Source organism: Bidens hawaiensis, unplaced genomic scaffold (assembly GCF_021521415.1).
Source record: "Bidens hawaiensis isolate Kalapana, Puna unplaced genomic scaffold, B.hawaiensis_p1.1 tig00000566_1, whole genome shotgun sequence".
Taxonomy (NCBI): domain Eukaryota; kingdom Viridiplantae; phylum Streptophyta; class Magnoliopsida; order Asterales; family Asteraceae; genus Bidens; species Bidens hawaiensis.
The window spans coordinates 619,055-691,143 of NW_027491035.1; positions in this window are offsets into that span (position 1 = coordinate 619,055).

The following is a 72,089-nucleotide window of genomic DNA, read 5'->3' on the forward strand; positions in this document are numbered from 1 at the left end:
CATCAATTCGGGGTAAAGGATAACGGTTCTTGACCGTCACCTTGTTCAACTCCCGGTAGTCGATACACATTCGGAAAGTCCCGTCCTTCTTTCTGACAAATAAGACAGGGGCTCCCCATGGCGATGAGCTAGGTCGGATAAAACCCTTATCCAACAAATCTTGCAACTGAGTGGACAGTTCCTGAAGCTCCGCCGGTGCGAGCCGATACGGGGCTCGTGCTATGGGTGCTGCACCGGGTGTCAACTCGATTTGGAATTCGACTTGACGAATAGGAGGGAGTCCCGGCAAATCCTCCGGGAAAACTTCCGGAAAATCTCGCACAACAGGTATATCTTCAATTCACTTCTCCTCCGCGGGTTTCTCAACAATCTGTGCCAAAATTGCCGGATGACCCTTTCGTAGATACTTCTGCGCCTTCATGAGGGTAATGACGCTGGTGGTCATGCCGCTTCTCTCACCCCGGATCGAAATGATCTCGCCGGAAGGGGTAGTAATGTGTACTATCTTGTCGTGACATATAATCTCCGCTCGGTTCTCGGATAACCAGTCCATGCCAACCACGACATCGAAACTACTAAGTGTAAAAGGAATAAGGTCAATATCAAAGACATGACCTGACAGTTTTAACTTACATCCCGCAAGTACATGAGTCGTTACTATAGTCTTACCGTCAGCTAATTCAACAGGAAACTTAGCATCTAACGGAGTTGGAGTTAAGTCTAAGAGTTGACTAAAGGCTTTCAACACAAAACTCCTATCAGCTCCAGTGTCAAACAATACAGAAGCAAAAAAATCGTTCACAGGGAACTTACCAGTCACCACGTACGGATCATTGCAGGCTTGACCCGACCCAATTACAAAAGCTCTTCCCTTGCCATTGCTTCCACCACTACTGCCACTTCCATTACCTCTGTTGTTGTCGTTCTGTTTCAGCTTGGGACAATCTTTCATGAAATGACCTTCCTGCCCACATTCGAAACATCCCTTCGTCGTCATAGGTGGTTTAGGAGCACCCTTTGCCGCAAGGTCTCCTCTACATTCCTTCGCCTGGTGACCCATCTTTCCGCATCTCTGACACTTGACACGGTCACACGGGCCAACATGATGATAGTTGCACCTATTGCACTTCAGATATTTCCCAGCATATCCGCTCGAACCCTGCCCGCTACCGTTGTTATTGTTGTTGTGACTTTGATTGTTAAAGCTCCGAGTGAATTCGGGCTTACGGTAGTGTTGTTGCGGTGGGAGGTTCGAGGACGAGGATCTGGTGTTGTCAAACTTCCTCTTTCCGCTGCTCGGGTTGCTGTTGCTGTGGTTGTCATTACTCGGGTTGTCACGGGCTTTAGTGGTTGAACCCCTAGGTGGTAGCGCGCACCTTGGGTCACTGCTTGATCCGTCAGTTTGTGAGCTAAACGGATTGCTTGTTGAATCGTGGCTGGTCTGGAAGACGTCACCATGCCCTGAATTTGCGATGCTAACCCATCAATATACATTTCAATCCTCTTACTCGGCGGATCTACCATCCGCGGACACATCACCGCTAACTCGTGAGAACGAGTAGTGTAGGCTTCGATTTCTGTGCCCACCATCTTCAGCGACCAAAATTCTGACTCTAATTTTGGAATCTCTTCTCTCGGACAGTACTCTTCTCGCATCATGTTCTTGAACTCCTCCCAGTTCATAGCGTTAGCCAGTTCCAATCCAAGGATCTGCACGTTCGAATTCCACCAAGTGAGGGCAGAATCCTCAAGTGTTCCAGCAGCGAATTTGACCCTACTGGCAGGGGGACAATTACACATCTCAAAAGCCGACTAGGCCTTCTCAGCCCAACGCAGGAAGCCTATAGCTCCCTCAGTGCCCTTAAACGTACTGGGCTTGCAGTCAAGGTAATTCTTGAAGGTACACGTTCCAATTGGACCTCCAGCTTGGTTCTAAACATGTGCGGCTAGAGCGGCCGCTGCGTGGTCATTCAGCAGAGTTTGGAGCTCTGCTGCAGTCAAGTTGATATTACCGCTACCGTGTCTAGATGTCATCGTCTGAGGACACCTCTGAGTGTGCCTCCTCCTCAGCCGGTTTTTCCTCCGGCTCTGCCTCAGGTTCTGCCTCAGGCTCTGCCTCGGGTTCGGCTGCGTTCTGAGCAATTTGCATTTTTAAGACATCACAACGCTCTAAAGCTATCTCGGTTCGGGTCCTTGCTACTTGTAGTTGCTCTTGCAAGTCTATCATCTCGGCTTGCATCTTCCTCATAATCTTCATCTGTTGATCACTAGCCTCTTGCATTTCCTTCATTGCCGCTGCCATGCGGGCAATTTCCTTCTTAGTCTCGGTTCCGTCTTTTAACAGTCCGGAAACGTTCGCTCTCGTATAGCGCATGTAACCCACATCACACTCCAAACATGAAACAACAGCTGCGAGAACTCGCTCTACAGGTTCGGTTATGGGTGGTAGGGTGTTGGGATAAGCAGGATGGTTCGAGTGAGGTAATGGGGGAACTTGTTCGCGATAGACCATACGTCTGATCATGTTAGGGTACCAATCCCAGCTAACTTCGTTTTCGTACATGCCTCCGGATAAGCGATACCTCTTCGGTGCAGGAGCTTCGAGTCCCGGAACTGCACGAGGTGGCGATGCGGTGGGTAACTGCGGTTCCTTCCCGTGAGCATGAGTCATCGGATCAGATGATGATGATGATGATGGCGGCGTCGACATTCCTACAGGTAAGCCGTGTATGCGCGCGCGTATGAGTGAAAGAGGTAAAAAGATAAGATAACAAAGACTACACAAATCTATGCAGTGCGTATCATTATAACTAATGGGTCATCGCGGTTATAGTCTAGTATGCATGCAGCTTCTAGTTCGCTATAACCAATGGCTCTGATACCAATCAGTCACACCCTCAAAATCCACTAACGGAGTTTTACCGTCAGAGGGTGTGAACTAATAGGATCGGAATCATTAGTTATAATCAAACCATAAAAACGTTTAAATGAAAATAAGTGCGGAAGCGTAAAACCATAGAAACCGATGTTGCGTCACGCAGGACGACTTAAAAACCTAATGATAACAGTTTAAAATAAGTTTGCATAATTAAAAGTGTTTCAAGCAATGCATGATCCTAAACCGCGCGCCCGCCTCGGCTACCTGAGAATAACATACTAAAAGTGTCAACACAAGGTTGGTGAGTTCACAGTTTATATAAAATAAAGCGTTTAGCGTTTGCGCTTAGCGTTTTGCGTTACAGCGTTTTGCGTACAGCGTTTTGCGTTTCAGCGTTTTGCGTTACAACGTTTTGCGTTACCAGATAGTGTTATGTCAATTATATATCTATAGGTAGCTAGCCTATAAAACAAGTATCACTAAGTGTTCGACACCGAAGCTGACTGTTTATCATTTGCCTTGCCACCAGGTCATCCAGACCATGGTATGTGTTTAGCCAAGATTACACCCACTCGACCTCCAGTCGAGTTTAGCGTTGGGTGGGGTTTGTCAAACCCAGTAGTACTACTCAACAGTGACTCGCTATTATCCAAATATTAACCGGTTCGATGTTATGAAGGACTTTTGTTATTGCGTTTGCCACTTAGTCTTTACAAGTGATATATAATCTATATTAACAAAATCTTAAATGCGTTTCGGAGTATGTTATCTCCCCCATGTGAAAAGGGTTTAAAAAGTTTAAAAGGGGAAAGTGAAACTCACTGTTTGCGAAGAAATTCCCAAATTAAATCACCAAGATGCGCGTCACAGAAAAACTCTCTCTAGCGTTCTAAAACAACAAAGAGATTTTTCTAAGTGTCGGAATATTATCGAGTCTCTAGACCCGGCACATAATACCTATGCACATAACATGTTTCGTGTTTCGTTTGTGAATCGTGTGTGACTTTAACAAGTGTATTTATGATACATTACATGTGTAAGCAATCATATACGTGTCATGTATTCATAAAGTACATCACTAGCAATTACTCCCCGTAAGGGCAATTTGGTTAACTCATAACAATTAACTACCAACTATTCCCCACGAGGGCAATTTGGTCAAATCATTACAATCAATTAGCTATTATTCCCCGCAAGGGCATTTTGGTCAAAACACGACAATTAATTTGCAATCATTCCCCTCAAGGGCAATTTGGTCAAAACACAATAATAAATTAGCAAGTATCATGTTTCATGCATTTTCACAAAACTCAGCAGCTAGTTTCACCGAGACAGAAATTCTACTTGAAAGATTGTACTATTCCACCGATCATAGCATCTCAATTAATTTACCAAAAATCATCACAGAAGCATATATGTCTTAGGTTTCCAGAACATATTTTATTATATTTTTATTCCACATAGTTTTCTCACAATCATCAAATCATTACAGCAAACTCATAACAGTCAAATTCATGCGCAACAGAATGTTATTTACAATTCCTGTTAAACGAAAAATCCAATAAATGCAAGACCACTTGGGTTAGGTTCCTAACTCAATAACTCAACTTCCAGAAGTGGAACCAACCCAATTGGTCTCGTAGTTCATGAGATATAATATTTACAAAACATCCTAACAGCAGGTCTAACAGCTCAGCTTTGCACAACGTTTTCGTAAAATCATAAAAGTTAACTTCTACTTGTCCAAAAATTACAAGTTTATATTCTTTAGAAACTAGACTCAACCTAGTTTACAGTAGTATCAATAATCTCAACCAATTTTCACATTTACACTTCGTTACAGTCACTTAAACATCAATAACACATTCTGTCCAGAAACTGTTTGCATCCAAACTCAACATATTAACAATCTATGAACTATCATGCGTTCATATAACACTCTAGACTCCATAAACACCATCCATGCACATCAATTACACATTACATACATGATTAGGGTTTTTGTTTGAACTCAAATCAAAGACACAAGTAATTAGTATGTAACAATATCAATTCTAGTTATCATATCATTAACAAATCAACAACAATCATATTAACACAACACCATAAGAAAATCGGCAGCTAGGGTTTGTAGTTAACCCAACAAACATCAAAATCAAGTATAAAGGATGCATAGGATAATCGATTATACCTTCCTAGCACCTAATTCTTCAATCAAAAGCTTGAATTGATGGTTGTATGTGTGTGTATAGGTGACGGCAGCCAAAGGTTCACAAGGAAGGAGAGGCCGATCGGAATTCTTGTGGGGAAAGAAAATAAGTTAGGGTTAATTGTTAATGATGTATTTATAATAATCTATGTTACACTTTGGCCCCTCCACTTCTAAGTATTACTTTTCCTAGCTTAAACTAACTTGTTTACATCTTGAGTTAACGTTTATAACCATGTTATCACATAACACATAAGTCTAACACATAATTATCACATAATTACTGTTTTGACGTTTTTCGTTTATTCACCAATCGTTTGCGTTAACTCGTTTGCGTTTCGGTGCAAATCCCGAAAGACTACACATGTAGTAAGTGTTAAGCGTCATTTAAACCCTAGTTTAAATGTAATGAAGTGTGCGTTATAGATTCAATGATCTTAAGTTTGAATTGACGGAGTTGAGTTAACGTAGTTAACCTGAAATTGACGATTGTCACAGACTTCCACATCTCAGAGGGAGTCAACGAGTGCAGCTGGCAGTTCAGGGGGTGATGATGTGGTGGTTGTGGATGCTAAGGAGGTGTTAGATGATGATGATGATGTGTTACCATTGGAAGAGATTAAGAAGATATGGGTTGAGATCGTGATTGACGATGAAGTTGAAGAAGGAGAGATTGTGGAGGACAACGTTGAACATGAAATTCCAGAAGTTGAAAAGTCATATTTGGGTTAAGATACGGAATGTGATGAGACAGAATGGGAGGAGCAGCCAAGATGGAAAGAAGGCTACGCTCAGTGGTTCGTAAAGACTAAGAAACCGGTGGTCCCTACTATGTTCAAGAAAAGTCACAACATCAGGGGTTATGCTGAATCGAAAATAGGGATTATATGCTGGTTATATGATGAGCAGTTGAGGCTTTTTGTGATTAAAAGGTATAATGGGGTTCAGTATTTCAAGAGGTTGTTGAGATTGTTGAATACGTTGCCTGAGTGTGAAGTGAAGGACTTAGCCAGGTTGGGGTTGATAAACAGGAGTGATGATAACATGGCTAGGATCATTGGGAAGATAGTCTGGAAGGAAAGCATAAAGGAGAAAAAGTTCGAGCTGTTGAACAGAGAGGAAAGCTCGTTGAAGACAAAGACAGAGGAATGAGAGCAGATGGCAAGCCTTGGATGATAATGAAGTATAAGCCGATCCGGTGTCTAAAAGAAGTGCCGATGAAACAAATGCTTAAGGATGTGCTCAAAGATCTGAAATGGTGGTACGTTGATTGTGAAACAGCTGAAGCAGTAATGGAAGATGAAGATGAACAAGAGCTGATGAGAGTATATGATCCTATGCATTTAGTGAATTTGTCTCAAGCTGATCTGCAGGTGCTGAACGAGAAAAAGATATTTTACATTCCTGCTTGGAAAGAAGAAGCAAAGAAATATCAAAGAGTAGTTTCAGTTTGTGTACGAGAAGGCGTTCATGCTTGAGGATGGAAGATACAAGATTTTTGGGATTACGAGACACGTGTTTGAAGATAGAGATATGAAGCTACTGCCAAGGGGGAGTCTGTTGGTACATGATGTCAGTAGTTCAGTATCTAGTGTCTGTAATCGAGTTAGTATGTTTTGTATTTAGAATTAAGCGAAGTTGTCTCACAAGTTCGCCTGATATGGGCGAACTTGTTGAACAAGCGAAGTTAGTGACAACTTCGCCTAAACATGTTAGGCGAAGTTGTCGAATGTTATATAGGTTGAGGTTATGGCTTGTTTGTGAGAGTGGTTCAGTTTTGTGTAATCGGTGATTGATATATCACGTGTTATCAGTTGCAATACAACGTGTTCTTTGTTTATTGTAACGTGTGTTTGATTGTGTTTAACGTGTTTCGTCTTCTACGCTCGTATCGTCTTACGTAGGGATTCCGCACCTACGTAGAACGAGATATTCCGTGTAGATCCGGCTGGGAACCTACACTAATCACTTTTCTTTGTAATGTGAAGGAATAGTCCACTTCACATAATGATGTATGGTAAATGGATAGTGGATGTTCTAGGCACATAACTTGTGACAAAAGGTCCATTTGTTAACTATGAAGAGAAGTTTGAGGGACCAGTGGCATTTGGCAGTGATGAGAATGGAGGTAAAATTGTTGGAAAGGGTATCTTGACCAATGGCAAAGTAACTTTTGACAATGTTTTCTATGTCGAAGGACTTCAATATAATCTTTTGAGCATATCCTAGATGTGTGATAAGGGTTATAAAGTTGGTTTTGATGACTCACACTTTTCATTTTGAAACCTGAATATGTAATTCCACCAGAGATGATCATGATGCTGGCCCCAAGAAATGGCAATTTGTATGAGCTTAATATGAAAGATGCAGTTTAAAGGGGAGGTACATGCTTTGTATCTAGAGCCACTGAGAATGAAGCAATGTTGTGGCATAGAAAGTCGTGTCATGTCAATCTCAAAAATATGAACAAATTAGTCAAAGGTCGGCATGTCATTGGCCTACCTACTTGAGAGTTCAGACTGGATGAAAATTGTGTTTCATGTCAAAAAGGAAAGCAGCACAAGTCTTCTCATAAGACTAAACTCATCAACTCAATTGATCAAGTGCTTGAATTACTTCACATGGATCTCTTTGGTCCTGTGAGTGTGCCAAGCATTGGAAAGAAAAGATACTGTCTTGTGATCATTGATGATTTCTCAAGATATACTTGGGTTTTTTTCATAAGTACAAAGGATGAGGCTGCTGAGTTAATTATGAATTGTGTCGACAGGATTGAAAATAAATTGGATAAAAGGGTTAAAGTGATGAGAAGTGACAATGCAACTGAGTTCAAAAATGGATTTATTGGAGAATTTTGCAACAACAAAGGAATACTTAAGCAATTTTTAGCTCCAAGAACACCTGAACAGAATGGTGTTGCTGAGAGAAGAAACAGAACACTAATTGAAGCAGCTAGAATCATGCTAGCTGATGCTAATCTACCTGTCACATTTCGGGCAGAAGCCATTAACACAGCATGCTATGTTCAGAATAGGGTACTGATAAACAAAGTCACAACAAGACTCCATATGAAATCTTCTATAAAAGAAAACCCTATATCAAGTTTTTTAAAGCTTTTGGATGCAAATGTTCTCTGTTGAACACCAAGGATTACTTGAACAAGTTTCAAGAAAAATCCTTAGACTGTTTCTTTGTGGGCTATTTTACACACTCAAAGGCCTACAGAGTATATGTGAAAGATTATTTAGTGGTAATTGAGTCCTCAGATGTAGTCTTCAACGAAAATCAATTTAACACAGTTGATGGAGCAGCATGGCTCTTTGACTTGGAAAAATTGATCAAGTCTTTCAAAATCTATACTGAAGATTTTGATGAATCATTTTACAAAACCAGTGTGTTTGATGATTCAAAACAGAAGACATTGGATTTGGAAAAGAGGTTACAAATAAAGAAGGAACATACATTCATAAAGGACTCCTCAAGGACAAATGTTGATCAAATTCAAGATGATAATCAAGAGAACAATGAAAGTCTAGTACAAGATCAAGCAGATCATAATCAAGACAATCAAGAAGTGCAAAATGATCGAGTTCAAAATGAAGAGGATCCAAGCAACCAAAATGGAGAAGAAGAGTCTGGAACCACAGCAAGGTTTCATGATTCGTTTGAAAGAATGAATCTAGAAAACATTGGTGCATCGACTTCAGGACAGGACAATGAAGAAGCACCTAAAATTGATAGTGAAACAACTGATTTTGTCATTGAAAAACCAGAACTCAATGAATCAAATCTTGACACAAATGTGTCTACTGATGTGATAGTTCAAACCCCCTATGTTGAAAAGAATCATCCTTCTGAACACATCATTGGAAATATATATGAAAGAGTTACAAGAAGTCATTTTGAATCTGCAAACATATGTTTGTACTCCTGCTGTCTATCCCAAATAGAAACCAAGAACGTTGTTCAAGCCTTAAGAGACAACAGTTGGGTACAGGCAATGCAAGAGGAGTTGGCTCAATTCAGAGATCTACAAGTTTGGAAACTGGTAGATAGGCCAAGAAATAGATATGCAATTGTAACAAAATGGGTGTTTAGAAACAAAAGAGATGAAAGGGGTATTGTGATTCAGAACAAAGCTAGACTTGTGGCTTTGGGATGCCTACAAAAAGAAGGGATTGACTTTGAGGATGTATTTGCACTAGTTGCAAGACTTGAAGCAATAAGAATCTTCTTGGCTTATGCTACCTCAAAGAATATCAGGGTATACCAACTTGATGTCAAATTTTCATTCCTAAATGGAAAGATGGAAGAGGAGGTGTATGTTTCTCAACCACCAGGTTTTGAGGATCCTATTTATCCTAACAATGTGTATAAACAAAACAAAGCCTTGTATGGACTTCATCAGGCTCCAAGAGCTTGGTATGATGAACTATCAAATCACCTACTTGAATATGGTTTCCAAAGGGGAGCTATTGACAAGACCCTCTTATACAAAAAGAAAGGAAGATATTTGCTCTTATTACAAGTCTATGTGGATGACATTATATTTGGGTCAACCAATGGTTTCTCAACCACCAGGTTTTGAGGATCCTGTTTATCCTAACAGGGTGTATAAACTAAACAAAGCCTTGTATGGACTTCATCAGGCTCCAAGAGCTTGGTATGATGAACTATCAAATCACCTACTTGAAAATGGTTTCCAAAGGGGAGCTATTGACAAGACCCTCTTTTACAAAAGAAAGGAATAGATTTGCTCTTATTACAAGTCTATGTGGATTACATTATATTTGGCTCAACCAATGAGTAGATGTGTATGGAGTTTGAAGAGGTGATGAAATCCAAGTATAGCATGAGTTCAATGGGAGAAATGAACTTCTTCCTTGGCTTACAAGTTCAGCAAAAGGATGATGGGAATTCATTTACCTGTCTAAGTATGTACAGGACATACTTGAAAAGTTTAAGTGCAATGATTTGAAGACAGCTTCAACTCCTATGGATTCAAAAGAAAAGATGGCAGCTGATGAAAAGGGGGAGCCAGTAGATGAGCATGAATACAGAGCAAAAATTGGTTCACTGATGTATCTAACTGCTTCAAGGCCTGATATCATGTTTGCAGTTTGTGTTTGTTCAAGATTTTAGTCAAGCCCGAAGGTCTCTCACATGAATGCAGTCAAGAGGATCTTTAGATATTTGAAGGGGAGACCTGACTTGGGAATTTTGTATCCAAAGAACCAGTCTTTTGATCTGATTGCCTACACAAATAGTGACTATGATGGCTGCAATATAAACAGGAAGTCAACTTCAGGAGGATGTCAATTTTTGGGTGATAGATTGGTGTCATGGCAATGCAAGAAGCAGACCACATTGTCAATCTCAACTACAGAGGCTGAATACATTGATGCATCTGCATGCTGTGTACAAGTCCTCTGGATCCAAAATCAAATGCTGGACTATGGTTTGAACTTTCTATACATCCCTATTTACATTGATAATACTGTTGCATCTTTTATTGTTAAGAATCCTGTGCAACATTCCAAAACAAAGCACATTGAAATCAGACATCACTTTATAAGAGATTGTAGTGAAAAAGGTTTAGTTGAGGGAAAAAGGGTTGATACAAGTGAGAATTTGGCTGACCTATTCACAAAACCACTTGATAGAACCAGGTTCAACATTCTTCTGAAAGCCCTGGGAATGATCAACTCTGATGAAGTTTGATTTATCATGTGTGCTTGACTGTGCAAACTGACTATCTTTTCAAAGTTTTGTTGAATGTTTTATGTGTATATGTTTGAATATGATGCTTCTCATGTTAACTGATATGTGCTTCATTGACTATCTGTGCAAATCTGGTATGTTTTATAAGTATGCTTGTCTATCAGTTGATGTGTGTATGTGATGTCATAATGAGTGCTTTTGATTTGAATCAATTGAATGTTTATGCTTATTTGACATCCTTGGTTAATTGCTTGATTATGTATGTTATCTGATCATATGATGTTATTAAGATAGGCTGGACTATGCATATTAGTAATGTTTGCTTGTTTTGATGATGTTATTTATGATTAAGTTTTGAATATGTTACAACTGTTTGTGTCAAAATGTGTCTTTATGTCAAAACTAAATGTTCAAATGAATTTTGCATAATCACAAGAATTTTGATCAAAACATGAGCAAGTTGTTAATGGTGCAAAGATATGATAAGATTATTCAGTTCAAGCTTTAAAGAAGCTTAAAAAGATTTTCAATGGAAAGTCTAAAAATAATTACTTTTGCTGAAATTATGTCATTTGCCCAAGTCTGAGGAACATATACTTGTATATGTTTGGTCCTATCATCTACTTGTAGATTTGAAAGGATAGCCATTAGTCTAAAGACTGAAAGCATTTGGGGCAATTGTAATTTAATCTTTCACTTAAAATTATGCCATTGACTCTAAGCCAAAAGAACATATGCTTATGTGTGTGTTTGGTCCTGCTGACTACTTATAGACAGTCAGGATAGCCATTAACCTGGAAGCTAAGAGTACTTGGGGTGATTGAATCTGTTGATGGGAAATGATATTACATTGACTACTTAGCCAATCATATGGATTTAATAGGCTGAAAGGGCACTTAGTGCAGTCATTAACATGTATTGTTGCTTTCCCATGATGTGTAAAATGTAAGGTGATATAAACATAAAGAAACTTCTAAAATTTATGTGGAGTTACATTGTTGTCTATGCATGTTCCAAGATAAATCTTTCCAAATGATAGGAAGAAAAGTGATTATCCAGTCATACACGAGCCTATTGGTTATTTGGTCCCCAAAATGAAGTATCTTACAAAGAATGACAATGAACAAATGTGAACAAAATTACTTTAAATATTTAATCAACCAAAAGTTGATAAATGTTCACAAGCTTTTGAGAAAAACTCAAACATGAGGGTTAATAATAGAACTACAGGGGTGGAGGTAATAATATAAGTCCTTTAACATCCCGAATGAAATGCTTGTTAATTTAAACTATAAGTCCAACGTTCAACCTCAAATATGTTTGCAAATTTGAAAAGTAACATCAAATAAATAAGTTCTGTCATTAAAACTTTTTAAACCAAATCCAGGGGGGTCAGAGTCAAATCGGGGTGATCTAGAGAAAGCCAAATAAGCCTTGAGAATAGATATGGAGCATTAGAAAACAATATGTGTTATCCATTAAATATTATGCATCTTAAATGAACATTAATCATATCACCAAGGAAATGACATTCATGCTAAGTCTAGACCTGTTGTTAACCTGTCTATGTTGTCATAATAATTCTGAGAAAGAAGTATTGAAAAAGCTACTTAGTCAATATGATCCCACTCTTGAGATCTTTTCAGCAAAAGAAAGAAACTGCTTTTAAAGGAAACATAACTGAAATTTGATCTCAAAATGCGCCATTTGCTTTTAAACAATGATCTTTAATGAAAAATACAGTTGATAATTGGTTTGAGTCAAAAAGTGTTGCATTTACCTCAAAATGTTGAGTATGTATTTTCGGGTATTGTTTGATGTTTTCTAAACTTCCCGAGCACAAAACAGTTGAATATGTATTTTCAGGTAAGGTTTTATGATTGATAAACTTTCCGAGCATACTTAGACATTTTGGTCTAAGTTTATGATTTCGAGCATGCTTTGATGCTTTGATGTTTCGGGTAGAGTATATCACTACTTGAAATTATAACTCTTCCAAGCAGGCTTGATATCTGAATGTGTGTGAATATGTGTTTCCAGCAAGCTTTAACAAGTTCAAGTTTTTCGAGCACACTTAACTGTTCAGTTAGATATTTGACTTGTTTTGAGCAAGCTTTGTAACTTATATGCTTAGTATGATAATTCTAGCATGCTTTTACTTAGTTTGTACTTCCGAGCAGACCTCAACAAATTGTTTAGGGATACAACTGTTTACTAGCAAGTTATTTGATATGTTACTAGTTACTAGCAAGCTTTTACTTAGTTAAGACTTTCGAGCATGCTTTATGTTTTGTTTGAACGTAAAACTGTTTCTAGCAAGCTTTGTGTTTTTAAGTGTATGCTTGAATTAATTTTCGAATAAACCTCATATTCTAGCACACTTGATTATTGTGAATATGTTTCTTTGAAATTGAAAGTGTTTTCGGGCAAACTTTGTTTTTCGGGCACACTTTATGTTTCGAGAACACATTGAAATTTTCAAGTGTCCTCTCAACATACTTGATAATTTCTTTCTTTTGTTTTGTCGAGCACACTTTGTGTCTAGACCTTAACTCTAGCACACTTTGCTTATTGAACAAGTGTCTCGAGCACACTATGTGTAACAGTTTACTCTAATTGATTATATGCTAACTGTTTACATATTTGGGTAAGGTTTGTGATAAGTTTTGATATTCGAGTAAGGCATGTTATCAGAAATAAGTTATTCTTTTGGGGGGGTCTTAATTGATTCCTAGCAAGGTTGCCTACCAGTTATCTTATACTTGGTTATTAGTCTTGTGATTTATTTCTTGAGCAACCTTGTATTTCGAGTAAGCTTCCTTCATTTATACTTACCTCATTTCTAATACATCAACTTGAGCAAGCTTCAAGGTAGAAGTATATACTGAGCATACTTTGCAAAAACTGACTTTTCCGAGCAAGGTTTGCTAAGCTTTAAAGTTGGATATTTTTAGGTGTCGATATTTTTAATGGATAAGATTACTGTATGACAACTATTAACTCACTAAACGAAAAAAAGCATTTAAAACCCACTTTGAAAAGGTATATAGGAGGGAGTGAGAGACGTTTTTCCACATTGTTTTCCCTCTCTCTCTCTCCTTCCACTGATTGCTCTAAAGAAAACCTAACCGACTATAACATTCACCATAATCCAAACCCTAACTTATCAGCCCTCTAACTCCAACTCGGTAAGCATTAATTATGTGTTTTCCGACCACGATTAGATGATAATGGGCTTCGATTATGTATTTTTGCTAACTCTCTATTTTTTGTGTTATAAACTTGTCGAAGAACAGGTTCTTAATGACACTTCTTTCTTTCTTCTTCAATTTTATAAATTGAGATTGCTTAAAGTAGTGATCTTTAGGACTAATTTCTACTTTGAATGTGTTTGATTATTTTTTCAGATATGGCGGGTGAAGATCAACCGACATACCCCTTTGAGCATAAGCAAAATATGTGCACTCTGTTACAAGTCACACCCGACAATGAAGAAGTGGCTACTATTATAAGATGGTTAAAACAATCAAATTTCCGGTTTGCCGGAAAATCCAGTGAATTACTGGAATCACTCGTTAGACTTTTGGATGTCGGCGAAACTGTTTGATGATGTTGGTGGAAGAAGAATCGAAACCACAGTTGCAAATCAGGAGATAAGGGTGAATGAGGCTGTGATTCAAAGATGCTTGCAATTGAATGATGATAACCCTAATCCAATCCATCTCACAACTGCACAGCTACTCAAAGTGTTTGTCAAAACCATGGGTTATCAAGGGAACATACGCGATGGGCCATTTCAGAAAGGGATGTTCCCAAATGTTTACAAATTTTTGATCCACCACATCATACATGGATTTGCTCCAAGAAAGGTGTCATAGACCCTTATGATTAGGGATCTAGCCAATGAAACTATTGTTGTGCTATTTGATCAACCATTCAATTTCTCAAGAATGATCTTTGAAGGAATGGTTCAAAATATGAAGAAGATAATCAAGAAAAAGTTTTTGGCTTATCCAAGGTTCTTGCAGATTATTTTTAATCAAGAATTGGAAGGACTACCTACTATTGGAACAACACATGTCCTGCAGAACCCTGATACATACAAAAGAATTGAAACACAGGCTAGCACAAGCAGATTTAACCCTGATGAAGTGTATGAAGACTTGCCATGGTTGTTTGTTGAGAATATTGTAATTCCTCATTTACATGAGTTATTATCAGAAAATGAGGAGGATGTTGGTGAGAATGAGGAGGAAGAGAATGATGGAGAAGATGGTGATAATGATGTTGATGGGAGTGATGGAGGAGATGATGACTCTAATGATGAAGGGGATGATAATGATGATGATGCGGGTAATGCAGAAGGAGGTAATGCAAATTGTGAACACATTGTACAACCTCAGGGGGAGCCTATGATTACACAAACACCACCTTCCTCTCCACTACAACAAGACCAAACCACCCAATCCACACCCACTCAAACACCCATCCTAACCCTAAGCCAAACGGAACCATTACACCAATCTCCCTCCACCTCAAACCTTAAACCAATCTCCACCTCAACCCACAACCCAATCACCACCTCAAATGACAACCCAAACCCCACCTGAAACCACAACACAACCAACATTTACCATCACCCATACCATAACACTCTTAATCCAAACATCAATCCCTTACCCTCAACAAGTGAAAACATCTTTGAAGATGCCAACCCAATCATTAATCAAACCACCCAACAAGACCAATATGAACCTGAACCATATCACATCTCACCACCCACTACCCCTCCCCACATTTCAAACCTCTACATAAGAAATTTTGACTTGATTATTGAAGCAGTAAAACTGAGAAATGAGAATGAGGAGTTGAAAAAGGAGAATGTGGAACTCAAGGCACAGTTGGCCCAAGCACAATCACGAATTCAAACCCTAGAGCTGGAGGTTGAGAAGACCTCAGCTTCCCCAAAACAGTGGGAGAATATTTTTGAGCCAACTGATGCTGCTGCTGGTAATAATGATAAGGAAATGGAGGATGAAGGGGTTAAGTCAACTAATGATGATGGTTTTACATGTATACTCAATGCATGTGATGAATGTGAAGAGGACAGTGGTTTTAGAATGATTTTGGAGGATGAGTATGAGGCTGATGAGTCTGAGGGAGATGAGCAGAACTATGATATCAATAATGAAGTGTTAAATGCTGTGAACAGAGATGATGCTGAGGTTAGAGGTGAAAAGGAGAAAGAGGATTAAATTTAAAGGATAAACTTGGATGAAAATGTGGCTACCACTGATGTGGCCACTGATATACCAACTAATGTGTTGACTGAGGTCTTAACTGCAACTGAAGCACCAAATGATGTGATGAATGATGATGATGCTGCTACTAAGGAGCTAATACTCATAGAACCAGATGCTGAACAAACTAGCTCCAAGAGGGCAGAGCATGATGAAGAATTGGATTAGTGGGATAAAGACTGATGAATTTCCCTCTGAAACTGAAAGTGATTTGAAAAGAAGACTTGATAAAGGGAAATCCATTATTGATGAACCTGAAAAGGAAAAAGAGCCTGAAAAGGAAGTTTCTGAAGAAGAAGAAGATGTAAATGATGAAAGTGATGCTGCTGCTAGGAGACTCCATCATGTAGTAAGAGAAACAAGGGAAAGGGAATACATTGCCCAGACCCTGTCTAAAGAAGAACTAGCAGAGCAGGAATCACTAATTGAGCAAGCCAACATAACAAAAGTCCTTAATGAAGAGGAGGCTGATGATCAAGTTGTCATTGAAACTTTGATTAATTTAAAGAGAGCAGAGGAGGTAGATAATTCTCTGGCTATAGTATTAAACATGTTTGCACAAACCTAAAGTGTAACACCCCGTAACAGCAGCGGAAACGTAAACGGGATGCAACAGACACCTCTGATATCAACCACATTGTTTATAAAGAAAACTGAATGCATTAATATACTTCAAATTACATTATCTTGTATTCCATTACCGTCTAGGTGATACACACATCATACAATACGATACATAATTCTATTTATTATAATGTATCCTAACATTCCGCACGCAAATCTTACACACATCAAGCACTTAGCACGTAAGCAATCACTTCATCTTAGTTGTACCTGAAAAAGCATGTGAGAAAACGGGTCAACTACGAATAGTTGGTGAGTTTCACAATTTGAGTAAACCATGATAAATCCATATCAAAATATAATATTATCTGGGGACACTGTTAACCCAGTACTGTACTCATTCCGGGGGCAATGTTAACCCAGAAACATGATGTAATTATGCTGAGCCCACAAGCGAAACCTCTGTCTGGGGACATTGTTAACCCAGTACAGTACTCATTCCGGGGACAATGTTAACCCAAAAACACTTCTAGGGACATCTGGGGACACTGTTAACCCAGTACTGTACCCATTCCGTACGATTCCCGTATAATCAAATATTTATAAATACACGCAAATCCATGCGTTCAGTATGTACTTAAACATTTTATTAGTAACATGCTTTCCGCCTAGGGAAGATATTTGAAAAATATTCAGAAAAAGGGGCTCGTGAAACTCAGCTTAGCACATGCAAGCAGGTAACAACAATCATTATCAGTTAACACGTCCAGTCTGTAATATGATCCCTACGATCGTTACTATACACTCATTATTAATATAACTTTAACCGCGTTAACCGGTACATCTGGGGACACTGTTAACCCAGTACTGTACCCGTTCCGGGGGCAATGTTAACCCAGAACACTTCTCCGGACTCAGATTGTGATTTCGTTTAGAGTTCAGTGGTCAAAATCATTATTAATCGTTTTTCTCGTTTTGCGTGCCTAGCACGGTTATCCGTTTTTACGTTTCAAAAATGAGTTTGGTCACACACGACCCGAAAATAGTTGTTGACTGATAATTTAGTTAGAGTTGTGAAATTTGAGCTCGGTTTAGACGCCCCGATTGGCCGCGGGACCCGTTTCCGTCTTTAGCGTACCGGAAACTGTTAAATCGGACAAAAATTACTCAAATCATCCGAATTATTTTCGGATGATTTATTTTTACTTTTTTAACTCATTTATATGAAAATAGTTCATTTTTAGGGTTTTTATACACCAGTCAGCTCGCTTGAGCGAACTTCACCGGTTTACGCGTTTTAACTTTAAAAGTTTGATAATTAGCACAAATAATTATCCGTTTAATCTCGGATCTTGAAATTTTGCACCAATCACTTTTTGACAGTGGGGAATTTTGTAAAAATATTTCTAAAATTAATTTTTGTCACACCCCGACTAGGTAGTTGCGGAAGCGTAATACGGGAATGTAACAGATAACACTGGTATCAACAACATTGTTTATAAAGAAAATTCAACAACTAATTTACATCATATTACATGGGTAGGTACTACGTTTACAAACTAGGTGAAAAACACATAACCGGTTTACGAGCTTCTTAAACAGTATTATATCAGCGTCTATTCACAGCTATTCAACTTGTCTTTCTAACACCAAGCATGTAAGCAAATCATTCCACTTTTGCTTTACCTGAAAAGCATGTTAAAACGGGTCAACTACGTCTAGTTGGTGAGTTTCAAGTTTCACGAGTTTCAATGAAATCAGTACACGAGTTCGTAAAATTTACAGTGTGTATGTATATATGTCTGTGTATGATGCATTATACTAAGCCACAAGTGAAACCGAAACGAGCTATACTGCATGGCCTCTCCTGCCCATGCACTCCTGTTGGCATTTAACAGCCAATTTGCCCCATGTATGTACTATGTCTAACACCACATAGCAGTATGTAAATATATAATGACAATGTGCAACTGGTTTTTACATATGTTCCGGCTTACCCCACCGGCTCTGTCACAGTTGGGTTTGTCAAACCGATAGTACTATCCATACGCCACCGGCACGAAGTTAATCACTTGTGTTTGTGGGGACTTGTCAAGTGTTAGTACTTAGATAATCCACATCATCACACGTTTTCAAGTATAACAGTTTATGTAAACATGCTTTTCACCCCAAAAGTTCGTAAAACAGTTTAGAAAGTGGGGGTCGTGAAACTCACCTTATCGTAGTTCGCACAGAAATCACATATCAAATAGTCAGATGTCTCGTTTATAGCCTGATTCCTATAAACGGTATCGTATCGTTAATACTAGTACAGTGTTCAAGCTAAGTCGGGCTGTATAGATAATCTGGGTATAGCTGTTAGGTCCAGAACATGACCATAGTCTTAGATTGTGACGTTGTATACTATGAAATGTTTAAAACTGGATTTGGCTCAGTTTCACCGTTTTCCGAGCCTAGCTCAGTTGATCGTTTATACGTTTCGGGATTAGGTAAGATCACATAAAACTTAAGTAAATATATTGATTGATAAAATAAGTTGATTTATGAAAGAATTTTAAAGTTTCGGTATCTGGTTTGATTGCAGGGCTCGTTTCCGTTTTCACACGGGTTTGATTATACAAAACGCGCACAATCCACCCGAATTGTCCGGAATTTTCGTAAAAAGTTTGTTTTTATTAATATCATTCAAAAATATGATATTTGACCACTTTCGATATTTTGACATACCAGTCAGTCCGTTAAACACAAAACTGCCGGTTTCGTTAAAACAATTATAATTTAAATCTTTGATAAATCATAACTAAATATGTAATTATATATAAATTATGTAAATTTTTGTAAAATACATTAAGACATGGAGAATTTTATAAAAATATTTCCAGAAATTTTATGATTAATTATTTATTTATAAAAATTCATTTAATAGGTTATAATCGTGTAATAAATGGCCCGTTTATATCAAACGACTTCCGAAAAATCTGATAATTTTTACCAATGGCCTTAATGTGATTACATAGCCCCTGCAAAATTTCCAGAACCTAACTCTTTTGACAAAATGCCTTTTTGTGCATTTTTCGGCTGTTAAAACTCGGTTAAACCATGATTGCACAAACCATACTTAGGCATTTCCAATGATTCCCAAACTTTACCAGTGATCTTTCCATCCCATATCAAACTCCAAAATCAAGTTTCATAATTTTTCAATATGTTTAGCTATTTTTCCCAAATAAACGCTCATAAACGGGAATAAATTCACCAAATATTCTCCGTTTATCGAAAAATTACCAAATTTGAACAGGGACTCATTTATATGATCCCTAATGTCCCTGAAAATTTTCTCAAGCTAACAACAAGCACGTCACAACCTAATACTAAACAGCCCCTAAACGAGTATTACGGGTTTACCTTGTCGGTTTTCGATGAATTTTGCTAGCTTAAACGACTTTCTGGGTCTCGGGTTGCAAACTCAGTATATCTACATATCATATAACATCAAACCAAGCATAAATCATCCATGTAACAGCCTTGATAATTAGGGTTTCGGTTTTGGGTTCAAACCGAACTTTCTAACCGTAAAAACGTTGTATTCATGTTCTAATCCGCGTTTTTGACCAAAAAAGTATATGTTCCAGGTTTGTAAACATGTTTAACATCAACACATAATTTTACTTGATTTTTAGGGTTTTTGGATGGTTAAACATGTTTAAAACTAATCAAGGATTAATTTTTCATGTTTAAACTATGTTAATCAAGAATGAAATCAATGAAAATCACTAATTACCTTAGGTTTTTGGTGTAACTCTTGAGAGTTTCTGGAGTTCTATCTTGCAGCTGCTTGGACTTCAAATATTTGAGAGTTAAAATGAATAACATAGCTTAGAAAGTAAGTTATATAAAACAATGTGTGGTATGGTGGGGCTAGCGATCGGAATGAAGAAAAACCCCTTAATGGGCTGTTTTGGCCCATTAACCTGATTATACCAGCCCAAACATGAAAAGCCCACTTCAAGTTTAGTTCGGGTTCGGTTTTTCGCAAGAAAATTAATTCGGGTGTGAGAGATAGCGCAAAAACGCGTGTTTTTCAGCTTATTTTTGTAAAATAAGAAAAACGTACTGACTCGTTGTAAAATTCCAAAATATTTTCACGGATTGCTTAGAACATATCATATAAGTGTTTTATAAATCTTTTTCGGCTTAACGGATGCTACAATGCTTGTTTTGACATTAACGATTGCTTTTAAGCTTATAGCGTATCGATAAACGAAACCTTTTTCGTTTAAAGAGTTTTAAACGTACCGAGGCCTAAATATCAATATGTTAGCCTCTATAACATATATATAACTCGTATATGACCCCTCAGTATGTATACGGGTCATAATTAGTATCGGTCGGTTACTCGTTTAAGCACTACAAATTAACCGATTTATCGTTTACTTGTTACGTAATGAATATAGTGTACCTCGTTTTGTCATGAATGTCACATTCTCCCCCCGTTAAGAAATTTCGTCCCCGAAATTTAATGTGTCATCGGTTTTCTAGGGAACAGGTGTGGGTATTTCTTTCGGAATTCGTCCTTTCGTTCCCAAGTATATTCGGGTCCTTGTTTTGAATTCCACCGAACTTTTACCAATGAAATTTTGTTGTGTCGTAACTGTTTGGTTTTCCCGTCTACAATTTCTACCGGTTCCACTACGAAGTTGAGTTTTTCGTTGATCTGAACATCTTCCAGTGGTACTATTGTCGTTTCATCAGTCAAACACTTTTTCAGATTCGATACATGAAACACGTCGTGAATAGTGCTCAGTTCTAATGGTAGTTTTAATCGGTAAGCTACGGGACCAATTTTTGCGATAATCTCAAAAGGTCCGATGTATCTCGGGGCTAGTTTCCCAGTCTTTCCAAATCTTATAACACCCTTCCATGGTGATACTTTTAAGAATACCTTATCACCTATTTCAAAAGATAACGGTTTTCTGCGAATATCGGCATAACTCTTTTGTCGGTCACGGGCAGCTTTCAATTTTTGTTTAACCTGGTGGATCTTATCGGTGGTTTCCTGAATTAAATCGGATCTTGAAATTTGAGTATCACCCACTTCTGTCCAGCATAGTGGTGATCTACATTTTCGCCCGTATAGAGCTTCATAAGGTGCTGCTTGTATACTACTGTGATAACTGTTATTGTAAGAGAATTCAATGAGCGGGAGGTGTTGATCCCAATTCCCTTTGAAGTCCAGTACACAAGCACGGAGTAAATCTTCTAAGGTTTGGATGGTTCGTTCAGATTGACCATCGGTTTGGGGGTGGTAAGCCGTACTTAAGTCGATTCGGGTTCCTAAGGCTTCTTGTACTGCATGCCAGAAATGTGAAGTAAAGTGACTGTCTCGATCGGAAATAATCGAAAGAGGTACTCCGTGTCGAGATACTATTTCATCGATGTAAATTTGAGCGAGTTTTTCGGTGGTGTAGTTGTTACGGATGGGAATAAAGTGTGCGGATTTGGTTAACCGGTCTACAATTACCCAAATTGCGTTGTGTCCTCTAGAGGTTTTAGGAAGGTGTGTCACAAAGTCCATGGTAATTTGTTCCCATTTCCATTGTGGGATTTCGGGTTGTTGTAACATTCCCGAAGGTTTTTGGTATTCCGTCTTTACCCTTGCACATGTTGCACATTTACTTACATACACGGCTATATCCATTTTCATACCAGGCCACCAGTAAAATTCTTTAACATCCTTATACATCTTATCAGTACCTGGATGAATAGAATATTTGGATTTGTGTGCTTCATCAAGAATCAACTTTCGGAGTTTATAAAGTGTTGGAATCCAGACCCGGTTTTTGTAATAATATACTTCATCGGTTCTCTTCTCAAAATTCTTTTCATTTCCATGTAGTTTTTCTTTTTCTAGCTGATCTGCCTTCAAGGCCTCATCTTGTGCAATGCGAACTTGTTCGGTTAGGCTACTTTGAACAATCATTCCGAGTGCTCGTACCCTTAATGGTCTGATTCTGTCTTTTCGGCTTAAAGCATCAGCTACTACGTTGGCTTTACCCGGATGGTATTTAATCTCACAATCATAATCATTTAACAGTTCTACCCATCTCCTTTGTCTCATGTTTAGCTCTTTCTGATCGAATATGTGTTGTAGGCTTTTGTGATCAGTATAGATGGTACATTTAGTGCCATACAAGTAATGTCTCCAAATCTTCAATGCAAAGATAACTGCTTCCAATTCCAAATCATGGGTCGTATAATTCTTTTCATGTACCTTTAATTGTCGGGAAGCATATGCTATTACTTTCTTTCTTTGCATCAGTACGCATCCTAAACCTTTACGAGATGCGTCACAATATACCACCAATTCATCAGTTCCATCTGGAAGGCTTAATATTGGAGCCTCACATAACTTCTGTTTTAACATTTGGAAGGCCATTTCTTGTTCTTCTCCCCATTCATATGCTCGATCTTTTTGAGTTAGGAGGGTTAGAGGTTGTGCAATACTTGAAAAGTTTTCAATGAATCTTCTATAATACCCGGCTAGTCCTAAGAATTGACGAATTTCTCTTGGTGACTTAGGCACTTGCCAATTCTTAATGGCCTCAATTTTACTTGGGTCTACTTGGATCCCTTGATGGTTCACAATGTGTCCCAAAAACTGTACTTCTTGTAGCCAAAACTCACATTTGGACAACTTTGCGTATAACTTCTCTTGCCTCAATAATTTTAAGATTTCCCGTAAATGTTGTTCATGTTCCTCCTTACTTCTCGAATATATCAAAATATCATCGATAAACACTATCACAAACTTGTCAAGGTAAGGTTTGCAAACTCGGTTCATGAGGTCCATAAACACTGCAGGTGCATTTGTCAACCCAAACGGCATAACCAAAAATTCATAGTGACCATACCGAGTTCGGAAGGCTGTTTTTGGTACGTCTTCTTCCTGAATTCTCACTTGATGATAACCAGATCTAAGATCAATTTTTGAAAAATACTTCGCACCTTGGAGCTGATCAAACAAGTCATCAATTCGAGGTAAGGGGTATCTATTCTTTACAGTCACTTTATTCAATTCCCGGTAATCAATACACATTCGAAAACTCCCATCCTTCTTCTTTACAAACAACACTGGTGCTCCCCACGGTGAGTAACTAGGGCGAATAAAACCCCTGTCCAGTAACTCTTGTAACTGGTTGGACAGTTCTTGCATTTCAGAAGGTGCAAGTCGATAAGGTGCCTTAGCAATGGGTGCTGCTCCCGGTATCAAGTCAATACGGAATTCAACTTGTCGGGTTGGTGGTAAACCAGGCAACTCATCGGGGAATACGTCTGAATACTCGTGTACCACTGGGATGTCTTCCATTCGTTTTTCCTCGGGTTTCTTAACTGTTACGCTCGCCAAGTATAAAGTACAACCTTGGCGTAAATATCTCAATGCCTTAAGTTGAGATATGAGAGGCAGTACCGTACCAGATTTCTCACCTTGAACAATTATAGCCTCATCATTCGGAAGAGGTATTCTAACGGTCTTATCCTTACAGACAATTTCAACTTTATACTTAGATAGCCAGTCCATACCGACTATAACATCGAAACTTCCCAATTCCACTGGAAGTAAATCAATAAGGAATGGGTGGTCGTTTAGGATAAGGGAACAGTCTCGGACTATTCGGTTAACAAGTATAGACTTACCGTTAGCGAGTTCTATAGTATATGGTTTTGTTAGTTCACCAACCGGCATATTTTCTAAAGGTAAGAAATTAACAGATACGAAACTTCTATCGGCACCCGTATCAAACAAAACTGAAGCATACTGACCCGAAACTAAGAATGTACCTGTCACCACATTTGGATCATGACGCGCTTCATCCGGTCCTAATACAAACGCGCGTCCCTTAGCTGCATTGGAGGTTGATGTTTGTGCTTGGTTCTGCCTTCTCACTGCACCCGAGTTCAAATTGGGACAGTATCTCCGAAAGTGTTCCGTACTGCCACATTCATAGCAGGCACGGAGGTTCGTGGTAGGTGGGGTTTGTTGGTTGAGTTGTGGGCGGGTTGGTTGAGGTCGAGGGAGTTGAGTTGATTGCGGTGGACGGTTAACAGTGTTGGTAGGGGTTCTACAGTTGGGGGCATAGTGTCCCGTTCTTCCACACTTTTGACAAACGATCGGTTTGCAATCACCCACATGATGAAAGTTACATCTTCTGCACTTCGGTAACGTCCCTTTATAGGCCTCTTGTTTTATATTAGAATTGGTCATGGCATAACTTCGGGTATTCGGACGAGCCCGCTTGTTTTGAAGATTCCCTTGCATTCTTGTCCCGTAATCAGTTCGTTTTAAACTTGTTGTTTCACCTGGCATTCTTATCACTCCACTTCTCATCAGATCAAAAGTAACGACACCCGTTTGAGATACAGCACTTTCTAATGTCGGGTGGGCAACTGAATTCACTATACTTCTCACAGCAGGGGTCAGTCCCCAGATATAACGTTCAATTCGTTTCGCTTCCGGTGTAACTAACCACGGAACTAAGCGGGACAGTTCGTTAAAATGATTCGTGTATCCCACATGATCCGCTCCTTTCATTTCCAAATTCCATAACTCGTGTTCCAACCTCTGAATCTCACTTTTAGGACAAAAATGCTCTAACATGAGGGTTTTTAATTCAGTCCATGACATACGATTAATAGCATCTTGTCCCCTTATTTGGACTACTGTGTTCCACCACATCAGCGCTTGGTCTAGAAACATACTGGTAGCAAATTTGACCACGCGGTTCGGTGGACACTCACTGATATTAATTACTGACTCGGTCTTTTCTATCCATTTGACCAGTCCGCTAGGTCCTTCAATACCTTTAAACTCAATCGGTTTACATGATGTAAATTGTTTGTATGAGTACTCCTGACGCGGGGGTTCTCGGTTATTATTATTATTTGTTGTGTTAACAACCGGTACAGGGTTCGGGATATTATCAGGGTGCATAACAGGTTCTGGGTTCCCAGTGACATTCATAGTTGGAAGAGTGTTATTATTATTTATGACATTATCAGTATTCACCGGGGTAGTAACACCCGGGGCTACATTAGTGTCCGGCGGAGGTGTATTAACAGTGGCCGTGGTGGTGCTCGTAGGTTGATTAACAGTATTGTTAGCACGTATGCCTGCAGTGACTTGGGCTACAATCGTTGGTATCACTGCTTGCAGTTGACGAGCAATCATTGCGGCCACTTCCGCCTCAGACAAAGGGTTTGCTTTCTTCGGGGCCATTCTATAAAATAATCAATTATATAATAATCAATATCGTTTCACTATAATCAGCACAACTTTACAATATTACAATTTCACAACACATAACTGTGCCAAAGAAAACACATTTATATTAATTATAATCATTACTGTACATATGCATCCAAAATTAGCGCATAGGCTTAACCTGGTATAGGCCAGCGCTTGTATATGCGTATCAAAATTTGTCACCAAGTGACATGTAGACTTAACCAGATAAGGGCCAGTGCTTGAAATAGTACTAAACCACAAACAACTCCCAAGTCAGCCCAACATGCTGTAACAAAATGCTGCTTGGGATATCAAAAGACTATATACATAAGACCAGATTATGATGTCCTATCCATTCTTTGCAACATGGAACCACAACCAAACAACAGCAGCCACTAGGGCCGCATTAACCGTTAAGCATACCCCCAGTAGTATCATCGCTCGATCCTGACGCCCGTGGCTGTGAGCACTGGATCTTTGTACAATTCTGATTTCCTGCTGCATATACCTCATGTGATCATACATATCATGTCTATGCTGGTTTAGGCTATTTATCGTATGTGAGTGTTCTAAGAGCTGATCAGTTGCTAAACCAAACCATGCTGAATCAGAATGACGAGGTGGCTCGGGTACCGGGGCGGGTAAACCCCAAGTAGGAATAGGTATCTCTGTTACCCGGACACGCGATGTTTCTCCCCTATGGTACGTAGATCGAGGTGGGAGAGAAGTGTGCTCAGGTGGACGCACTGAAATGCGAGCGGTCTGACGGTTTCTAATAGTGGGTGGGGGTACTGGTGCATGCTGTACAGGTGGAGTAGGGGATCTGGGTGCTCTAACAGGTGAACGATAAGCACTAGTAGCTCCCTGTCCTGCAGCATTCCTAGGGGATTCCCTAGGGGGATAAGTGTCACAACGATAACCCGATAAGTCGGGTTGATCTGCGGGTACCTCGTAAGGAATTACCGCATCTGCATCTTCTTCTATTTCCTCTGGGTCCTCCTCCGTTTCTTCTTCTGGATCCTCCTCATCCTCCTCAGGCTTTGTTGGTAGGGTATTAGGTAAACGATCAGTAGTTCTTGACATGTTCCTGCACAATGGTTAGTGATAAGAATAATATCCTTCTATATTAATCATAGTAAGATACGTGCAGGTATTTATACACATAAGCACAAATAATCGTTTATATACACAAATATTTATCTATTATTATATTTTATACACATATGTTGCTGTTTTCACCTATTCGATTGTTTATCGACTTCTTCTCGAATTTCCTCGTACAAACAAGTCTGTTATTACGTTCCGGACCATAATAACCCACTTGTCCATTCGCGTTCATCACGAGAATCATTGGTGTATATTAATTAATATTATTTTATTCCCAGAGTTAATCGAGCCTACGGTTATCTTAGGGTATCCTAAGGGACATCCTAATTTTTTATAACCAATGGCTCTGATACCAACTTCTGTCACACCCCGACTAGGTAGTTGCGGAAGCGTAATACGGGAATGTAACAGATAACACTGGTATCAACAACATTGTTTATAAAGAAAATTCAACAACTAATTTACATCATATTACATGGGTAGGTACTACGTTTACAAACTAGGTGAAAAACACATAACCGGTTTACGAGCTTCTTAAACAGTATTATATCAGCGTCTATTCACAGCTATTCAACTTGTCTTTCTAACACCAAGCATGTAAGCAAATCATTCCACTTTTGCTTTACCTGAAAAGCATGTTAAAACGGGTCAACTACGTCTAGTTGGTGAGTTTCAAGTTTCACGAGTTTCAATGAAATCAGTACACGAGTTCGTAAAGTTTACAGTGTGTATGTATATATGTCTGTGTATGATGCATTATACTAAGCCACAAGTGAAACCGAAACGAGCTATACTGCATGGCCTCTCCTGCCCATGCACTCCTGTTGGCATTTAACAGCCAATTTGCCCCATGTATGTACTATGTCTAACACCACATAGCAGTATGTAAATATATAATGACAATGTGCAACTGGTTTTTACATATGTTCCGGCTTACCCCACCGGCTCTGTCACAGTTGGGTTTGTCAAACCGATAGTACTATCCATACGCCACCGGCACGAAGTTAATCACTTGTGTTTGTGGGGACTTGTCAAGTGTTAGTACTTAGATAATCCACATCATCACACGTTTTCAAGTATAACAGTTTATGTAAACATGCTTTTCACCCCAAAAGTTCGTAAAACAGTTTAGAAAGTGGGGGTCGTGAAACTCACCTTATCGTAGTTCGCACAGAAATCACGTATCAAATAGTCAGATGTCTCGTTTATAGCCTGATTCCTATAAACGGTATCGTATCGTTAATACTAGTACAGTGTTCAAGCTAAGTCGGGCTGTATAGATAATCTGGGTATAGCTGTTAGGTCCAGAACATGACCATAGTCTTAGATTGTGACGTTGTATACTATGAAATGTTTAAAACTGGATTTGGCTCAGTTTCACCGTTTTCCGAGCCTAGCTCAGTTGATCGTTTATACGTTTCGGGATTAGGTAAGATCACATAAAACTTAAGTAAATATATTGATTGATAAAATAAGTTGATTTATGAAAGAATTTTAAAGTTTCGGTATCTGGTTTGATTGCAGGGCTCGTTTCCGTTTTCACACGGGTTTGATTATACAAAACGCGCACAATCCACCCGAATTGTCCGGAATTTTCGTAAAAAGTTTGTTTTTATTAATATCATTCAAAAATATGATATTTGACCACTTTCGATATTTTGACATACCAGTCAGTCCGTTAAACACAAAACTGCCGGTTTCGTTAAAACAATTATAATTTAAATCTTTGATAAATCATAACTAAATATGTAATTATATATAAATTATGTAAATTTTTGTAAAAATACATTAAGACATGGAGAATTTTATAAAAATATTTCCAGAAATTTTATGATTAATTATTTATTTATAAAAATTCATTTAATAGGTTATAATCGTGTAATAAATGGCCCGTTTATATCAAACGACTTCCGAAAAATCCGATAATTTTTACCAATGGCCTTAATGTGATTACGTAGCCCCTGAAAAATTTCCAGAACCTAACTCTTTTGACAAAATGCCTTTTTGTGCGTTTTTCGGCTGTTAAAACTCGGTTAAACCATGATTGCACAAACCATACTTAGGCATTTCCAATGATTCCCAAACTTTACCAGTGATCTTACCATCCCATATAAAACTCCAAAACCAAATTTCATAATTTTTCAATATGTTTAGCTATTTTTCCCAAATAAACGCTCATAAACGGGAATAAATTCACCAAATATTCTCCGTTTATCGAAAAATTACCAAATTTGAACAGGGACTCATTTATATGATCCCTAATGTCCCTGAAAATTTTCTCAAGCTAACAACAAGCACGTCACAACCTAATACTAAACAGCCCCTAAACGAGTATTACGGGTTTACCTTGTCGGTTTTCGATGAATTTTGCTAGCTTAAACGACTTTCCGGGTCTCGGGTTGCAAACTCAGTATATCTACATATCATATAACATCAAACCAAGCATAAATCATCCATGTAACAGCCTTGATCATTAGGGTTTCGGTTTTGGGTTCAAACCGAACTTTCTAACCGTAAAAACGTTGTATTCATGTTCTAATCCGCGTTTTTGACCAAAAAAGTATATGTTCCAGGTTTGTAAACATGTTTAACATCAACACATAATTTTACTTGATTTTTAGGGTTTTTGGATGGTTAAACATGTTTAAAACTAATCAAGGATTAATTTTTCATGTTTAAACTATGTTAATCAAGAATGAAATCAATGAAAATCACTAATTACCTTAGGTTTTTGGTGTAACTCTTGAGAGTTTCTGGAGTTCTATCTTGCAGCTGCTTGGACTTCAAATATTTGAGAGTTAAAATGAATAACATAGCTTAGAAAGTAAGTTATATAAAACAATGTGTGGTATGGTGGGGCTAGCGATCGGAATGAAGAAAAACCCCTAAATGGGCTGTTTTGGCCCATTAACCTGATTATACCAGCCCAAACATGAAAAGCCCACTTCAAGTTTAGTTCGGGTTCGGTTTTTCGCAAGAAAATTAATTCGGGTGTGAGAGATAGCTCAAAAACGCGTGTTTTTCAGCTTATTTTTGTAAAATAAGAAAAACGTACTGACTCGTTGTAAAATTCCAAAATATTTTCACGGATTGCTTAGAACATATCATATAAGTGTTTTATAAATCTTTTTCGGCTTAACGGATGCTACAATGCTTGTTTTGACATTAACGATTGCGTTTAAGCTTATAGCGTATCGATAAACGAAACCTTTTTCGTTTAAAGAGTTTTAAACGTACCGAGGCCTAAATATCAATATGTTAGCCTCTATAACATATATATAACTCGTATATGACCCCTCAGTATGTATACGGGTCATAATTAGTATCGGTCGGTTACTCGTTTAAGCACTACAAATTAACTGATTTATCGTTTACTTGTTACGTAATGAATATAGTATACCTCGTTTTGTCATGAATGTCACAATTTTTATATTTAAAAATTATTTATCTATTTTTAAACACCATTTAAACACTAAATATGTCGTAAATACCAAACGATTTTAGAAAAATCCCAAAATTTTCCTGGATGTCCCCTGCTATCCACATAGTCCCCTGTAATTTCTCCAGAACCAAAATCTTCCTTTACATGCCATTTTCACTAAAACCGAGCTAGTAAACCCTAGAACTCGTTTAACCGAATAGCCTACTTAGTCTTATCCAACTGAGCCCAAATTTTTTGTGTGACTTATACATGATATAAAAAGCTTATCTGAAATTTTCCAGAATTTTTCATGATATTTCACTATTTTTCACCATTTTTGGCCAAAACCGAGCATTAAATTCACCAAATATTCATCCTTTATCCAAAAATTATCAAAAATTCACAGAACTCATATTTTCATGTGTAGAACATCCCTGTAAAATTTCATGACCCAACTCTAAACCATGAACAATCTGTCCCAAAAAACATACAACGAACATAACCGAATATACCTTTCGTTTTCCGCCATTACAAGCTACAAACTCGTCTTTCCGCCTTATCTACCACTAAATACAGAACCTACAACCAACATACCACAATACCAAGCAAGTTACACTCACGATCAAGCCTCTTACACTATAGTTTCGATTATGATTCAAAAACAAAGATTTAAACCGTAAAAATTCGTTTTTGGTTCGTTTAACTCCTTTCTTGGACCAAGATCCCTTGTATAACCCGTATACATCACTTGATCATGCAAGAATCGGTTTTCATCTTTGAAACCTCATTTTCTTACAAACCAACTCAAGAAACGAAGATGGAAACGTGATTAACTCGATTCTTTACCTTGTTTTCTTGCTAAAAACTCTCGGTTTTGGATCATGATCTTGAGAGGATTCATGGATTGTTGAATGCTTGTTTGGAAAAAAGAAAATAAAGGATAAGGGGTTTCCCCCCCATCCGATCGGAATTATGTGGGGGTGGGGTGGGACCCACCCCTTCATTCTTGGCCACTCATTTGGATATCGGATATCCGGATAATGTTTTGGATAATCTGGTTCAGTTCGTTTTTCGGTTAAATGTTTAATTCGGCTTAAAACGAGGCTAAAACGGTCGTTTTTCGGCTTAAAAATGAAATTTATATAAAACCGATTTAAAAACTTTAAAAACTTAAACCATGACATTTATTAACTTAAAACATCATATCATTAATTATCGCGCATCTTTTTCGGCTTGATCGATCATCTCTTGCTCGGTTTGGTATTAAAGGTCTCGTTTAACACACCGACGTACTATTAAATCGAAATCCTTTTTCTGTGCTTTAATCCACTTATCCCGAAGCTTTAATACTTCGTAACATCACTAAATATCATATATCTCGTCTATAATTGAACCCTCGATTCGTTCGGGTTTCAATAACTATCGATCGATTAATCGCATATTCAATACGATGAATTATATATTCACGTACAATCAGTACAGTGAATCATGTATTCTCGTATAATTACCATGGTAACTCATGTACCCGACATAAAATATGACGTAACTATCGTCTACCGGTTAGGGTATCCCTGGTTTCGTCGGAATCGTTACATTCTCCCCCCGTTAAGAAATTTCGTCCTCGAAATTTTACACGCCCACTATCCCCTTTCGAGAGAAAGGTGGGGGGTTTTTCCTTCAGAATTCACCCTCACGTTACCAGGTATAATCTGGTCCTCGCTGTGAATTCCACTTAATCTTAATCAATAAAGCTTGGTATGTCCAAACTGTTTAGTTTTCCCGTCTACTATCTCTACGGAATTAGTTATGATATCAAGCATGTCTTCTATGAGTACTTCTATTACTAGTACTTTCGTTGCCTCATCGCTTAGGCACTTTTCAATCCGTATACATGGCAAAACATTATGTATAGTACTTAGCTCCTGGAGTACTTTAATCGATAAACTACATGACCAATCTTGGAGATAGTCTCATGAGGTCCTGTATATTAAGGAGCTATTTTCGGTTTTCATATCACCTCTCTAAGGTGATGCCTTAAAAATACCTTGTCACCTCTTTCCGGCGACAATGGTTTCCTTTGAATGTTGGCATAAATCCTTTGCCAATCTCGCGCTGCTTTCAACTTATCTTAAATATTATAAATCCGATTGGTTGATTCTCGAATCAATTCAAATCTTATGGCTTGATTGACGCCCATTTTCAATTTAACAAATTGGTGATAAATACTTCACCCATAGAAAGCTTCAAGCTCTCGATGCTTCCTTCCCCGCCTTCCAATATTGGAAGTAGGATGACTATTTCGATCTGAGATAATTGAAAATGGTACTCCACGACGAGATACCATTTCACCAACATGAATTTGGGCGAGAATTCATTGTGGTAATCGACATGGATTGGGTTGAAATGCGAGGATTGGTTAATCGATCCGCGATTACCCAATTTACCTCATGCCTTTGATATATCTTGGGGATTTGCGTCCCGAAACCCATTGTAATTTATTCCCACTATCATTGGCGAATTTTCTGTCGTTGTGGCGTTCCCAAGGGTTTTCGGTATGCAGCCTTATCTCTTGCATAACTTAAATTTTCACCAACATACGTAACCATATCTTTCTCCACACTCGGTCATTAACAAAATCCTTTCAGATGTTCGTATCATCAATAGACTAATCCGATCCCGGGTGTATGGAATATTTCGATCTATGCGCTTCGTCCATGATTAATTCACGAAGGTCATGGAGGGTCGGGATCCAAACCCGATTTTTGAAGTAAAGAATTTCGTCCACGCGCTGTTCGACATTCTTCTCATTGCCGTAAAGTTCCTCCCTTTCCAATTGTTCCTCTCTCAATGCCTCACGTTAAGCGACTCGAATTAGGTCCGAAAGGTTCGACTGAACTATCATCCCCAGCGCTCGCACTCGCAATGACTTAACCCGACCTTTCCTACTCAAGGCATCGGCTACGACGCTAGCCTTGTCGGGGTGATAACGGATGTCACAGTCATAATCGTTTAACAACTTGACCCATCTTCGTTGCCTCATATTCAGTTCTTTCCGATCGAATATGTGCTGCAAACTTTTATGATTAGTGAAGATGGTGCACTTCGTACCGTGGAGATAATGTCTTCAGATTTTAAGTGCGAAGATAACCGCTCCCAGTTCTAAGTCATGAGTAGTGTAATTTTTCTTGTGTACTTTTAACTGTCGGGAAGCATGGACTATAACCATATTATTCTGCATTAACACGCATCCTAACCCTCTACGCGATGTGTCACAATACGCAACAAAACCATCGTCTCCATCGGGGAGACTTAAAATCGGCGCTCGGCACAATTTTAATGGTTTCTACCTTATTTGGGTCTATGTGAAATCCTTGTTGCTTTACAACATGACCAAGGGATTATGACTTCTTTATTCAAAATCACATTTCGAAAACTTAGCGTACAACTCTTCTTTTTTTAACACTTCCACAATTTTCCTTAACCGTCGTTCGTGCTCTTCTTTACGTTGCGAATATATCAAAATATCATCAATGGATGCTATGACAATTTGTCAAAATAAAGTTTACAAACTCGGTTCATGAGTTCCATGAACACTGCCTGTGCATTTGTTAGCTCGAACGGCATGAATAAGAATTCATAATGGCCGTAGCGAGTCCGAAACGCTGTTGTTGCAACGTCCTCCTCTTGGATTTTTCATTTGGTGATAACTATATCTAAGATCAATTTTCTAAAAATAAATCGCCCCTTGCAGTTGGTTAAATAGATCATTTACTTCGAAGAAGTGAATACCTATTCTTGATCGTCATTTTATTCAATTCTCCCTAATCAATACATATCCTAACACTTCCGTCCTTCATTTCCCAATTAAAACTGGTGCACCCCATGGTGACTAACTAGGTCGTATAGAACCTTATCCAACAATTCTTGTAACTGATTGGATAATTCTTGCATCTCGGACGGTGCAAGTCGGTAGGGTGCTTTAGCAACAGGGCCAGCTTGAGGCATTAAATCGATTCTGAATTCGACCTGTCGGGTTGGCGGTAACCCAGGAAGTTCTTCTGGGAAAAATTCTGGATATTTACGTATCACCGAAACATCTTCTATATGTTTTCTTTTAAATACTTTGGCAATTGCGTTTGTTAAATACACCACGTTTTCTTGTCGTAAATATTATAGCATCTCAAGATGAGACTAGAGTGGTAACATAATACCGTACACTTTTCTCTGTATCTAATCGCTTCATCGTCCGAAGGAGAGCTTCTAATCATCTTCTTTTCATATTTGATTTCAGCTTCATGTTGAGTTAGCCAATCCATGTTAACTATTACGTCAAAACTTCTTAACTTTACTGGTCGTAGGTCAATAAGGAAAGGATTAATCGTTCCGAATAATAGGGAAATTCCGAACAATTTAGTTAACCATTAGGGATTCACCGTTAGCGATTCTACAGTATAGGGTTCTATAGTTTCACTAATCGGTATCTTTCCAAATGATAGGAGGTTAACAGGAACTAACTTCTATCGACGACCGTAAAAATATCGTTGAAGCCCATTGATTTAAAACTACAACGTACTTAATACCACCTTTGGTTCATGACGTGCTTTATTCGAATTACTCACAAAGGCACGGCTCCTTGCTTGATCAGAGGTTGATGCTTGTCATGAGGTTCGTCTTCCAACGACACCTTGGTTCAACTTTGGGCAATTTCTCTTGAAACGTTCTGTACTGCCACATTCATAGCAAGTACAACTGTTTGGCATAATTTGATTTCTTTGGATGGATTATTATTGAAGTTGTTGGGTTCGGAGTGGTTGTACACGAATGGGTTGGGGTTGCCGGTTCACATGGCTTCAATTGGTTCTACAATTGGGGCATTACTTTTATCTTTACCACACCTGTGGCCTACTATCACTCGACATTCTTCTTCCTGCCGATAACCATATTTTCCACATTTAGGGAAGGACCCTTCATGCGGTTCACGTTTTCACACCAGAACTAGTCTTGGTATAATTCTGGATTGTAGGGCATACCTACTTATTCACAAGTCTATTTTGCACTATACCTTTATCATTTCTCTTCTTTAGCACTCGACGTCTCACCTAACGTCCTTCCATTCTGCTTCCCATAAAGTCGAATATATCAATGTTGGCTTGTGACACAACCCTTCCAAATGTTGTATATTTTACAGGGTTGACTATACTCCTTATCGATGGAGTTAGTCCCAATATAGCGCTCACTTCGCTTAGTTTCAGGAGTAATTAGCCATGTTACCAGACATGACAATTCCTTCAAACGATTAGCGTGTTCTATGTGATCAGCACACAACATTTCTATCTTCCATAACTCAGTTTCCAATCTCTGAACTTAATTATTCGAATAAAAGTGCTCTAGCACAAGAATTTTAAATTCCGACCATATCATCTGAGTAATAATTTTCTAACTGTAATTTTGTACCATCGTGTTCCATCACGATACAACATAATCTACCAACATATCTGTAGCATATTTCACTACATAATGTTCTAGACTCTTACCAATATCCTTAACCATTTCGATCTTTTCTATCCACTCGCTAATCTATTCCTCCCTTTACCATCAGTGGAATATTAATAATTTCCTTAACACAACCGATAAACATATCCTTCATACCGGATCTAATTCATTACGACTACCATTCATGTTTAGTTTATAACTAATACTTGTAGTCGTAACAGTATTCGGTGGTACAATATCACTCTTAGTAATAACACTAAGAATTGAAATATTCATAATCATGTGATTGCTTGATCTATAATTCTGCGATCACATTTGCATCAACACTAGCAGTGATCTGTGATACGACATTCGGTAACATCATCTGCTATCTTTGAGCAATCAAATGAATCATATCAATCTCCATCATTGGTGTTACTCTCTTTATGTCATTCTGCCGTAGTCATCCCGTACGCAGTAATCAATACTAATCTCACCGTATAACTCGTTACCATCTCAATCATAACAACAGGTACACATACACACCAAATATTATCATACATATTACACATACCAGTATCTAGTATATAAGTCCCACAAGTATAATAACATATGGACTTAACCTGACGTCGGTTAACGTTCAAATATGTTTCATAATCCTTGTCACCAACTGACATATAGATCTTTCTCAACAAAGGTTAATGTTTAATATACTTGATTTCAATATCCTTCTGCATGTCAGCATAGCCGATACATGATCACCGTGAGCACCAAACGATTACGTACCACGGAGTTATAATATCCGTGTCTATTCGTATATCCGGCATACACGGTATACCACCTACGAACGAATAACCAACTATGCTATAATGATTTCAACACCTCTTTGTGTATGGGTAATCATTCTATTCGAGTATACATGGGTATAGGCATCTAACGGATGTAAGGTTAACATAGGGAGTTGCAAGGTTCAAGGTAATCGCGCAACATGGGTTGCCTTCAAATATTATTAATTACTATTAGGGGAAACTCTATCACTTGCTCAGTCAATGTCCTCAGGCGTTCTAGGTTTGCTAAAATCAGTAATTCTCGATCTGGAGGTGGTATGTCTCATATGTTTGAGAGTGAGCAATACATATATATATTTCTATATATTATTTTTATCTGCTCATTTATTATCCATTTTATTATTATTATTTTATTTTTATTTTAATGGAACAAGAATGGGTTCAGGTACAGGTCTGTCCGTACGTGAGGGTCGGCGGTTCGGGTGAACATATGGGGTTATTAGGATATACGATACCGGTGTTGGTAGGGTAAGGGATTTATCAATTTTGGTTGGGAGTGACGGTTACTAGATATTTCTGGTTAATGTCAAACAGGAGATCTAACTTGGTACTATCATAATTATAGCCCGATAAGTCAGACTTATCATCAACCGATGCTCTAGAAATTTCAGCATCCTTGGTACTTTTATTATTTCATCCCCCGGTTCCTTATCCGGGTCCCATTTCTCAATACATGTACCCACAAGATATGTACATATATATATACACACATTAGCACGTATAAATAATATTATATACTTTACACATATGTTGTCATTTTTACCTATTAATGTACCCAGTGACTTCCACTGAATTCCCTCGTGCAGACAAGTCTGTTATTATGTTCCGGACCATAATAACTCACTTGTCCATTCAAGTTCATCCAGATCCCGTCACTATATATTATTAGTCGATATTCAGATCCTATAATACTTGAGCTACTGGTTATATTTTTAGGTATCTTTTAAAGACATCCTAATTCTTTTATAACCAATGGCTCTTATACCAACTTCTGTAACACCCCGTAACCGCAGCGGAAATGTAAACGGGATGCAACAGACACCTCTGATATCAATCACATTGTTTATAAAGAAAACTGAATGCATTAATATACTTCAAATTACATTATCTTGTATTCCATTACCGTCTAGGTGATACACACATCATACAATACGATACATAATTCTATTTATTATAATGTATCCTAACATTCCGCACGCAAATCTTACACACATCAAGCACTTAGCACGTAAGCAATCACTTCATCTTAGTTGTACCTGAAAAAGCATGTGAGAAAACGGGTCAACTACGAATAGTTGGTGAGTTTCACAATTTGAGTAAACCATGATAAATCCATATCAAAATATAATATTATCTGGGGACACTGTTAACCCAGTACTGTACTCATTCCGGGGGCAATGTTAACCCAGAAACATGATGTAATTATGCTGAGCCCACAAGCGAAACCTCTGTCTGGGGACACTGTTAACCCAGTACAGTACTCATTCCGGGGACAATGTTAACCCAGAAACACTTCTAGGGACATCTGGGGACACTGTTAACCCAGTACTGTACCCATTCCGTACGATTCCCGTATAATCAAATATTTATAAATACACGCAAATCCATGCGTTCAGTATGTACTTAAACATTTTATTAGTAACATGCTTTCCGCCCCGGGAAAATATTTGAAAACTATTCAGAAAAAGGGGCTCGTGAAACTCACCTTAGCACATGCAAGCAGGTAACAACAATCATTATCAGTTAACATGTCCAATCTGTAATATGATCCCTACGATCGTTACTATACACTCATTATTAATATAACTTTAACCGCGTTAACCGGTACATCTGGGGACACTGTTAACCCAGTACTGTACCCGTTCCGGGGGCAATGTTAACCCAGAACACTTCTCCGGACTCAGATTGTGATTTCGTTTAGAGTTCAGTGGTCAAAATCATTATTAATCGTTTTTCTCGTTTTGCGTGCCTAGCACGGTTATCCGTTTTTACGTTTCAAAAATGAGTTTGGTCACACACGACCCAAAAATAGTTGTTGACTGATAATTTAGTTAGAGTTGAAATTTGAGCTCGGTTTAGACGCCCCGATTTGCCGCGGGACCCGTTTCCGTCTTTAGCGTACCAGAAACTGTTAAATCGGACAAAAATTACTCAAATCATCCGAATTATTTTCGGATGATTTATTTTTACTTTTTTAACTCATTTATATGAAAATAGTTCATTTTTAGGGTTTTTATACACCAGTCAGCTCGCTTAAGCGAACTTCACCGGTTTACGCGTTTTAACTTTAAAAGTTTGATAATTAGCACAAATAATTATCCGTTTTATCTCAGATCTTGAAATTTTGGACCAATCACTTTTTGACAGTGGGGAATTTTATAAAAATATTTCCAAAATTAATTTTTATATTTAAAAATTATTTATCTATTTTTAAACACCATTTAAAACACTAAATATGTCGTAAATACCAAACGATCTTAGAAAAATCCCAAATTTTTCCTGGATGTCCCCTGCTATCCACATAGTCCCCTGTAATTTCTCCAGAACCAAAATCTTCCTTTACATGCCATTTTCACTAAAACCGAGCTAGTAAACCCTAGAACTCGTTTAACCGAATAGCCTACTTATTCTTATCCAACTGACCCCAAATTTTGTGTGTGACTTATACATGATATAAAAAGCTTATCTGAAATTTTCCAGAATTTTTCATGATATTTCACTATTTTTCACCATTTTTGGCCAAAACCTAGCATTAAATTCACCAAATATTCATCCTTTATCCAAAAATTACCAAAAATTCACAGAACTCATATTTTCATGTGTAGAACATCCCTGTAAAATTTCATGACCCAACTCTAAACCATCAAAAATCTGTCCCAAAACACATACACCAAACATAACCGAATATACCTTTCGTTTTCCGCCACTACAAGCTACAAACTCGTCTTTACGCCTTATCTACCACTAACTACAGAACCTACAGCCAACATACCACAATACCAAGCAAGTTACACTCACGATCAAGCCTCTTACACTATAGTTTCGATTATGATTCAAAAACAAAGATTTAAACCGTAAAAATTCGTTTTTGGTTCGTTTAACTCCTTTCTTGGACCAAGATCCCTTGTATAACCCGTATACATCACTTGATCATGCAAGAATCGGTTTTCATCTTTGAAACCTCATTTTCTTACAAACCAACTCAAGAAACGAAGATAGAAACGTGATTAACTCGATTCTTTACCTTGTTTTCTTGCTAAAAACTCTCGGTTTTGGATCATGATCTTGAGAGGATTCATGGATTGTTGAATGCTTGTTTGGAAAAAAGAAAATAAAGGATAAGGGGTTTCCCCCACATCCGATCGGAATTATGTGGGGGTGGGGTGGGACCCACCCCTTCATTCTTGGCCACTCATTTGGATATCGGATATCCGGATAATGTTTTGGATAATCTGGTTCAGTTCGTTTTTCGGTTAAATGTTTAATTCGGCTTAAAACGAGGCTAAAACGGTCGTTTTTCGGCTTAAAAATGAAATTTATATAAACCGATTTAAAAACTTTAAAAACTTAAACCATGACATTTATTAATTTAAAACATCATATCATTAATTATCGCGCATCTTTTTCGGCTTGATCGATCATCTCTTGCTCGGTTTGGTATTAAAGGTTTCGTTTAACACACCGACGTACTATTAAATCGAAATCCTTTTTCTGTGCTTTAATCCACTTATCCCGAAGCTTTAATACTTCGTAACATCACTAAATATCATATATCTCGTCTATAATTGAACCCTCGATTCGTTCGGGTTTCAATAACTATCGATCGATTAATCGCATATTCAATACGATGAATTATATATTCACGTACAATCAGTACAGTGAACCATGTATTCTCGTATAATTACCATGGTAACTCATGTACCCGACATAAAATATGACGTAACTATCGTCTACCGGTTAGGGTATCCCTGGTTTCGTCGGAATCGTTACAGAAAGCCAACCTCAAAAGGAACCTGAAAAGGAACCTGAGAGGCAATCTGAAGAAACACTTGAAGAAATGATGGCTAAAGCTTCAAAAATTTATGAAAATGTGGGAAGATTTGAAAAGTTTTATTCAAGAAAAAGAAAAGCTGATGACCAGGATGAAGGATCTAAACCAAGGACTAAGAGGAAATGGGATGGCAAGAGTCGATATTTTGAAACTCCAGATGAGCAAACAGGTCCATTGAGGCCAGTGCCTTTGCAAACATTAAGGCCTGATGAAGTTGTTCAAGGAGTACCAAACATTCCATTCCCTGATATTCCAACTCCTAATGAACCAAAAATTGATGTAGTAAATGAAACAATAGAGGAAGAGGATGAATTTGATGATGATGATGATGATGATGATGATGTTGATCAGAATGCAGCTGAAAATGCTAATGTTGTGTCCCCACAAGTAACAATGACTGAAGATCAAAGGGCAAACATTGAGAAAAGTTTGATTGATGCTAAGAAGAAAAATCCTTTGATTGTCAAACTGATGAGTCATGGAATAAGCTTTGAAAGTATAGCTTCATTAAATGATGATGAACTGCAAAGAAGATTGGACAAAGAAAGGGACACTATTAAGAAACTGATATAACAAAAGAACAAAGATGGCCAGAAGTATAGAGATTATCTGAGAAAACATGGCTATTCTGAAAAAAATTTGACCCCTCTCAAGTTTGAACAGCTCAGAGATGCTTACAATAACACCAGAGAAGAAGTAAAAGAAAATTTTGTTAGAGAAAATGAACTGACTGAGAAACATGATGATTTGAGAAAGAGGTATGCTGGAAAGTGTGGATACTTATTGGATAAAGGGATGTCACCAGAGTTGGTAAATAGCCTATCAAAGGATGTTGTTGAGTAACACTATAACAAGCTTGAAAGAAAGATCAGTTAAAAAGAGTGCAACCTGAGCCATCCATTGTACAGCCAAGGGGAGATCAAGATGAACCCCCTGCAAAGAAAAGAAGAATCAGAACCTTGAGAGAGAAATTGAAGGTACAATTTGAGAAGAAGGATGATGATACACCAATCCCAGTGGAAGTGAAACCTGAACCAGTGAATGAACCAATAGTTCCTTGGGAAAATGAAGAAATGATTGAAATTTTGAGGGGAATAATGGTGAATCAGAAAGGAATGGATGTGAATACCTTTAATGCACTTAATAAACATCAATTGAAATAGCTATTTTACATGTAGAAGGCTGAATGGGAAAATGTGTTGCTGCAGGGTGTCAATCCCAGAAGTTTTATTGGAGGAAAATTCGTACCTGTTGGTCTGCTCCATGATGATGGCATTAAAGAAACGATTGCCAGATTGTTCAGTGAAGGGGTCGAGAATATAACTGAGTTGATCAATCTACCTGCTGAGATGATAGTGACAATGTACAAGAAAATTCTTGGAGTAGAGAGTCCTACAAAACCAATGAAGTCTATCCCAACTAGGCCCTCTGCCTCAAGGAAACATCCATAAAAAACAGGGGTGAGTCAAGTAGTGTCGGATCCCAAAGAATGGCAAGGCCACAATCACATGTGGATCTACCAATGACTCTATTCTATGACTCAGTCTCTCAGTCTCTGAAAGTAGTTATGCAAAGTAGACAATTGAGATATATCATTTTTAGAGATGATTTTGCTGAGTACACAAGAGAACAACTGGAGAAAATGGCCAATCTCACTTTATATGACTATCGTAACAACAGAAAATTGGCCGGAAGACAGCAAAACGAACTATTAAAGTATTGAAAGAATGAAGCTGAAAAGGGTTTTCCTCCACTGAGTCAAAAGAAGAAATGGGAGCTTACCCAGCATGAAAGAACCAGAAGAATACCCCAAATGAGGAAGAATAAGTATGCAGAACATGCTTATTTCTCAAATCTCAGAAAAGCCAATCCATTGTCTAACTTGAATACATGTATCAGTATGAGAAGAAGGATGGTCAGACCCAACTATGAGGTCCAAAAGAATGGTTGAATAGCTATGATTGAATACAAGGAAAATGAAGGCCATTACCTGTTATGAAACTCAGACGGACTCATCTTGGGAATCATCAAAACTGACAATGATATGAACTTTCTGCATGAAGAAGATTTGAGGGATATTGTTGGACTGACAATTCCAGAAAACCACCCTCATTATCGAATTTTGTTAATCTTTCAGAAAAGAGCAGGAACGGTCAGAGTGGAGAGAAGACAAGCAGCCAATGATGCAAGAAGAAGATGATATTTAGAATAGGCTTTGCTTTGTAATGTCTACGGAAAAAATTTTTGAATATACTTTTGATATGTATAAGTTTGATATTGATTTAATATGTATTTTGACTAAGTGTATGTAACCTTAGATATGTTTTGTGACAGCTGAGGTGTTCCAATCTAGGGGGAGATTGTTGAGTCAAAGATTTGACTTACACGATGTACAAGGAAGATTGGAATCTTCTCAACCTCCTCAGAAATCGATAAGTATGGAACCGGGCACACCTGGACATCCGAGCAGTGTTTTACTTAGCCGGGCATGATATTTTGCCAAACGGGCAGAGTTAACTTCTTGAATTCTTCTTAGTGTACATCCGAGCAGGGTTCACTATGTCTAGCAAGGTTGTTCTTCATGGCCGATCACAGTTTGCTTACCAGCAAACCCTTGGTCTCATCAAGCTTTTGAAGCCAAGTACTTGGAAGATCTAGCAAGGTATTCATTAATAAACAGTGGTCCGAGCATGCTTGATGGAAGTTAAGAATTATCCTAAGAACACATCGGGCAAGGTTCAACTCCAAGCAAGCTACAGTGTTACCAAGCACACATTGATTTGCTAATAAGTTAATACACTAGCAGAGAGTTGATTGGAACTCAGAAGAACAAGTTTGCTCGTAAGACTATATCGAGCAAATTTTGTTATGGTCAAGAAGATTGAAGTCTGCTTGGTGCGTATTTTCTTAGGAAAATACTCTAAGTAAAGTCTACCCGGAGAACTGTTCCCGAGCACACTTCAAGGTTACCAGGTCTACTCGTAAAGAACAAAATGGCACAAAACCTACTCGGAGAATACTAGTATTACAAAGTCTACCCGGAAGACCTGTCTTTACACTTAATATAGTTTTGAATATGTACAAATCATTAGGGTTTCTAGAAGAAATGACAGCTGTCAGGAGGTGGCAGGCCTATAAAAGGAATAATTTAGGGCACGCCTCCTGCGGCAGACGGACGGATTTACCACTTTACACTTTTCAGATAAGAACAAATATTCCTGATTGAGTGTGACGGCTGTCCTAGGTTATCATTGAAAATACATTCCCGGCAAGAAACCCTAATCGATTATCATTTGTATGAATATGTTTATATAAATGGAAATCTTTTGAGTTATTGTTCGTGTCTGTTACCTTTATTAACCTCTTTAGCAATAAATCTTGTTTGTTTCTGATTCCGCCGTTAACAAACAAGAATCTTTCCTTATTTAGAAATCCGTCATTAAACCTCTTGTCGACACATTTAATGTGTGGGTTATGACATTGTTGTGACTATTATTAAGTGACTAATTCGGGACCGACAAACTGCCTTCTCTTAGCATACAAAGCTAAGTTTCTTGGTTTGATCCCATCATGTGCCGAACCTGTGATCATATCAGCAGTTTGGGAAGTTTCTTTACCTTTTGGAAAGTTTAATTTCAGATAAGGCTTTTGGTTTAGGAAACTTGCTTGGATTCTTCTTTCTTTCTTGAACAAGTACTCTATAAGAAATTCTTAGCCTATCTATTCCACATCTGGCAGTCTCTTTTCTTGAATGAAAATTAGCCTCATCAAATTCTATCTATCTTCATCTTCAAGATTTCCCTTCATTTAACACCTCGGCTAGAGCGGAATACGCCCGAGTGTGATGTACAGATTGCTCAAAACACATGTGACACTATAAAGTGACAATATTACCATTAATTGATTTAAGCAACATGTACACAAGTTTGGAAGTAAGAGATAGAAATACACATTTAAGAAATTTGTCCATTTAAGTTGTAAGGCCCCAGTCCCGGTGCCCTACTTTGCCCTACTTTGGCGTTGGATTTACTCATAAACACGGTTCTAAATATCATAGTTAATTAAAACTTTCACGGAATAATAATAAAAGTCAACCATTCATTACAAACATCCATAACTTGTTCTTTTTAAAACATAACATAAAATATAGTATCAAAAATCATGGCAAATCTTCACATGGCAGTCTCTTCAATCCTGCCATGTGTCCCCCTCCAGCCAGTTGTCTCAATCTATTTACATGTGTGCATACTAAAAGTCAGCTACTCTATGTGAGTTCTAGTTAATCAGGCAACATAAACTACATTCACATACTTACATATATACGTATCCGAAGATATATATTACATACTTAGTCTGTTACCTTTCTTTCATTTGTACGTACGTACTTTCTTTCTTTCTTTTTTTCATACTTTCATTCTTTTAGTCCGTACATTTCATACATAGCTATCTATTCGTTTTAAATAGCATTTCGCCCTATAACCTTCGCAGATATTATTAGGGTCTGCAACCCAGTAACCTTTGCAGGTATTATTAGGGTCTGCAACCCTGTAACCTTTGCAGGTATTATTAGGGTCTGCAACCTTGTAACCTTCGCATGTATTATTAGGGTCTGCAACCCTGTAACCTTCGCAGATATTATTAGGGTCTGCAACCCTGTAAACTTCGCATATATTATTAGGGTCTGCAACTCTGTAACCTTCGCAGATATTATTAGGGTCTGCAACCCACCCTGTAACCTTCGCATATATTATTACGGTCTGTAACCCTTTAAGCATACGACCATACAACCATACATTATCTTCATTATATTTTAATTTATTACATTTATACTTACAATTAATACTTTTCTATAACTTTCATATATTATCCATACATCATTCATAACATTCATATATCATACATACGTCATTCATATGCATTCACAAGGCATACACTTACCACTTAAGGTAAGTGTATTAACTAATCACATCGAGTATGCACACAACCCCGAAAACTTAACAAGGAAATGGGGCTAAAAACTAACCTGAACTCGGTTACGTTCACCGATAATGGTTATCCCTTTCTTTAGTTGTGCATAGGTAACTATATAACAATTACGCATATTAATTACTATCACTATCCATATCGTATTTCTAGTTTAATTATAACCCTCAAAGAACGGGGGTCCGGGGGCAGCGCCCATAGCAGCAAGGTTCTAGGGGCGGCTGCCCCTATCAGGTTCCAAGGGGTCGAGCTGCCAGGTCAGCTTCGAAAAAGTTTATTTCTATTAACTGTCTTAACACAATTTTCATAAGGATTTTAAATTATTATCAAATTCGTTGACTCATTCGCTATAACGATGATTCGTTATCTTATCATGACCTAATTCGTTATATGGTTCGTTATCTTATCACAACTTGATTCGTTATCTAGTTCGTTATCTTATCATAACGAATTGGTGAGTAATGAATGACCTAGTTCGTTATCGTAATCATAACGAATAAGCATATAACGAATTACCTGATTTGTTATCTGAATATTATGAATGGATAATCTGTAGAATGGATAGGTAATGAATTATGTGTTCATTCATTATCAAGTTACACGAATGAGTCCTGTTTGTTATGACCGCGTAACGAATGATCATTCATAACAAATTATCAACAATGCTTATCCTGACTTTGACTCAGGGGTCAAAGTCAAAATCGTCAAGAACAATAACAGTCAACAGCCATCAGATTTCCAATTAACTCCTCATATCACGATGAATCAACACGAATCTTGTATCATTGAGCTCGGAATCACAACGCCTATAAACCCTAACCATCTATTCATTCAAACATCGGGTTTTAAGGGTGCGATTGGTCAATATATGAATGCGGTTCATTAGTTTATTAGTTAACCTAACATATGTTAACGAATTCCTGTAAGATTTCCCAAAAGAATCCGAACCTAAATGAATGATTTCTAATTATAAACGACCTTAAACGAGTCAATCTACGAGCACGATCTAGTCATGATGTTGTTTTAGTTCGTCACAAAGTTCTAGCACCAACGGGTTCGGGTTTCCACCTCCGGATCCTGGCTCGGGATATAGGAGAGTGTTAGTGTGTGTTTTTGATGGTGTAGGCTATGGTGTAGAGATGGATAAAATGGAAAGGTTTATTATTTTTATTTTCTATTATATAGTTTGGATGTTTGATCTCTTTGTATTGTTGCAACACCTTAAATAATAATAAGCTATCGAGTTTTACCATCAGTGGGTTCTCGGGTGGGTGAGTTTCATCGGAACTGAAGATAACTTGAAGGCGTTTAAGGGCTCTAGCTGACGGTGACCTTTAGGCCCATTCCATCTGTTATTCCATCTTTTAAATGTCCAAGCCCACCTTCCATTAGTTTATTTATATAAACCGATAAATGACACACTTTAAATATACGAAATTTATTTATTATTATAACCGAAAGTAGGATGTTACAATTCTTCCCTCCTTAAAGAGGTTTCGTCCCCGAAACCTAACTATTACATAAACAAATTCGGGTAAAACTTGCGCATCGCTTCTTCAACTTCCCAAGTAGCATCCAATCCTTTACGGTGCTTCCATAACACTTTCACCAAAGGGGTAACTTTATGACGGAGTTTCTTTTCCTTGCGCTCAACGATCTCTACAGGCTGCTCGGTATAGTTTAACTGTTCATCAACCTCGATGTTTACTAATGGCACGTGAGATGTGTCATCCGCTAGACATTTTCCTATATTAGAAACATGAAAGGTAGAATGAATACCTTCCAACTCTTATGGTAAATCAAACTTGTAAGCCACTTCACCTACTATATCTAAAATCTTGAACGGTCCAATGTACCTCGGGCTTAGCTTTCCTTTTTTCCTGAAGCGGATATTCCCTTTCCAAGGAAAGATCTTGAGCATCACATTGTCTCCAATGTTAAACTCAATCAGTTGTCACCGCTTATCAGCATACGACTTTTGACGGTCCTGAGCAGCTTTCATCCTTGCCTTAATATGTTCTAACTTTGTAAAGATTTCATGAACAACTTCCAAGCTTCCAAGCTCTTTCTGACCAATTTCTCCCCAACATACAGGAGTTCTACAATGCCTACCATATAGCATCTCAAACGGCGGCATACCAATAATTGAATGGTATCTGTTGTTATAGTTGAACTCTGCTAGATGCAGATTATTATCCCAACTTCCTCCAAAGTCTAAAACACAAGCACGTAGCATATCCTCAAGGGTTTGGATCGTCCTTTCAGACTGTCCATCTGTTTGAGGGTGATATGTCGTACTGATGTTCAACCTCGTTCCCATAGCTTCATGGAACTTCTTCCAGAACCTTGAAGTAAAACGAGTATCTCTATCAGACACGATTGATAACGGTACTAGATACAACCTATTTAATGAACAAACTTGCTAACATTTCTGACGAGATGGCCTCTCGTATAGGCAGAAAGTGAGCACTTTTGCTTAAACGGTCCACTATCAACCAAATGGTATCATGATGCTTAGCTGTACGAGATAACTTAGTTATAAAATCCATGGTGATGTGTTCCCATTTCCATTCAGGTATCTCCAAAGGCTGCATCTTCCCATAAGGCTTCGGATGTTCGGCCTTGACTTGCAAACAAGTTAGGCACTTATCGACATAATCTACTACATCGTTCTTCATACCTGGCCACCAATAGTCTCTTTTCAAGTCTTGATACATTTTAGTGGATCCCGGGTGGATTAAATATCTTGACTTATGAGCTTCTCTAAGATTCGAGCTCTAAGATCCCCATGGCATGGGATCCACAAACGGTCACTTAGCACCATGAGTGTTTTCCATCAACTCGTCTTGCTGGCCGAAAATCCTTTCTTTCTTTACTAGCCATTCATCTTCTAGCACTTCTGATTAAAAACCTTGATGATTTCTTCAAATAGACTTGAATTCATAATCAACTGGTACGGCTTCATGGTTGCAATTACCTCCTCATTCTTACGGCTTAGCGCGCCGGTGACCACATTAGCTTTACTCGGATAGTACTTAATGTCGCAGTCGTAATCCTTTATCAACTCTAACCATCTTCTTTGCCTCATGTTCAATTCTTTTTGCTCGAAGAAGTACTTTAAACTTTTATGATCCGTGTAAATAGTACACTTAGTACCATACAGATAATGTCTCCATATCTTAAGAGCATGCACTAATGCTGCTAGCTCTTAATCATGTGTCGGATAAGTACTCTCATGGACTTTCAACTGTCTAGACGTGTAGGCTATCACTTTTCCACATTGCATTAACACGCAACCCAACCCACGTTGCGAAGCATCTGTACAAACAACCAAATCCTCGTCACCATCGGGTAAAGCAAGGATTGGAGCTTGCATTAGTCTTTTCTTTAATTCCTCAAAAGCTTCTTCTTGAAACTTACCCCAACTGAATACTACCGACTTTGGGTCATACCGGTCAACGGTGCAGCTATCTTGGAGAAACCTTCGATGAATCTCCTATAGTAGCCAGCTAACACTAAGAAGCTTCGTATATCAGTCGGATTCTGTGGAGTCTTCCAATTTGTTATCGCCTCAATCTTAGCTGGGTCCACGGTCATCTCTTCAGGGTTAATCACGTGACCTAGAAATTGCACTTCTCGCAACCAGAACGTGCATTTCGAAAACTTAGCATACAACTTCTCTTTCTTCAGAGTCTCAAATACTTTTCTCATATGCTCGACATGATCAGAATCGCTCTTTGAATAAATCAATATATCATCGATGAAGACGATAACTGACTTATCCAACATCGGCTGACACACCCTATTCATCATGTTTATAAATGCTGTGGGAGCATTCGTTAGACCGAATGACATCACGAGGAACTCGTAGTGTCCATACCGCGTCCGAAAAGTTGTTTTATGGACGTCTTCCTTTTTCACTTTAGCTGATGATAGCCTGATCTAAGATCTATCCGTGAGAACCAACTTAAATTTGCAGTTGGTCAAACAGATCATCATTCCTTGGCAAGGGATATCTATTCTTTACCGTAAGATTTTTCAACTGACGATAGTCAATAACATTCTTATATTTCCGTCCTTCTTCACGAATAACACTGGTGCGCCCCACGGGGAAAAACTTGGTCTAATAAAACCCTTGTCGAGGAGTTCTTGTATTTGGGACATCAATTCTTTCATCTCGGACAGCGCTAGATGGTAAGGTGCTTTCGCGACGGGTTGGGCTCCTGGTACTAAACCTATCTAGAATTCTATCTCTCGCTCCGGTGGCAACCTTGGAAAATCCTCAGGGAATATTTCTGGGTAGTCGTGCACGATAGGAAAATCTTTCATTTCTTTCGTCTTGGCCGTAGCGTTGACAACATACGCCATGTAGGCACCGCACCCTCGCTTTAACAAACCCTCGGCTTTTATCATCGAAATGACATTAAGCCCAGAACTTTCCTTATCACGATAAACCGTCACCACACTACCATCCAAGGATTTTAACCTTATCATCCTACTCTTATACACAATATGAGCTTCATACTCAGATAAACAATCCGTCCACAAAAACACATCGAACCCTCCTAAGGTTATAACATACAAAGTAACATGAAACTCATGTCCCTCTAACTCGATCTTATAGTCCTTAACCATTTTCATTATTTCAACCGAGGTGTCACTAGCAGTTTCTACTATAAAAGTTTCAGACACTCGACAATATTTCATTTAGCTAATTTACTAAATGGTGTGGCCACGAAACTTTTGTTCGCTCCCGAATCAAATAATACTGAAGCGGAAATACCGTTTACTAGAAACGTACCTGTGACGACATCCGGAATCTGCTTGACTTGTTCTTGAGTCAGCATGTAGGCTCTAGTTCTTGGTCTAGCCTGATCAGCATCTTTCATTCCACTACCTCCAGCTCCACCATCGGTACACTCCCTTGCCATATGACCCGTCTTACAACATTTGTAGCATGCGGGTTTTGCATCACATTCATTAGCATAGTGCCCCACCTTCCCACACTTATAGCAGGCATTTTCCCCAAGCCTGCACTCTCCACCATGAGCCTTTCCACATTTGTGACACACAACCGAACCAGTGCTCCACTTGCACTCGCCCCCGTGCACCTTTCCACATGTCTTGCATGTCTTCTCTCCCACACTTTCTGCTTCTTGTCCTTAGAGTTCCATAACAGAGTACCCGGTCGCTTGACAGGAGCGACCCCTTTCTTATCCTTCTTCTCTTCCGCCACCACATCGTCTGCCGCCAAGTCGTCATAGACCATTTCTGTGAGCCCCACAGCAGAATCAAAGGTAGCAAGTCTACTAGCTTGACCAAGACGCGAACATTTTGTGGCAACCCCCTGATGTAACAGTTAATCCGCTTGGCTTCTGTTCACCATGTCTGGCACTAGCCTAGATAGGCGGTCGAATTCAGTGGTGTATTTGCGGTATGTCATCTTACCAGCCTTCAAACTCAAAAACTTCATTTCAACCCTTTCCACCTTCGCATCAGCACAAAACCTCCTCATTAAAAACTCCTTCATATCATCCCACCTCATCGCCTTTATCTCTTCCCGACTCTTCCTCTGCTCAACCGACTCCCACTTGTACATTGCCTCATCACCAAATGATTGGGTAGCATATCCCACAGCTTGGTCGGGACGGGACTCGCTAATGCGGATAACCTTGTCCATAGTGGTTACCCATTGGAGAGTAGCGATTGCGTCTACCAAACCGGTTAGCTTCGGCGGGTCACAACCTTTGAAGGACTTATAGTTATACCCACCCGGCCTCTTTTCCTATCATCAACCTTCAGTGACTTAACCACACTTGAGTCCTCCTTCTCTCTCTCATCATCCTTCTTACTCTTCTCTCAGACTTCTCAGTTCTTCCATGGCTTCTAGCAGACCCTTCAGGACTCAAGTTCTTCACAGCATCGGCTACAGCTTGAACAATGGCTGCTTGAACTGCAGGGTCAAGCTGATAACCTTTGTTTTTGCTCAGGTTTCGCCCAGCGGAGCTCCCATCTTCCCTAATGTTAGAAACTGATTCTACAGAACGTTTTCGGGCAAGAAGAGGCCTACCACAACGTCCGTGCGACCTCCAATTCCAGTAATTTCTCTAGCTCCATCCATCGTATTCTAAAAAGGGAAAACACAAACGTCATCACTCAAGGAACTATTTAGTACAAGGATAGTAGGGCTAACATGTAATAACAGTGGCCAGCTGTGATTAGCTGATCACGTTACTTTCCGTGTCCTGTACACTTTTATGAGTCTATTTGTGCTAATTCTACTTTTAAACCGTTAATTAATCGAACAGTCAAGAAATCATATCCATAACATACACGTATCCTTTCTTTAGCAATTAAGCTATCGTTAACATTAATTATTTAACCATACACTTTACCTTTACTGAGCTTGCTTGAATGACACATGGCATCCTTGAACTGGCATCTTCTTTCTTTTCTTACTTAAATCCCATTCTCGCTTCGAGTCAAAGCATGTAGGATACTTAAATCTCTCGAACTTTGCTCTGATACCAACTTGTAAGGCCCTGTTATCGGTGCCTCACTTTTAACGTTGGATTTACTCATAAACACAGTTCTAAATATCATAGTTAATTCAAACTTTACGCGGAATATAAAACTTCAACCATAATATACTACATAACTTACAAATCTTGTCTTAACACACATTCATAGTCAGTTAAACACAATACATAGTCTTAAAAACATCATAACATTTCCTTGAGATACTAGTATATTCAATTCCATGCCATGTGTTCTCATCAAGCGAGCTGCCTCATCCTACCCACTTGCGTGCATACAAAAAGTCAGCTATGCTGAGTGAGTTCTAGTTAATCAAATAACTTACTTTACGTACACATATACCTGCCCGAAGGTACGCATTACATACTTAATCTGTTCATCATTCTTCTATATACATTTGTAACTAACCTTACATTATAAAGAGCGGTTCGCCCTACATACCTCAGATATTATTAGGGTCCGGTGCCCTACATCCCCGGATATTATTAGGGTCCGGTCTCCCTTATTCCTCGGATATTATTAGGGTCACCCTCTATCCTCGGATATTGTTAGGGTCCAGTCTCCCTTTCTTCCCTACTATCATGCCATACCTTTATATATATATATATATATGAGTTTCATACGTACATACATCATTCATTCATTATATACAACAATCATATCATCAAACCATCACTTGGCAGTACATGCAATATCCGAAGATCATTCACGCACCGACAAGCATTCATTCATAAATAAATCATATAAGGCATACACTTACTATTTAAGGTAAGTGTATTAACTAATCACATCGAGTATGCACACAGCCTCGAAAACATAACAAGGAATGGGGCTAGAAACTCACATGAGCTCGGTTACGTTCATAGTTAATAGTTATCCCTTTCTTTAGTTGTGCACAGCTAACTGTATAACAATTACGCGTATTAATTACTATCACTATCCATATTGTATTTCTAGTTTAAGTATAACCCTCAACGAACTGGGGTCCGGGGCAGCGCCCCTGGCAGCATGGTTCTAGGGGCGGCAAAACCCTAGAAGGGTCCAAGGGGGTCGAGCTGCCATGTCAGCTTGGAAAAATTTTATTTCTATTAACTGTCTTAACACAATTTCATTAGGATTTTAAATTATTATCAAATTCGTTAACTCATTCGCTATAACAAATTAAGCCTGATTCGTTATCTTATCATGACCTGATTCGTTATCTGGTTCGTTATCTTATCACAACTTGATTCGTTATCTGGTTCGTTATCTTATCATAACGAATTGGCAAGTAACGAATGACCTAGTTCGTTATCGTAATCATAACAAATGCGCATATAACGAATTACCTGATTCGTTATCTAAATATGACGAATGGATAATCTAACGAATGGATAGGTAACGAATTATGTGTTCATGCATTATCAAGTCACACGAATGAGTCCCATTCGTTATGAGCACGTAACGAGATGATCATTCATAACGAATTATCAATAGTTCTTATCCAGACTTTGACTCAGGGGTCAAAGTCAAAATCGTCAAGAACAATAATAGTCAACAGCCATCAGGTTTCCAATTAAATCCTCATATCACGATCAATCAACACGAATCTGGTATCTTTGAGCTCGGAATCACAGCGCTGATAAACCCTAACCATCTATTAATTAAAACATCGGGTTTTAAGGGTGCGATTGTGTAACAACCCTGATTTTAGGGTCTGATTAATTTAAGCACATCAACCTGTACGGGCTTTCATAGCATGCAAACAACGATCGTTCTACAAATAATAATAATAATAATAACAATAATAATGTTGATTGTTATAAGAAGATTATATTAATTACTTCCAAAACCATAAACGAACTTATACGGCCTATGAGACGTAGTATAACATTTCTAAGTTAATACAAGGAGTAACAATGCAATACCATAAAGCGACTAAATATTGAATGAAATATAAATTGATTAAAATCAATAACTAAGTTAGAGTATATTGTTGTGGTAACCAGTCTACAACATTAAAGATTAACGAGTTGGTAACCAAAAGCGACCAACACCTATACCGGTGTCAGTCGTGATCAGTTATGTGATTATACATAGATGAATGTGACATACGTGCTATTTTATAATTACGTGAGGTATATTAATCGGGGTTAGGTGCATATAGACCTAAAACCCATAAGATAGGTCATACAAACAGTATAGTCCGTACCGACAGTCAAAGTTGAATACAAATAAGTGTGTGTATATATATATATATAGGGGAGGGTTATTTTGAGAACCATGGTGAGTTTTAAGAAATTTAAGAACTCAATTTTGAACCACACATTTAATTAAATGATATGAAGTATGTGGCTGAGATTAAATTTAATTAAAAAATAAAGCAGGAGAGAGATCAAGTATTTTTGATAATTACACAAGTTTAGACGTTAGTTACACATGTGTACAAAGTCGATTCGGTGTGTAAAAAAATACCGTAATTTTTTGTACATCACTTACACTTACGTATTACACATGTGTAAAAAAATTTCGAAAAAAAAAATTGTTACGTTGAGTTCTTTCGAGTTCTTAAAACTCAAAGTGGTTCTCAAAAGAAATCAATACGTAAGTGTAAGTGATGTACAAAAAATTACGGTATTTTTTTACACACCGAATCGACTTTTTACATATGTGTAACTAACGTTTAAACTTATGTAATTATCAAAAATACGTATTCTCTCTCCTGCTTCATTTTGTTAACTAAATTTAATCTCAACCACATATATCATATCATTTAATTAAATGTGTGGTTCAAAATTGAGTGTTTAAAGTTCTTAAAACTCATCATGGTTCTCAAAATAACCCTCCCCTGTATAATAAAGCAATATATGTTCCCAAGCAATAAATATTATGAAATAGAATTTACTAGCGAGACTTCTAAATGGAACTCATTAGTTTGTATGCGCGGTCCAAAAACGCGATATTACTATTAAAACGACTAACATAATATATAAATACATAAGCATGGTTCAAAACATACATATGAACACTAATAGCAATTGTAGCGGAACAAAGTATAAAAAATCTTAACACAAGAGTGGAGCGCTAAACGACTTTACAATATTTGAGCGCTAAGCGACTTCACATTATCCGTCAATGCATATTTGCCTAACTTCTTCCATGATCCATATTATACCATGAAAATTCAGATTGTTTATTAATAAATTAAAATACAGCTTTATGAAATTAATAATTTAAAATATGATTTAATTAATAACCTTTTTACTTAAAATTTTGATTGGGGTGTAGTATCCCAGAACATGCACCCAGAGACGAAACCACAAGGGGGTACGGAGGGTCCGTTGACCCTCCGGTCGGCCGGAATTTGTATTTACAGGGTTACCGAGATCGACATGTTATTTAGTAGTTTGACCCTTAAAGTATCTCTAGCGGATAAATGGAGCTGAGATAAGTGAATAAAGCCTTCTGAAAAATTTCTCTGTGATTGGAGAAGACGAACTCTGATTATGTCTTTTTGGTGAGGGAGAAGAAGATGAATGCTTCTTTGTTTTTACAATTATTTTATGTGATTATTTACTGCATGCACTATTTATGACCCTTAAAAGTTATGAAAATGTCAGATTTATTTTATTTTTCTTTTAAGAAATTGAATAAATTAACTATTTATTTTTTTTCCTAACTCTTACTTTATTAATTTATATTTATGTTTAACTTTTATTAACTTAACATTTGATTTTCTAAGTTTCCTATTCTTATAAGAAACTATATAATGAAAAAATACTTTATACCATTTACTATTTACGTTTAGATTTGCTGATGTTTTTTGACTTTTCATAATTCTTTTTTTATTTTTTATAAAAAAATGTAATTAGAAAACATTTTTATTATATATTTAGAGACATTATTGGGATACTAAAATAAAAATAATTCAAGCTAAACTTTTGATAATGTATGACAATACGTGGCCTTACATGTTTAGTTATAATATAAAAAAATGTTTATGTGTAATTGAAATGTCAATTGTGCTCACATTGTTTCCACCAAAATCTCCGCATAATCCCTTGATTATCCTGACAAGCGTCTACCCGATAACCTGTCCAAATTCATTACCCACTTAATGTTCAAATTTGATTTTCAAATATAACAAACACATAACAATAATCTGCTCAGTCACCCAAGTTCACGATTACAAGCCAGACAACCTCACATTCCATATTTCACGATCTATTCTACTATTCATTTGCAACATAATCGTCTCCGATAAACTCCGCTAAGCACAAGAACAAAAGTAAAACTGGTGGCCAGGAGACGAGTGATGGTGGTTCACGACACTCATGTGGATGTGCGACGGCGGTGACGACTTAACAACGACGATAGCTGCTGACGATTTGGTTGCATGGGTGTCAAGGTAACCGATGGTGGGTATTTAGGTCGTGGCTGGTCAACTGTAAGCTGGCAACAATTCGAATAGGTGTCTGGCACCGGAAAATGCCACCACGGCGGAGTCGGCTGTTGAGCAATGATGGTAACTAGAGGATAGTACGGATTCTTGAGTGTTCGGGTTCTGTTGGACAAGCGGAATCCAACTTAACAAATCAAAACGCCTGAGAGGTATAACATGATAAGTATTTATATAACTTGATTATTTAAAGAACCCGGCTAAACTGATAAATGGTTTCACTTATGGTTGAGCTCTCGTTAAGATAAACAAACTAAAACTAACACGAACCGACACTTTTACGACCAACATTTCTTTGGATAACAAACTAGTAAAAACCGAATATTTGATTTGTTTGATTAAGTTCGGATATTTGATAGTTTGGTTAAGCTTAAATATGTGATTAACTTAAGTATTGATTAGCTTGGTAATCTCGGGTACTTAACTAGATGATAAAAATCGGATTATGTGTTTAACTACTTGACCGATAAGTTTGGGATATATCAATAGATTAATAAACCGAGTTACAAGATTTGTTGGGTAAAACCAAGTAGGAGCTTTGTTTAGTTAAAACCGAGTAGGCGACATATTTGATAGACAGAGTATTAATGAAAACGATCAAATTAAAAACCCCTTATAATCATATATTAAAACGAAATATGGATAATCTTGTCTCACTGCGTACTTGTTAATATTCGTGAATTTTGTGTTAATAACTTGTGAAGGCTCAAGTGTCCACTTGAATATAATAATGTGCAAACAGTTAAACACATAGTTAATGCCTAACCACAAACCGGTGAGTCGGGAACTCGAGTGAGACTCCTTGTTGATATAACGAACCGATAACCGTTAACCATACGCATACACGACTCGGGTCATAATAAGTTATTAAAATAATTGTTCATATTTATTAAACCGAACGTTAATTACCTAAATCATCAACACTGTTTATTAAACATGTTAACCGTCTTGTAAACGCGCCTAAATATAAAACATAACCATGCATGTTATTATTAATGCGCCCAGGTGCTAAAGGTGACCATACTTCTTAATATATATTACATATACGTGATATAATCGGCACCACTAGCTTGTGTTAATGTTACTTGTTAAATTTGTTTACACTAAGAACATAAATGTTATATTATCTAACTCGAATCTCTTATAAGAGTAAAATATAAGTGTTGTATAGACACTTCTTAAACAATAATATGAATGCGTGTTTTTACAACGTTATTACACTTAAATCGACACGAACCGAACAAAGAGTTTTATAAACTATAAAAAAACAGAAAATTTTATAATATTTTGGCAAGTTATTATATAACTCATTTATAAACATACAATTTCGGAAGACTTAGGCTATAGTTGTTTGTACATTACGCTTGACTGTTTGTAACCAAAAGTTTGTGTTTTGGGTGCTACACGTGGTTTCAGACGTAGTTTTTGATTTGATGAATGTGCTTATTTTGCAGTCAAAGAGATATCCACACACCACTTACACTCCTGCGATGCCTTCTCTTCTTCCATTTTCTCTAAAGTTAAGATCTACGGTTGTTTTGATTCATACTTTTTCGTCTATTTTATTATTGTATCGGTTGGTAAAGCCGCTATTTGTCGCAGCGCTGACAGCGAAGAAGAGATTGGAGTTTCAAATAAAGATTTTCGGCAATCGACGATGTTGTTACCATTAACGAACTCTGAGCCGAGGGATCACGGAAGCTACGGTTTTTGTGGGGAATTTGAGTTATGATGATGCTGATCATATAAATTGGCTCATCCTTTCAAACAAGCTAATGTTTCTTTAGGTATTAATTCACTGTAATGCTATTAGGTACAGATTCTTGCTTTTAAGGGTTTTATGTTGGTTCAGGTTATTTATAACACGGATGCTTATCAATGTCTACATTTTGGGTTTGTGACTGAGGGAGGGTTTTAAATAATCAATTACATTTGTATAAATAAATTGTGGAATTTCTAAGGCTCGCCACACTATTCCGGACATCAAAATCATTCCTATTGTCTTCTGATTACGTCATCAGCATCTTCTAAGGTATCTTTATGGCCTAATCTGTGACTGTAGCTTTTAATCCCTCTCTCTCAAATGATATGTAATGAAAATAGTTATGATAATTTTTAGGTGGGTTCGACTATACTCACGGCTTGCTAATTACTACAAACATTTTTCTTTATTTATTCGATATACCCATGTTTAGGGAGGGTTTCAGTATTATTTGTTTTCCCCTTTTGAATTTTAGTATGTACATTCCTTTGTTAATTTTCCCCATTTGATGTTTTCTTTATTTTATGCATCAAATATGAACATGAATGTAATGAAACCTATAGAGTTGAAGATATATGTGAATTTTCTTATGTGCAAAACAGGTTAAAGAACTTCATCTTTGTTTATGTTTTACTTTCCATTTTTGCACCAGGTACATGAAATTATCCTTCTTCTTTCCGAAGTTCAGAAAAACATTCGTGACACTTTCAGCAGGTAAATTCTCATTTGGTCTTTATCATTGACGTTTTCCAATATTTACTCATTAACGGGCTGATTTGGATTTTGTGCTAATGTTTAGGGCCATACTACATTATCACTACAGCCAGGAAATCAGGCAGCAATGGAGTAAGTAATTTTCATGTAGGTTTTATTCATTGAATATGGCGTAACACCATCAATAATATATTATTTTTGGCGTTCAGGTGGTGAGCAAAGAAGCAGATAAAAAAACAGGTCAAGCAACAAACAAAACTTCTAAAGGAACACATGTGAAGGTGCATTTTTCATTTTCTGCTTTATAATAAAATATTTCTTTTTGAATCACTTCAAAAGGAGTCCCTGATTTAACCAATATGTAGTTTGAAAATGATTTGATTAGTGGTTGTTTCTTACTAACTGGTGGCCCATATAAATTCCAGCATGGTCTTAGCCAATGACTAACATGCGTTTGATTAGAATATTGCAGGTGCAAGCAAACATTCCGGCTCATCAGTTCATGGAGTGACATGGAGCCGCCCTTTCGAAGGGCTGGGCTAGAGGAGAGATCCTTTAAGTGAACATCTTTCTATTAGGTCGAGCTCGGGTGGGTTTTATGAGTGGGAAGGGGAGTGAGAGCGCCACATGTCAAAAGGAGGGAATAGAGAGCATCCGTTCCCTATGCATTGGTGACGGTTGTAGAACTCCATCCAAGGGTTAAAAGCCACTTGAATCGGTAATGTATTTTCTTTTACTTTTGGTCTAATATACATATAATTTTTGTTTGAATCAGTAATTTATATTAAACCGAAATAAATAAATGGCTTAACACGAATGTATGGGTTGATTTACGATTATTTGTGTTTTCTAATGTGTTATTAGTTGTTAATATCCTAGGAAGAGTCTTAATGAAATTTGTTTTGACTTTTGCAATAGGTCAAAGTCGTTAGCTTTGTCATCACATTTAGCAGAGAACTGTACAATATTACATGATTGCATAGTTCAGAGTGTAATAAAATTATATTGCTTTTGCACCGTGTCACCAATGTTTTACAAACATTCCAGTTGTAAAGTTTCATTTCAAAAATTCATGATTGTTCATTCTTCTTCTGTAGCAAAAGCTTATTTAATCTTTATTAAGCTTTATCTTTTATACTAATGAAGCTTTATATGTAAAACACAACTTTCTAACTTAGCAAGGCATATGGTACAAACTCGGCCCGCCTCAACGCGCGGGTACGATTACTAGTTTATATTTTAATTATGAATTATTCGGTGAAATTCTAATACATAAGTTGATGCTATTTGTCACTTAAACGAAGTACGGGAATCGAAACCGTGCATTTGAAACATGCTGGAATTTCCAGAACTGGAAATTGTATATGTTCGTACGATATATGTTTATTGTAAACGTGAAGTCTTTTTGACATCCGAACTTCACAGAAACCAAACATGATAAGAATATTAACATTATCAATTTTGACAAAGTTATATATTATGATGCTAACTTGTCTACAAGAATTATGTGACCTAATGTATATACCAATACTGTAAACTTATATATGTGTGAACTTTCTTAAGAAGGGAACTATGTATAGAACCTAATATGTTTGTTTAACACTTAGGGATGACATATAAATAATACTAGATAAGGCTATTAGAATCTATATTAGCAGAATGAATGGCTTACCCGTCATAAAATGAAATGAGGAAACCAAACTTAATTACTAAACATGTGGCAATAAGTCAAATGACGGCGCCAATAACACTTCAAACAACGAGCTCAATCAAACGACGACGCCATTAACAAATATTACATTGCTGTCAAATCACTTGCTGTTATACACATTCTAGGCATATTTGGTGGTGTCTAGCATTGTTGCAAGCTCATAGTTTACGCACATTGCATATGGACTAAGGTGAGTTTCGTGCTGCCCTTTTAACTTAAACTTTTTGGGCTGGATACATGTTGGTTTTACTTATGGTGTGATATTTATCTAGAGGTGTTTTACTGCTAAATTTTGTCCCAACTTTTACACAATCATTAGCCCGAGGTAATGGGCCGGAGGCTTGTATGGGTAGTACTATTTGGGAGACCCCCACGCACAGTGACCCTATGTTGGGTAAACCACACTGAGATCTGCGGATCGTTGCGGCATATAACCTACGTGTTTGATTATTGCTTTAGCAGGGTGATAGTCCGGGACGGTTTAACTTCTAGTATGAGTTGGGGATACTCATGCTAGTTTTATGTGTATGTGAGCTAAACTCACGAAATTGCACGATTTATGTGTATGTGAGCTAAACTTGCGCGCCATGCTTGTACATACACGCAAACTTGTGCGTTGTGGCACCATGCTTTATACTTACATACACGCAAACTTGCGCGCTTTTTATAAATAAACTGTTTTATGTGTATGTGAGCTAAACTCACGAACTCACCAACTTTTTAGTTAACACTTTTTAGCATGTATTCAGGTACCTTGTGGATAGCGGTTTGGATTAGCATTGTAATGAGTATTACTAAGGATAGAGCTGTGTGTCAAACATAAGCAATAAAGATTAGATGCCAAGAAGATTTGTAGAACCTGACACGGGATTGCAACAATGTCAGAGAAGAAAAGAGATAGTTGTGTAGTTACACCTTGTCATAAATACTTAGTACAAATATTGTAACATATCTTTATCAATAATATTCCGCTGCTTACACATGGTACCGATTTGTCCATAAAACTCTCAGGCCCCCATGGAAGGGTGTGACAGATTGGTCAATATATGTATGCGGTTCATTAGTTGATTAATTAACCTAACATATGTTAACGAATTCTAGTAAGATTCATCCCGTTTGATTAGTTTTTATCATACTCATACAGATCTAAGATTTCCCAAACGAATCCAAACCTAAATGAACGATTTCTAATTACAAATGTACCTTAAACGAGTTGATCTACGAACATGATCTAGTCTTGATGTTGTTTTGGTTCGTCACAAAGTTCTAGCACCAACAGGTTCGGGTTTCCACCTTTGGATCTTGGCTCAGGATATAGGAGAGTGTTAGTGTGTGTTTTTTATGGTGTAGGCTATGGTGAGATGTATAAAATCGAAAGGTTTAGGATTTAAGGGGTATTTGTACTCCTTTAAGCCCATGGACCTAAGGCCCATTCCATCCCTTATTCCATCTTTTAAATGTCCAAGACCACCTTCCATTAGTTTATTTATCTAAACTGATAAATGACACACTTTAAATAAACAAGCACGATCCCCTTCCAGTTACTACATACCTGCCACGTAGAATCGTCTTTAATAAGAAGAAATCTCGGAAAAACAAAAGTAAATCGATTGTTGAAAAATGTTTGAAAATATTTGTTTAAGCCATGGACTTTGTTTGTGTGCTTGTGTATATGAGGATTATATGAATTGACAATAATAAAATAATAATCATGTGCATTGACCAATCAAATAGGGATGACTTAATTTCTAATCATACAACCCTAAATAAATAAAAATAAGCTATAACCAACTAGAACACTACGTATAATGTTCTATCTTATAATCACGGTTCTGATACCAATCTTTAACACCCCGGCTAAAGTGGAATACGCTAGAGTGTGACATACAGAATGCTCAAAACACATGTGACACTATTAAGTGACAATATTTCCATTAATTGATTTAAACAAGTACACAAGTTTGGAAGTAAGAGAAATACAAGGAAATACACATTTAAGAAATTGTCCATTTAAGTTGAATATCCTTAGTACTAATGTCTTTGTCATGGTGACATCCTCTAAATAAGGTAACTGTAGCATACATATAAAATAATTTCAACTAAATGAAAAGTTTGTGAGTTCACACAAGTTTTGATATAAGAACATAAAAATCTACAATTCCATGAACAAGTGTAAATGAGCAAGTACGGTCCTTTCCAGTTGGGATTGTGCACCAACGTACTCGGATCGGGGGTCTCTATGTCACTTATAACATCGAGGTCCAGGGGGGGGGGGGCGTATACTTAATGAGAAAACCATGAGCATGTAATCTTTGAGCAAGCAATCAAATAAACACACAAGTCCATGTAACGAATTGTAGTTCGTAAATAATGAATAAACGAAATTGTAATGTTGATAGGATATATATGTTACCCCAAAAATGTGTGAAAACGTTAAAAAAGGTGGTGTGAGAAACTCACATTGAAATTAAAGTTAAACTTGAGATAACAACTGAAAGCGCGTTTAAGGAAATTGAAACGATCGAACTTCACGAACTAAAATTAAAAAGGATATACAAAATTTAAAGACTAACTATCGAGATTATAAAAGTCAAATAATATTAGTTTTAGGAATTAGGCGTTATTTTAATATCTGTTTTATTAACTTATGGCAAATGAGGACTTAGGGATTTTTTTATATAAAATGAGTTTAACAAAAATAAATTAAAGTTTATATAAATCATTTTATGTTTATTAATTGAAGAATTATTTGTACATAAATAATTATAACTTTATTAATATAAGATTAAATAACATTATTAATAACGATTTATGATTAAACGTTTTATTTTATTCTAGTAATATAATTAATTAATTTACTAATTAATTAACTTAAATGTTTTGCATGAATTGTTTTAAAGAAATTATAGATATTAGTTTATGTTGAAATAAAATAAACAATATTTAATTTACTTAATTAATTATTTTGAGAAATCAATTATACTAGTTCTGTTATATTAAATCTTTAATTAAAACCATTTTGTATATATCATCATATTTAAAAGAAAAGGTTTATAAGTTTATGATGATCAACAGATAATAACATCTAGATAATATTTATATTTGTTCTTGAAAAATAACTAGTTTTGATATAACATTTAGAAAATCAAAGTGTTTATTGGGTATCCATGATCATAATGATTCTTAAAACCAAAATATAAGATTTTATGATAAAAGTAGCATGATCATTAAGAACAACTTATGAACAAGTATGAACATTCAAGGTAAAATCATTACAAAAGCTATAATATACATGAAATGGTAAAAACTTATTTGTTAGTTCTCTTAAGCTTAAGAAAAGAATGTGTTGAGGTGTGAAAAGGATGGAGGATTAGTCCTCATTTTATAGTGTATTTATAGAGTGGTTATGTTTTATATAATTTAAAAAATTAAATCATGTTTAATGTAATTAAAACACAATTTAAAAGTAGTTTAATGGGGTTTTTAAAAGGTTTAACTCTTTCAATAAATTTTAGTTAATTAAAACATTTATTAGTTTTTATTAGTTAAGTAACATATAATAATAATAATAATAATAATAATAATAATAATAATAATAATAACAATAATAATAATAAAAGTAGTGGTAGTGGTAGTAGAGTAGTAGTTCAATGAGTATGCAATACTACAATGGTGGTGAAAAGTATACTTGCGTAGAAATTATCATATAAAATACATTAAACGAAAATTGAGATTAATTAATAATATTATAAATATATATAAATTTAAATAGAAAAAAATCAAAAATTCAAAATGGGCCGGGTTTTTGATTTTGAAAATTAACGAATATTACACTTCCTCTTTCCATAGAGATTCTTGACTTAACCAAATCCCAATCAGGTTCAAGATAATCTTGATTAGGGTCTTGTTTAACAAGCCTTTCAATTCTTCCACATTCAGCTTGTAGCTCTTTATAAATCCCCCCTTTGAAATTTTGTGGGGTGAATTTGTACTCGGCATGTTCTTTTAGCCAATATAGAACACCTTTCTTGGCATCCATCAATAGCTACTTGTCAACTATTAGTCTTTCAGATTCAACAAAGCTTATTTCAAAAGCTTGTTGTTCCAGATCTCTAGCTTTCAAAAGCTCTTGTTGATATACTCTTGCAACTTCTTCATCTGACAACCTTTGTGCAGCTTCTTGTTCTTGATGAGAGATCAAGTCATCAACATTGGCAGGTGGGAAGGTGGTGAATTTCTTCTTCGGGTAAGATAAGCTTTTTCCTTTACAGATTACTGTCAGGACCATTCGTTTGACTGGGGTTTGAATTCAAGGTTTCAACTACTTTTGAAATAACAGTTGGTTCTTGTGGTACCTAGGGTGCATCAACAGTCTTTGAAACTACTATTAATTCTTGTGGAGCACTAGTAGTTTGTCTTGTATCAGCATTAGCAGTTTTTGTAAATGCTGGTCTTGTATCAGTTGTTGATGTAACAACTCCATAGCTTTTTCTTTTGCTTCTCTTTATTTATGTAGCATCTTTTTTTTATCTTAGCAGCTTCCTCAACAATTATATTTGCTGAATCATCTGGTTTCCTCTCATCCGCTTTCCTTGAAGCATCAAGGATATTCTCCCCCTTTTTTGCATCAACAGCAACCTGAGATTTCTCTGGAAACCATGGTGCAGGATGAGCAATTCCTGAAAATGCTGCCAATTGATTTCTCTGATCCACCATATGCTTTCTTAATTAATTAATATGAGTATTGAGTGAGTTTATGAGCCCAATGGTATTAGTGTTGAACTTGGTGTGGAATATTTGGAGTTGTGAGGTAATGAAGGTTTTTAGCTCATCAAGCTCTAGGTTATAGGTGGTTATACCCTCTTGGTGCCTGAGCTTTCAGTGGCCGATGGATTTTAAGTGATTAGTTGTTGTATGCATGATTGGAATTACGCCGGATGGCGGCCAAAAATTGTATATTATAATGGGGTTGTTGGACGTGATGTTGAGTCACTTATTAGATGAGCTTTTTGAGTTCCATGACTTTGGAATTCAACCTTCAAACTTGATCCATCAAATCATGAATAATTTTAGCATAAGCTAAATTAATAGTTTCATCTACTGTCTTGTCATAAGTAGTTTTACCTACATCAGCAGTTTTATCTGAATTAAAATCAAAAATCGCATCTTGAAATTGACCAGATGCCCATTTTCTTGGTACTGGGGACATCCAATTGCGTCAGATATCAAAATATCATCAGTTGTTGCCATGATAGGAGTCCTATTGATGAAACTACTATCCAGCTAAGAAACAGTTTCAACAGTTGTAGTAGTTTCTCATAATCCCAAATCCAAATCACCTGTAGGGATCGGGAATATTAGCTCCTCTTGCCATTGGCTAGTAATACCTATCTCAAAATCCGCAGTTTTAGAAGTGGTTTCCCATTCAGGTAATGTGTTGAAGAAAAGACTGTGTTCAGTGACGTGGGATAGTTTGGTAATTACTTGAGAATTTTTCAGTGCTGATGATCTGTTGATCTGATGGGCGTGAAAAATAAGTAGCCTTGGGAGAGGGGCTTTGAGTTGGAGTGTTGATCAGCCCTTCAACCCTTTGATGTGGGTCCCCTGTAAGGCCTCGCTACCGGTGCCTCACTTTGGACGTTGGATTTACTCATAAACTTAGTTCTAAATATCAGAGTTAATTAAAACTTTACGCGGAATATAAAACTTCCATAACATTAAAATAATAATTCATAGCATGTCTTTAAACATTCTTGTCTTTCAAAATTAAAAACATTAAATATAAAACATCATGCGTCTTCGGATGCCAGACTCTTATTCTTCTGCCATGTGTCCCCACTCAAGACAGCTGTCTCATCCTACTCACCTGCATGCATACTAAATATCAGCTACGCTGAGTGAGTTCTAGTTAATCACACATCATACAATACATATACATTACCTTTAATTATGCATCCGAAGATACATAATAGATACTTTACTAGATTACATTCATTACATATTTACATACATACGTTCATGCTTTATTACTTTCATACTATATATTTACTGTCCTTTCTATATCAGATATTATTAAGGTCTGATCCCTCTTTCCTTGTCTATCTCTGATATTATTAGGGTCTGATCCCTTTCTTATATATCTCATATATTATTAGAGGTCTGATCCCTCTTTTCTTCTCTATCTCAGATATTATTAGGGTCTGATCCCTTACTTCTTCATCTTCGTACATTCTATCTTTACATACCCGTAACATACATATTCTTTCTTTAATCATTTATACATACTCATATGTTGTACATATATATATATCATACACGTTCATCTTTCATATACATACCTCCCTTTTCAATACGTGCAATATCCGAAGATTGTTCACGTACCAACAAGCTTTCATTCACATTCATAACGTAATATCTATCCCATAAATCATACATGGTATACACTTACCATTTAAGGTAAGTGTATTAAATATCACATCGAGTTTGCATACAGCCCCAAAAACATAACAAGGAAATGGGGGCTAAAAACTCACCTTCATTCTGTTTCGCTCTCCGTTAATCATTATCCCTTTCTTTAATTGAGCTCTGCTAACTGTATATGAGTTACATGTATCAATACTTGTTATAATTGTATTTCAGCCAAAATGGCTAAGTCTGGTCTAGTCTAATGGTCTTGTTTTAGATTACATTTTACTTAGAATATTTTACCTTAGACCCCAATGCATTTGTATTCTAATGATCACACTATAATTCAATGATCACATAAAAGTCAGCATCATTCATTCCTCTTGCATTCATCAATATTTTCAAAATCTCCATCCTGTCATCAGATAATAGAGGATCTTCAACTTCTTTTTGTGATTAAGTTCTTCGTTTTTGTTTCATTATCTCTTCTCTGTGTTTCTACAACTCAACCGCATATATTTCTTTCCTTTTGGAGTTTGAGAGGTTGTTTCAACCAATTTTCTTGAATATTTGATAGTACAACTTGCCCAAATTTGAGTCTTTCCTTCAATTTTCTTTGTCTCAGTTTTCTGCAACCAGTTGTTCTTCATAGTAAACCATAATCTTGACCAACTGAAATTTGGCTTCAATTTGTTGTTTTGTCATTGAGTTCACAAGCTCATATCTATAACCATGATCAATCAAGTAACCTAATTTTCCACCATATTTCTTCTTGGCTCTTTCCCTTTATCCAATTTCTTTTTTCTCACCTTATATATGACTAGCTATTTCTGCTTAAGCTTTTCTTTCTCTTTTTTTATATCCAAAATTAGTTTTGTTATATCCTTTGTAGGCATTCTTTTTACATATTAAGGACCATAGTTATACCTTTTCAAAAATTCAATTTGTTGCTCAAGTAATTTTCCCTTCTCTCTCTTTTTTTTTGTCTCCTTCTCTTCTCTACTCTTCTTGAGCAAGTACTCAAGATCTTTGTCATTTAAATCCTTGAGGCTTTCAAAGGTCATACCATATTTTTGTAGAGAAATGATCCTTGGATCTTCTTTCTTTATTTCCTCCATTATTTCTTCAGTGTTCTCATAATGTTGATGAGTCATATGAATTTTAGGTCGAGCGTGTTCAACGTCTACTTCATTTTCAACATCTCCATCATAGTATTCATCATCAGTCAACTCATCAAGAGCACCAATGTGTGGTTCTTCTTGTTCAGGTAGATCAACCATTTCATTCTCACCCTCCTTCTCATTTTCATCCGATTCATCAATCACAATATGTGCATACATACACTCATCAATAGGCGTGAAGTGCCTTATTGGGGTTGGATCGAAAGGTTCTTCACTGGATTCTGGTTCTTTCCCTTTGTCCATTTGGTAATTCTTTTCATTCTTTGGCATTTATTTCATCAATTTTTTTTTTCATTTAGCCTCTGGAGATTCTTCTTCATGACCATATTCATCAATAGTTTGTTGGTCTTGACCCACTTGTCTACAAGGCATTGCATCAATGAGCATATCAACATCGACAAGCTTATCATCAACTGGCTTATCATTAATAAATATCTTAGAAGCAGATCTTTGTCTTTTTCTTTTATATTTAACTGTTTTATTCTGACCATGTTCTCCCTTGCACTTTCACATTTTCAACTATCTCTTCAGATGCCTTTTTTGTGTTTATTTCCTCAACTTCTTCTTCAACATGTACTCCAGTTTCTGGATTCTTTTGAATTGATTTTACTACAATCTCCAGCACATCGTCAAGGTGAAGAGCTTTGCTGCCTTTAATTCCTCGTCTTTTATTCAATTTTAATAGAGATTCAAGGATCTCTTGAGGAATCTCTTCTTCATTTTCTTTACTGGCTTCCTCTCTCAACTTATTTTCAATCTCTATCTGCTCCATTATCAAACTTTGTTCATCTAACTCCTTTTCTATAAGCATATAATTCACAAATTATTTGCCAAACATTTCTCTTAGTAATTGCTCAACTCCTTTTCTATAAGCATATAATTCACAAATTATTTGCCAAACATTTCACTTAGTAATTGCTCAGGCACAGTTCTTGCTTTCCCTAGATTTGTCTTTATCAAGAATGTGATCATTCGAGGTTGACTCTTTTTCTTCAAATCGGACCAATTGGCTTTAATTTTCAACCACAACTTTCCCTTTAATCTCCTCTCTTCATCATAAGTAGTTGGATGAAAGGGTCCAATATATCTAATTACTGGAGTTGGAATATCACTCTCTTCTTCTAATTCATGATGGTGTAACATCATCAAGATTTCCATACAATATTTACAAATCAGCTTCAAAATTTGGATCAACATCCACAACAACTTCCACAACATCATTCACAATATTTTCCACCTCCTCTTCCACCTCTTCTTCCATAACATTATCAACATCATCTTCCATCACCTCTTAATCGGAAATACCATACATATTTTCTATTATGTTTAGTGCATTTGGTTGTTCAGACTCTTCTTCACTTTCTTCATACAATTTACTAATCCTGTTAAGAGCATTTTTCAATATCAACAACATTCTCCCCCTGTTTTGGTGAATCCGAGGTCTTCTCAAACTCAGAACCTTTTGATTTAAGGGTTTGAATTTCCATAAGTTCTTTTTGAAGTAACTCTTTTAGTTCTTTTCTCTTTGATTTCAATTGAGTATTTTCCATCAGCAAATCGAAATTTCTGGTTAAGATAGTGTAATAAGGATCATTAGGTGGTTGAGAAGGTGATTGCGATGGTGAAAGGATAAATGGTTATGGTTTAGAAATGATGATTCAAGCAATGTTTGGCTTTGGATTGAAAAGGTTGCATTTTGTTCAGGGCTTTGGGATGACAATGGTGAGGAATGATCAGATGGTTCGTTGATATGTGAATCCGAATAGGATTGGATAGGTGATTCAGGTTGGTTTATTTGGTAAGGCTCAAAGAATTCAGAAATATATGGTTCATGGGTTGGTTTAGGTATTGGTGATTATGATGATGATGGAGTATATGGTTCATGGATAGTTACTTGAATAGGTGACTGCGGTGGTGCTGGTACATAGGTTCATGGAATTGAATATGATCATGTGAGGTTGGTGGTGTATCTTCACGCATTTGTTGTACAACCTGCTGAACAATTTCATCAATATTTACATTTCCTTCAAATTCATCAAGCTCGTCAGCCACATTTTCCTATTGTCCATAAAAACATCATCATCTCCCGGAGCATTATCATAATTATCATTCTCTCCATCATCATTATCTTCCTCAACACTATTGGATTCAAGTTCTTCTTCATCAACTTCCTCCTCAACGTCAGGTTTAGGTGAGTCAGGAACCTCCATTATCTCCACATGGGGATTCAATAGTTTCTAGTACATGGTTTTGTCATCTCGGTCCTTGTTTATCTATTGTAATTATTTATTATTAATGATAAGGGCATTTCTGGCATTTTATATGTCTATTCGTTATGTAATCAAACCATTCATTAAGATATTTATAAGGAATGGGTCTATCCATTAGTGTTTGTGACATTCGTAACAAAACGAGATACACTTTATTTACTATGTAACGAGTAAACTAATTGATTAATTCGTAGCGATTAAAAGAGTAACCGAATGATAATGTTTATGACCCGTATATATACCGGGGGCTCATATAATAGTGATATATACATTATTGTAACTAACATATTGATATTAAGACCCCGGTACGTACAAAACTATTTAAGCGAAAAAGAGTTTCGTTTAACTATACGCTGTGAACTTAAACGAGATCGTTAATACCAAAACAAGTATTGTATCATCAATAAAACAAAAATGACTTATAGAACACTTAATTTACAAAAATAAGCTGAAAAACACTCGTTTTTGTGCTGTTTATTATACCCGAACTATTTTCACATGAAAAACCAAACCTGAACTGAATTTGGGACCGTTAATTAACATCTAGCATGCAAAACAAGACAAGTGGGCCAAAAGAGGGACCATGGGCCTTCCCTTGACTTGTAGCCGCTAATAAACCCCGCCCCCTAGATATTTTACTTTGAAAATGTTATTATTTCCTTGATACCTTTCACACTTTAACCCAAACCATAACATAAGAAGTTGTGCTATTTAATTTCCAGCCATAACCTTTGAGGTATGATCCAAAATAACAAGTTTTGATCTTGTTTTTACCTAGTTTTGATCATAAAAACATGTTTTGATTAGAATAAAACATGTTTAAACATCTAAAATCTCTTAAAATCACCTAAAAACATACTTTGATATTAGACATGGTTAATAATCAGCAACATATGGTTTGTTGGCCAAAAACATGGATTAGAACATTTTTATTACGTTTTTACAGTTTGAAAACTCGATTTCAAACCCAAACCGAAACCCTAATTTACAAGGCTTGTTGATTGATGTTCGATGCTTGGTATTGTTTTATATAACCTTTTGATATATTAACTTGAGAAAGAAGAACCCGGAGAGGCGAGAAAACGACCAAAACTCTCGGAAAACCGCAAAGGTATATAACCAATTACTCGTTTAGGGGTTGTTTAGGATTAGTTTGTGACGTGGTTATTGTTTGTAAGACCTCGGTTCCGGTGCCCTACATGTCTTGTAGGATTTACTCATAAACACAGTTCTA